General features: G+C 46.9%; 1 protein-coding gene and 2 pseudogenes across 3 annotated transcripts; 2 read left to right on the top strand and 1 right to left on the bottom strand.

Annotated features, from left to right (window-relative positions):
* Positions 1-3,782: 3,782 nt before the first annotated feature.
* On the bottom strand, positions 3,783-12,228 carry LOC149356139 (uncharacterized). Its single transcript, XM_089577744.1, has 6 exons — positions 12,168-12,228; positions 11,902-12,082; positions 10,325-10,373; positions 10,142-10,266; positions 8,650-8,808; positions 3,783-5,251 (listed from the first exon to the last, which is right to left on the bottom strand). Exons 2-6 carry the CDS (start codon positions 11,941-11,943, stop codon positions 5,183-5,185), a joined length of 444 nt encoding a protein of 147 aa, XP_089433870.1. The 5' UTR covers positions 11,944-12,082; positions 12,168-12,228; the 3' UTR covers positions 3,783-5,182.
* A 9,213-nt stretch (positions 12,229-21,441) lies between these two features.
* Positions 21,442-27,453, top strand: LOC149356138 (uncharacterized; annotated as a pseudogene). The gene is made up of 8 exons (XR_016289362.1): positions 21,442-21,496; positions 21,571-21,682; positions 21,768-21,867; positions 22,054-22,203; positions 26,598-26,696; positions 26,752-26,926; positions 27,024-27,169; positions 27,219-27,453. The product of XR_016289362.1 is annotated as an uncharacterized LOC149356138 (transcript).
* Positions 27,454-36,215: 8,762 nt separating this feature from the next.
* Positions 36,216-53,379, top strand: LOC149356137 (YY1-associated factor 2-like; annotated as a pseudogene). Its single transcript, XR_016289361.1, has 4 exons — positions 36,216-36,307; positions 48,341-48,461; positions 49,651-49,943; positions 52,767-53,379. The product of XR_016289361.1 is annotated as a YY1-associated factor 2-like (transcript).
* The last annotated feature ends 18,486 nt before the right edge of the window (positions 53,380-71,865 follow it).

The raw sequence follows: 71,865 nt of genomic DNA, 5'->3' as shown, positions 1-71,865 counted from the left end.
CTCTCGGCTCTGGCCCAAAAGACGCGGGTTCGATCCCGGCCGCGGCGGCCGAATTTCGATGGAGGTGAAATTCTAGAGGCCCGTGTACTGTGCGATGTCATCACCATCATCATCAGCGTGACTACGCCCACTGCAGGGCAAAGGCCTCTCCCATGTCTCTCCAATTAACCCTGTCCTGTGCCATCCGATGCGTGCACTGACATGGCCTGCGCCTGTGCGATGTCAGTGCACGTTAAAGAACCCCAGGTGGTCGAAATTTCCGGAGCCCTTCACTACGGCGTCCCTCATAGCCTGAGTCGCTTTGGGACGTAAAACCTTAATAAACCAAACCAAACTAGTGTAGATACCAACCGCAGAAAGATACTATAGATAAACTTTTACCCCCCAGATCCCTCTGACATGCGTGCGGAAAAAGCAGCTGAAATAGGTAGCGGTCGTGCTTACAATCCTGTGCATGAAATGTGTTTAATGAGAACAAGAGCAAGCTCAGCGCAAGGATGCCGAACACGTACTTGTGATCGAAAACGCGCGCTCCGTCGGGACAACCTTCAGTCTGCAGCTCGCCTATCCAGTTACTACTCCACTGAGTCAAATCAATAGATCTACATTCTCATGCATAAAATTATCATAGATGATATCGAACGTAAAAGGCGACAACAAACGACACGACAGCGCAGAAATTTGCTTAGAAGTGACGGTTTTCAGTCCGTACACTACCTGGTCGACTACCCTCGTAGGTCACGTTAACGAGTAACTGCGCACAAGATAACCGCAGTACTGTCTGGAAGAGGGAAAATGTGAGTAGTGACGCACAGCACACATCCTCATACGTTAGCTGATGGAGCACAACAGCGGCAGAAGCGAGCACGTAAACATGCGTTTAACGCGCGGCGCCGGCGCGACCCGCAGTCCCTCGGGCCGCGCGCGCCGACAGATGGCGACTGGTGTCGAGAGTAGGAGCGCGCCCGCAGCCTGCGTGCGAGGCGCGCTCCTACTCTCGACACCAGTCGCCATCTGTCGGCGCGCGCGGCCCGAGGGACTGCGGGTCGCGCCGGCGCCGCGCGTAGAACGCATGTTTACGTGTTCGCTTCTGCCGTTGTTGTGCTCCATCAGCTAAGTATGAGGGCGTGGGCTGTGCGTCACTACTCACATTTTCCTTCTTCAGACAGTACTGCGGTTATCTTGCGCGCAGTTACTCGTTAACCTGACATACGAGGGTGGTCGACCAGGTAGTGTACGGACTGGAAACCGGCATTTCTAAGCAGATTTCTGCGCTGTCGTGTCGTTTGTTGTCGCCGTTTGCGTGCGATATCATCTATGATAATTTTAGGCATCAGAATGTCGATCTATTGATTTGACTCAGTGGAGTAGTAACTGGATAAGCGAGCTGCAGGCTGAGGGTTGTCCCGCCGGAGCGCGTGTTTTCGATCACCAGTACGTGTTCGGCACCCTTGCGCTGAGCTTGCTCTTGTTCCCATTAAACAGATTTCATGCACAGGATTGTAATCACGGCCGCTACCGATTTCAGCTGCTTTTTCCGCACGTATGTCAGAGGTCTCTGGGGGGTAAAGGTTTATCTATAGTATCTTTCTGCTGTTGGTATCTACCTTAGTTTGGTTTGGTTTATTAAGGTTTTACGTCCCAAAGCGACTCAGGCTATGAAGGACGCCGTAGTGAAGGGCTCCGGAAATTTCGACCACCTGGGGTTTTTTAACGTGCACCGACATCGCACAGTACACGGTCCTCTAGAATTTCGCCTCCATCGAAATTCGGCCGCTGCGGCTGGGATCGAACCCGCGTCTTTTGGGCCAGAGCCGAGAGCCGTAACCACTGAGCCACCGCAGCGGTGCGGTATCTACCTTATTCATAGGAATATACGCGCAATTTCCTTACATTTTCCACACTTAGCCAAACGGCTACGCACACTCTCACACGCGGCGAGAGCTCCTGAATAAAATAACGCGACTTCGGACCTCAAAATTAGTGAAAGCTGGATTAGCTGCTCATATCTATTCAAGCTTTTGATAAATTAAGCGAAAGTACGTTTTTATGCACCAGGTTGCATAAACCATGACAAGATTTGTTTTCTGTTTGCGCTGCGACTCAGTTGAGCTCACAGCGGTAATTTGTTGATAAACTGGCGCGGCGACAAGAAAGCCCTGTTTGTGGAAGGGCGGTGCTTTATGGCCGGCCGGCAGGAAGGAATAAGAGTGCATGGGAATTGGAACTGCATGCTAGCCGCAAACCTAATGCTTGATATTGAATAGTTTCTTTGCGGTGGAGCACGAAGACGGAATTCGATACAAGCACGAGCGCGTTCTAAGCGCCGGCACTATTAGCCTGAATGTCAAACTAAATGTCATTAAAACGTGTCAATGTTATCACTCTGATAACGTAAATACTTCCTGCAAGACAACCACGCAGCGGAAGTATGCTCGACAATGTTTTTTTAGCGCCCGAAGCGCGGCTTTATGCAGGCGCGGCCGCGGAACTGCCGCAGCCCCGCAGTCCCCAAAGAAACGCCCGCACCGCGGCGCGACAGTCGGTGCAAAATGGCCGCGCCCGGGAGAAGCTCAAAATTCTGGTCTATAGGCGTTAAATCAGTTACTCAGACAAAAAGGTTGCCGACGATTACGTTACTTTCTAATGCGAAATTTGAGCGCAGCTCATCAGCTGTTTCAGCTTTACAATTGCAGACGTGTTATTTTGCTCACATATTCCTTCTTCAAGAAAGACTCCACTAACAGTTCTTGTTTTTCATGCAGGGAGCTTTGTGACCAGGGAAATAGGTGGATATATGCTCGAGTTGTTGCACCAATGCCTGTTTCTCAGAGACGAGGTCTATGCAAGTATTTCGCGAGGTTGTCACGAAGGACTTACATCGGTTGCCTCGCTCATGGCTCAGAAATAACTGGCAGAGAATAAACAAATTTGTATAAGCAGGCGGTTAGCAGTGGCGAATGGCGGCGGCTATGCGTTTCGGCTCGGGTGGTGCACATATCGAGATCCGCCGCCCCCGATCCGGCGCTCTGATTGCCGCCGCACTGGGGGACTGGACGAGTTGCAAAGAGAGCAATTAAGCTATCGGCAGATCGCCGGAGGCAGCGCGTGGGCGCATAGGAGCATTGCGGGGGCGAAGAGATAGTTGGGACTGGCTGATGCCACTGAGGCTGCTAGCGAGTCAAATGAACGTGGCTCCGCGTTTCGGCTCGGGATGCACGCACCGTGATCCGCTGATGCCGGGCCGGCGCTTCGGCTACCAGAGAACACAGCGCGCTATCGTGCGGTCTCCGCCACGGAAGAAGAGGGCGGGTCGGGGCGGGGGGGGGGGGGGGGGGGGGGGATGCACGCAGTGGCGAACGGCGGCGGCTATATGCGTTTCGGCTTGGGCGTGCTGGAGATGGCGCCATGAGCGCGCGCGGCTAGAGCAGCACGTTGTCCTGGAGCTGGTTACGAGGGACAACCGCGACGCCGCGAAATGCACGCCAAAGAGCTGCGCTCTGAAAAACAACTCAGAACATGCATGATTAGAACTCGGAACAAGGATGATGATGATTAAAACTTTATTTTCACCGATGTAGCTGGCCCCCTACGCCCCGCCCCCGGAACACAAGCCCAGGGGACGGAGGTCGGCACTTCCGCAACTAAAGACTGGCGAAAATACATTGGTTCTTCGCTGCTTCAGCCATCAGGTGTACAGCTCGTTACTGGTCGGCGGGGACCTTGCTCCGCAGCAGGGCCTCCCATGCTTCTTACAATATTTTCCCCAGGGTCCGGGGCATTCCAAAATTATATGATTGAGGCTGCTCGAGCTCGCTCCGGAGGTTATACATTTATCATGTTTCCTATCGTCTACCTGAGTATGAAACAACCAGAAGGAGTTTGCAACATTTTTGGCCTCTGTATTGTTTAAGCCTGAATTCAGTGGTGGCACGAGACGTCTTTCTAACCTATAGTTCTCGACCGCTTTCTGCTTATGTTTGCAAAAGTTTTCCTTCCTCCATGTGTTCGTCCATCTCCTGGTAGTCTGTTGGCCGGTTACCTGAAAGTAGAGATCTCGGGCTAATGCGTGGGCCGCCTCATTACCGGGGATGAATGTGTGTGCTTGGACCGAAATGATGAGGATCTTGCGATCAATTTTCGCTGCGGGCAGCATGCGAGCCACTTCCGATGAGACCCTGCCGTTTCGGACCTTCTAGGTTGCAGTTTGCTGCCACCAGGAATCAAACTAGCCTGTTCTTTTGCCCATTCTTTTGCCAGCTCTCTTGCTGTTGATTTGCTCTTCTTGAACACTGCTCATGTTCTTTTGATCGTTATTGAAAACTGCTGAGCAACCTTGCTGTGCTCTTTGCTCAGTCAATCTTAGTGATTTTTACTTTTGCTGAGAATATCTAGTCGTTCGTAGTCCTTATCAATTGTATAATCATTTCTTTTTGTTCTTCCTGTACTAATCTTCTTTCGGCCTCACCTCTTCTACCCTACAAGTGGAGAGGGGAATGTCTCCCTGAGCTTTCCACTGTGTGACAACCATGGCGGGTGGATAGTAGTGGCACGTGGCTCCACCTGACTTGCTCCACCAGTCAAGTGTACACAACAGTATCCTGCCGGACGACGACGGACATGTTTTTTCATGGTGGTGCTATGAATGCTAATGTATTCAAATGCATCAAGCACTAGAAATACCTGCAAGGAACTGAATGTAAGGTTCAGGGTGTCTAATTTCACATTGTACTGTTATGGACAAAAGTTCGGGGTATGTGGATTTTTGGGGAAAAAAAAGAATATTCTGTGCAGCCTCGCCAGTATATCAACTGGTATTATTCCAGTGGATGCAGCAGACATGTTGCCTCGTGATTCAGTGCTGTTAATTGGCGTGCTCTGGCTAACTGCGTAGAAATATTTTGCATTGAAACTGCATACTGCAAGCTTTTGGGCATGGCTAATTAATAATCACACGCACAACACAAATTTTTGGTCCGCAATATATGTTGCATTTTACAAACTATAAAAGAATACAAAATATACCACGACTTGTCAAAATACTATGCATGGCAAAAAAATACGCCATCGTGATCAATCGATTCCAGGCCGAAATGCGGTCACTCGGCTCCTAAGTCTCGGAAAACCGCAACGTGGTAGCCGAGTGCCTTCGGCCAGCAGCTGCGGTCTCAAACACTTCCACCTAAGGCGGCTCTCCCTTGGTCTCTGCAAGGCTGCCACGCCACAGCCATTGTCCAACGTGGTGAAGACCCTGCACGGCAAGGTTCCAACACATTGCAACCCAAACTCACAAACTAATGAGATTAATAAATAAAAAAATTTGTCATGCGGTCTCCACAGAACACTTGGTTTGGAACAAGTGTTAATGTGCGAAGCAACACTCATTTCCCTTCTGCACATTTACCAGCACGCAGCTCAAATCACCAGCAGAACATCTGGAATCTAACACAAGCATTCGATATGGGAATAGGCAGTGCAAGCTCTTACTCAGTAACATCGCTGGGTTCTGTGCACTACTGGAGATACTACAAGGGCATCACTGAGGCATGTGCTACAGATCCGGAATATCCCCAATCTGTAATCTTTCGTGATGTCTCTCCCACAGGAAACACACGATGATGAGCTCAGCTCTGCTAACTTCAGCTAAAGAATCCGTTGAATAGAAAGCCAGCCAGCAAGACTTTCATTCCTCTTACCTGAACTTGGGGGAGGGTGAGGCTGAGGGGGTGGGGTAGGATTGTGTCGTGGACCACGGTGTGAAATGCATATCAGTTGGGGTACAACCTTCCATTGCCCAACCTCCTGACACCCCAAGCCTCACAAGACCTCCCCACCTCCCGCTGACACTTGAATACAGACTATATGAGAACCGTAACTGAGGTTGAGGCTGAGGTAGTTGCTACAGAAATTGTCAAAAATATATAGACCACCTGGTGTGTTTCTAGCCGTGGCCTCAGGCTTGTTTTGCCTCTTGGGCGTTCTGAATCTTTCGAGGGGGGCTGCAGGACTTGGCCTAAGCAGTCCTGAGCATATATCTTCAAAAGGTTAACAAGAGCCACACTACATGGCTGGAAAGGAGACCATTTCAGCAGTCTGTTAAAGCGATAACGTTAAGGCTTCCATTCTGCAGAAAATCCGGCGATGGCGGCAGTGCAGTAAGTGAGAAATCCTCGGAGAATGAGCCTATATGAACTACCTAGCTCAAGTGACCTAGTGGCGTCACCACAACCTGCCCACCGGATTAAGAGCAAACTGACCACTGGGGCAGGTGGCAGATCAGTTAATAATTGGTTAGAAGAGATTGCTTGGGAAGAGCAACATGGGTTTCAAACCCCACTGATGGCAGCACCTCCCATCACCAGGCACAGGTGCACAGCTTAACTGCTGCACCACTTTGCTAGGGGTGGTATGAGGGCTCCCAGAGATCTATGAGCATGAAGTCGAAGATGACCAAATTCGACATATAAGGGCAATGACCAATTAAAGCTATCAGACTTTATACCTGTTAACGATACCGCACTTATCACAATGAATGCTAAAATAGAGCATAAGTGTCCCCGCCAGGTTTTTTTCGATAATGATTGTACATATCTATGAGTTCAGTGTAAATGCTGAGACTCGACACCAACTAAATGCGGACACAAGTGCAGTGGTGTCAGCGTCCAAGTTGTTTGTGCCCTGTCCTTACAGTCATGCTGCGTATACATACATATGCATACTGACTATTAGGAAACAGCATCGGAATAAACTTCGAAACAAATGCTAATATGTTTTTATGGTTTAATGCCCCAAAGCGACTCGTGCTATGAACGACGCCATAGAAAAACTAGAGCTACAGAAATTTTGACCACCTGGGATTCTTCAACTCTATGTGGTTATAATTTCTGGAGCTCCTCACTACAGCGTCCCTGATAGCCTGAGTCGCTTTGGGATGTTAAATCTTATAAACCGATTTCAATTTGTTGCCAAAGACCAAATGAGACATGCGTGATACAGCCGTTATAAGATTACATAATACAACAAACCGAATGCGCGCAGATGTTATGAACCTTGCTTCACCAGAAGCAGCTACTGTCCATCGGCAAAACTCTAATCTGGGTGGCAGAAGCGTTTGCGGAGACAACACCTCCCACCGGCCACCTTCCAGACCTCACTCCCCAAGCTAGGGAGCTCCCATCTACGCACCGCCACCCTCGGTCAACCCCCTCATCTGTGCCCACTGCCACCCACCAGAGGTGCCATTCACCACTGAATTCTACTTTCCAGATGCACCACGCACCACCAGCCCTGATACCGCTCCATCCACAAGGCCTCCATCTACTAGAAACCCCTGCAACAGCTGAACCAAAATGTCACTGTAAAATCGAAGTTAAGGAAGCAGCGAGTAAACCTGCTGCCCTCCAGAAGCACCAGGCTCCTCCCTGTATCTAGGGGACTGCCCCCCACCCACCGCCAACCTTCACCCCACCTGCACCTATTCCACAAATCCACCCACCACTACCCACTCATATCCGCCCCTATTCACCCTCCAGAGAACCTCTTATCACATGTATGAAGCCTCGGCATAGAGCAAAAGTGTTCATTAATGTGAAAACATGAAACTAATAACTAAGGATGAATCTAACTGCTCTCGCAGAATTGTCACATCATTTGTCTGATTGTCCCGTAATTTTTGTTTTTTTTTCCTTTTAAAACTGTGAGCCAACCGCACAGAACAGAAAACTTGTCACCAGACCCAACAAGAAGACTGCGCACCCAAAGTGCACCTAATAGAACAACAGGAGACCTCTTCCATTCAAAAAAGAGCAATTGGAATAGAAGGTCAGAAAAAACACAGAAAAACAAAAACACTTCTAAAAGTGGCACGAATATACCGCCACCAAGTGCTCCATTTTCGTTTGTTCACTTAGAATATTTTTAAACATTTTGGGACAGATTAAGAGAACTTCTTGCTGGGCTAGTTGGTAATTCACTGTAAAAGTAGAGGCGCCAAAAAACCACACACACACACAAGAGAAGAGAACGGGACAGAGCGCCACTCAACTAGTTTATTTTTCACACCACAGATACATATATACACAACGCCAGCGCCTGCGCAAAGAACAAAATTACGCATCAATGCGATAATGACTGTTCAAAAAACTGTTTTTTGTAAGTTTTTTGAAAGAAAGTTTTTTGAGCAGTCATTATTGCATTGATGCGTAATTTTGTTCTTTGCGCAGGCGCTGGCGTTGTGTATATATGTATCTGTGGTGTGAAAAATAAACTAGTTGCGATTGGCGCTCTGTCCCGTTCTCTGGTCTTGTGTGTGTGTGTGTGGTTTTTTGGCGCCTTTTCTTTTACAATTTTGGGACAGGTTCCTGTGTCACTGTTTTTTTTTTGTTTACTGAGTCAAGCTTAATGTATTTCCTGGGACATGCTAGGGGACATAAATTCATGCATTTTGTTTCAAGATTCCGAGCAATATTCCAGACCGTCTTGTTGTCGAGCTTTCTTAATGTGCCTAAAACGGATGCCTTCCTAGTTTTGAGCACGGCCATTTTGAATTTTTTCTCTAATGCCACTGCGATACTGTCATTGAGAATTAGTGTCCAAAAAGCACATTCTGTCTGGCGACCCAGAGGGAGCTGTCGATGACTTAGGCATTACCAGCTTCTTCTCGCAGCTAGCTGGGGGCAGTGAGAAGTCGCAGATCTTCTCCCACGGCCGGCACAACATCTGGAAGCGCTGCTCCAAAGCACTGTGGATGCGCGTTTTGAGTTCCAAGAGGGCGCCCACAGACAACGTTTGCAGGCCACTCTTTTCCTCCTGCGGGAAATTAAATTCACTTGCGTTAGACTGCATCTTGTGTTTCCTCATGACCTGCTATGAAACAAACCGAAAGTGAAACGAGAGCAAAAAAAACAGTGGGAGTATCAGAACAAAATTCACAATAACTATACACTACTCACATCTTTTTCTAATATAGTCTATACATAAGAAACATGAGGCTTAAGGAAATTTCAATAAAGCTCATTGCTCTGATTCTTTTTTTCCCTTCCACCTCTTGGTCACTTTCTGCATTGCTTACCATAACATGCTAGCTTTGCGTTGTTTTGCTTGTGAAAGTTCAAAAGCACACTGGAAAAAAAAAGGAAAAGAAAAAATTCAGAGCGGTGGTCTCCCTCTTCCAACATCAGAAAGCGTCTCCATTATCAGAAAGTGTCACTAATATGTTCTTCAAAAACCAAATGGTGAAACATGCCCGAAGGGCAAAGGATGCTGAAAGGGGAAAAAAGCATACTTATTAGCATGGTATGAACAGCACTTGCAGCATTCACGAACAAGACTACGACGACTTCTAATCCAAGGCCCCCCCCTCTTGGATTACAAGTCGTCGCAGTCTTTTGTTCGCGAAAACTGCAAGTGCTGTTCATACCATGCTAATAAGTATGCTTTTTTCCCCTTTCAGCAACCTTCGGGCATGTTTCGCCATTTGGTTTTTGAAGAACATATTAGTGACACTTTCTCATGATGAGAAATGCTGGCGGATGACGCTGAACATTAACATTTGTTTTTTACCATAAGATCATCTTTCGTATGCGAGCATTTATAATCTCTACTACTGAGCAGAACAGGGATGAGGAGAAATTAAAAAAATAATTGGAGGACTGCAGTCTGCTGTATTGCAGAAATAAGCATTTGAATGTCAGCAACTTATTTTCCAAGTCATTGTTGTCACCTTACTCTTATCACGTGACCCTTCGATGACTTTGTCAGCTTTTCAATGTGAGAGAGAAACTATGGATGTTCATATTAGTAAGCTAAAGAGTTTACTAAGCTTGCTCTAAAATATTTATTGAATTATTATTCTTTGTAATGTTGCTTTAGAACTGTGGAAAGAGTGCACTGTTGGAATAAGTGAATATTTGCGCACTCCAGGTATTGAATCAAATTACACCTTTGCATGTACGTTCAAGGCCTGGAACACTATTTGGCAACTGAATAGCTTTGGCATATTACTTCGAAATGGTGAAAAATGCTCCTTTGGCCACAGTAAAAGAAAAATAATAAAATAAATTGAAGATATGACTTTAAATTTATTGTACATATTTACTGCTCCCAAGTTTAATCCAACCAGCTCTCGTTTGTCGACAATCACCTGGAGTATCATTCGTGTTTGCCGTGAAGAAGCCGGATAGGTTGAGCCGGTACTTGGGCACCACGACCAGCATGTCCACTCGGCCCACCAGTGTGATGGCTTGCTGAAGCCACGGCTTCTTGCCGCTGAGGAAGAACAGGAGCGCCGGCGTCGAGGCTAAGCCAAGCTGCGGCATCAAGATACCTTCGTGTAGGCATCCATTATGCCGCTTCAAGGTAGCCATCTTGCAGAGCTGCATTCAGGCATACCATAGGAAAATGTTACATAGTGAATCAGGTTTCTAGAAGTAGGGGCCATGTGTTCTGCATCTATAGCGTCATGCATCACCCACTAGCAATTGTGTAGTAGCACGCAGTGCTGCTGTAAAAAAAAAATTACAGGATTGCACTTAAGTCTGCTTACAAGCGTAAACGGAAAGGCCTTCCCCTTTCCACTATTTCTCCCTCCCCTTTTCATTTTGTTTTCCGTTTATTCTTATTTTTGTTTTTCCTCATTTTAATTTCACTATATTTATTTTTGTCGACTCTTTTTTCATTGTTTATATTATTTTTCAACATCAACTCATTCCCCTTTTCACGTTTTGTTTTTCTATCTCAATCACCTTCATTGCTATCATCACAGACTATCACTAATGCTATCATCATCATTGCTATCACCAACTATCACTCTAGCTATCATTATCATGGATGTTGTCTTCACTATCTCTAGCACTATATCAATTGCTAAATAACTTTCACTACCATCACTATCTCTAGCACGAACTGTCACTAGGGCCATTATTTTTACCTACACTGGCTACACCGGTGTAGCAAGTGAATCATAAAATTCTAATGCACTGTCTACAGTAGTGTAGCTAGTGTAGATAAAAAAAATGGCCCTTCTATCAGTACCTACCATTGTCATTGTCACTATTTTTTATTATCTACTTACCATCCCTAAAATCATTACATGCTGCAGATCACATTTTGCATTTTATTTTAGTGATCATGGAAGTAATGATTGACAGTCTGTGTGGACACGTGCGGACAGCTTCCGTCCACGCCACTTATGAGGCAAGAAAGGTTCACGCCCTAAAAATGTTTCAATAACACCAGTTATGATGGGCACTTATGGTCCTCATGTGCCTTTAACATAAAGGCCTTCAACATAAAGCATTTCTACCTGTGGTCTTTACTAGGAAGGCATATGCCATGAAGGCCTTCACTACAAGGCCTTTCATAAAGTCCTTTACCCAGAAGGAATTTACCTCGGAGGTATTTATTCAGGTGAAGTTTGAGGCACTGTACAAGAAAGCTGTTAAGGTGTGCCACGGCGGCTAAGTGTCTACGGCATTTAGATACCGCGAGCGGAGTTGTAGGTTCAGTGTCTGACACGGCGGCAACATTTTGATCTAAAAGCAATGCAGAAACATTCCCTGTTAATGACCTCAATCGAAATCCTAGTCATTGTTGCGAAGCAGCCCCCCGATCACAGAATGCTCAATATGAGTGAATTACTGGCGCGCCGTAATTAAATACAATCACTACACACCAGGCACTACCGTTAGACGCTGTGTATCATATGACGCTCATTGGGTAGCTTCTGCGGGATGAGGCAAGATTAAGGAAGAAAGTTTTTTTTAGGATCAGAGCTACGCGGCTAAGCCTAGCCAATTACAGAAAGTACCGAAGTCTTCCAGGGCCGCCCGATGTGGTAGAGGCCACATATATTATGCTTTAGTTTTGACAGCAATTGCGATAAAATAGGCATGCATTGATCACCTCCAGTCTGTCCAGCGAGGTAGTTGAAAGGGGTTCCTCCATATGAGCTCAGAACACGAACGTCTGGTAGCCGTACGTGCCTCAGAACCCAACACGTGTGCCGTTCTGAGACCGCCGTCGCGAGTGCTGTCAAGCATAGAGGACGCAGTGGTCTAGCGCGCGTCTTCGTGTTTCTCTTCGCCTGTGTTGGGGAAAAAAAATTCAGAAACACCGCTGAAACACCAGAGAGTAGTAAAAAATGTAACGTAGTGAAAAAATTTCAGCACCTAAGATATTATGCCCCACTAAAGGACTCCTCTGAAAACTGCTGAAGTGGTGCACTGGAAGACAGCCGCGCCGCGGCGCTGCGGCGCAACGCCAGTGACTTTAACGCCACCTAACGCCTTGATTGATGTGCACGTAGCAGACGAACTCTTCCTGTGCAAGCATGTTTTTTGTCGCGTATCGCCTGCCGCTTCGGAAGCCGCTGGCGCGATAGCCGCACATGCCACTTTGGTGGGGCAACTGCGCTTACTAGCGTTGCTCGAGCCGGCTAAGAAAACAGGCGCAGCGACGAAAGTTGCTTGCGGGTTTGGTTCCCCTCGATTCTGGGATCGAAGCTCGGACAGTGGTCAATGACAGCAACGCTTCCGTGAAACCGAAGAGCCGCGTGTAGTTCAGGCACATCCGCCGGAAGATATCGGTTACCCGGCGCAACTCGCTAGCTGCGGCGCGTCTGATCTGCATGAGCACTTCGGGTAAATCTCCGACAAAGGCTCCGAATATGTCTTGTGTGGGAGTTCTCTGCACACGATGGCCGGACTTGGGAAGCCTTGTCGCCACTCTAGGGCAGTCGCTCTTTTGCTCAAAGGTGGTCGTAGATGGTCACAGCGGCCGCTCAAAACAATGGGCTAGGTTGGCTGGGTAGCTTTTCACCCTTGCAATGAGCGCGCCATGTCGAAAAAAGTCGACATGAGAGTACCTGCTAGCTGACACTTGTTAGCCTGCGCTTCGTCAGTGTCGTGTCTTTTCATGTCGGCATCTGACAACACAGTGCATGATGCAGAATTAGCGTCCTGTTTCGGCAGCGTCCGATGTTGCCGTGCCAGGTAGTACCACTGTGACGGAAGCACAGATTCCACATCGTCCACGATATAAAGACGCCGCTTTGTTTGCCACGACTGCACCGAAAAACGGAGTGCATGCTCCAAGAATTCATTTCAGGAACAATTAAAGAAAGCACGAGGTCAGATATGATTTCAGTCAACATCTAAGCAAACTTTGGTGGTTGTTCTGCGTTTCTTTTGTATGCACTTCGTCCAAAAATTTCCCAGGACAACGAAATCTGACGTCTTATTATATGAAGGTCAGATATGTTGCAGAGATCGGAAATTAACGGCTCCGCGCAGATACGCAGGCCACACCTATGCAAGGAGCACCTCAGACGTGCCGCAGCTATCGAGTGACGCCTGGTCACCGTTTTCATCCCCGCGAATGTGCTTGATCTACGTGCGGCTGTTTGGTTTCGCAGAAGCGCTGCTGTCATTGACCACTGTCCGAGCTTCCATTCCAGAATCTAGAGGAACGAAACCCGCGACCACTTTCGTCGACAGGATCAGGCAGCGATAACAAGCACTGCTGCTTAATTGAAGTGGAGTTCGTTTACGATGTTTACGTGCGGCTGTCGTGCTCAGCTGCTACCGGCCGAATCGCCGATGCACGCGAATTTCAAACGGTGTCTGAATGCGCCAACATGCTGGCGGGTTCCGAGGCCCTGATACGGAAGATGAAGACCGGTACGCCAAGTATGAGGGGCACGAGTGAACGTGAAACGTTCAGGCCTGTGGTGGTGCCATATCTGTATAAGGTGTCTCATCACCTCAAGAGAGTGGCTGTCAGGCATGGCGTCCCTCTGGCGTTTTCCGCGCTGAATAAACTGCAAAGCTGTGCTCCCGCACGTGCAGTAATAGGAGGAGTAGCTGCCTCATCAGGCACGGAACATCATACATCCCTCTCCACCTCTTTCATGTGGAAAGGTGTAAATCGGGCAGACAGGCCGGTGCATAAATGAGCGACTCAGGGAGCATGCGAATAAAGTTAACAACACAGAAAAAGGGGCACATCTTGTGTCCCTCCTTAATTCTTGTCGGAATTGTGCACCGCGATTTGACGAGATTCTTGGCAAAAGCATAAAATAACACGCTCGTCTAGCCTTGGAAGCCTACCGCTTAAAGGAAAAAGCAGTAGACGGTATTAGTGATACGTCCGTAGCGTTGTACGCAGCTGAAATCAATTTTTTTGCGCTCACATCTGCGTTAGCAGCCCTTGGCATGACTTGTGGTTCCAGATGGTGTTTGAGCATGCGTGGTCATATATGTGTAAGTATGCGTTCTTGAGAAGAATAAACCAGTTGTTAGCAGCGGTTGTGTCTCTTCGTTATGGATTGTCCCGTGTTTGCGCAACAATCACCTTAACAGTAACATGTACCAACTCGGCCCAACGTAAGTTTTATTGAATGCTGGCATTAGTTCAATTGTCTGCTACGTGCACCTCAATCATGGCGGTCGGCGTTGCCGCAACGCAGCGCCGTTGGTGCGCACATGTGTGTACCACCTACAGGCGTTAAATCAGTTACTCAGACAAAAAGGTTGCCGACGATTACGTTACTTCCTGATGCGAAATTTGAGCGCAGGTCATCAGCTTTTTCAGCTTTACAATTGCAGACGACGTGTTATTTTCCTCACATATTCCTCCTTCAAGAAACACTCCACTAACAGTTCTTGTTTTTCATGCAGGGAGCTTTGTGGCCGGGGAAATAATTCAGGGGGCACTTTGGCTCTCTAAAGTGCTGGAAGGCGAAAGCGTTTCCTGGCCACTGTTCGTTTTAAAGGGACCATGAAAAGAATTAAAAGACGCTTGTAAATGTTAGAAGTTATGCTCAGAAGCACTGACACCAAGTATGAGTCTTCGGAACTGAGCCGGCAATTTATTATGGCTTTTTAAAAATCGCGTTTTTTAAAATTCGCGGGCCGATTGGTGTCTTCATAGGGAGCGATTTTGAAACCAAAACCGGGAAAACAAACGTCACTAGTCCCATGACGTCGGTAGGCCACCACACGCTGTCATTCGCTCGAGCCGCGGCAGCTACGACGTCACGGGCACACTTCCGGTAGCGGTGAAAATCGTCTGCTCGAGGCGCCGCGCGACCCCCTCGGGCAAGCGCGGGCCAGGGCATTGCCTTCACGCATATGTTTCCAATTTACCTCTGCCGCCTCTTTCTGCCGGGAGTTCGGGAGCAAAGAAAGCGCCGAGACCTGAGAAACGCTGCCGACGCACGCTGCTCCTCGGGAGTGCGACAACCGGAAGCCGTAAACCGAACGTCAGCGAATGACGTATTCATGGTCGGAGCCCAGTCCCGGAGCTGTTTTCTTTATTTTTTCTTGGTGCTCCGCGCGTATGAGTTGAGGGGGGAGAGGAGGAGCGTGATTTTTAATCGTCTATAACTTCGTTGTTATTCATGCTAGCTCGAAAATTCTTTCGCTGGGGTGACGAGTGATGGATTGCCTATCTTTACGTAATCTCAATTAATTTGTTTCATAGTCCCTTTAATTACTTTCTTATTTTTCATGTTGTTTTGTATTTATTTTTTGCTCCTTTTCTTAACTTTATTGTTTTGACTTTTATTTTCACATCTTATTTTTATTTTTTTTTTATTTTTGTTTATTTTCTTATTTTTCTTTTTATTTCCCGGTTCTTGACTTTGCTCCTTTTATTTATGAAGCCCATGCATTCACTAGATGCCCCTTTATTCATGCTGGAACCTTGAGCCTTTTAAGCAGTGACGCCGAAAGGCGGACGAATCTGCCGACGCGCCTGTCGACACGGCTGCCGACGCGCCTGTCGACACGGCTGCCCACGCGTCTGCTAACGACAAAGGCTTTCGCCTTACTAGCTGGATATATGCTCGAGTTGATGGAGCAATGCCTGTTTCTCAGAGACGAGGTCTGTGTAAGTATTTCGCGAGCTTGTTACGAAGGACTTCCACCGGTTGCCTCGCTCATGGCTCAGAAATAACTGGCAGAGAATAAACTTTGTATAGGCTGGCGGTTCGCAGTGGCGAACGGCGGCGGCTATGCGTTTCGGCTCGGGTAATGCACATATCGAGATCCGCCGCCACCGATTCGGCGCTCTGATTGCCGCCGCACAGGGGGCATTGTAGAGGAGGAGCGAAGAGAGCAATTAAGCTATCGGCAGATCGCGCGAGGCAGCGCGTGGGCGCATAGGAGCATTGCGGGGTGAAGAGATAGTTGCGACTGACTGACGCCACTGAGGCTGCTAGCGAGTGGTGGTGGTGGTGAAAAACTTTAATCAAAGAGAGCTTGAGGGTTAAAAAAAAATAAATAACCCTGCTGCATGGTCGGTATCCTTAGTCCGGGACACCGCATGACGTTACTCCTCGTTTCGTCTCGGGATGCACGCACCGTGATCCGCTGCTGCCGAGCAGCTGGCACTTCGGCTACCAGAGAACACAGCGCGCTATCCCGCGGTCGCCGCCACGGAGGAAGAGGGCGGGGTTGGGGGGGAGGGGGGGGGGGGGGGGGGGGGGATCACGGAGTGGCGAACGGCGGCGTATATGCGTTTCGGCTTGGACGAGCTGGAGATGGCGCCATGAGCGCGCGCGGCTGGAGCAGCGCGTTGTCCTGGAGCTGGTTACGAGGGACAACCGCGACGCCGCGAAACGCACGCCAAAGAGCTGCGCTCTGAAAAACAACTCAGAACATGCATGATTAGAACTCGGAACAAGGATGATGATGATTAAAACTTTATTTTCACCGATGTAGCTGGCCCCCTATGCCCCGCCCCCGGAACACAAGCCTAGGGGACGGAGGTCGGGACTTCTGCAACTAAAGACTGGCGAAAATACATTGGTTCTTCGCTGCTTCAGCCATCAGGCGTACAGCATCCTTACTGGTCGGCGGAGACCTGGCTCCACAGCAGGGCCTCCCATGCTTCTTACAATATTTTCCCCAGGGTCCGGGGCATTCCAAAATTATATGATTGAGGCTGCTCGAGCTCGCTCTGGAGGTTTTACATTTATCATGTTTCCTATCGTCTACCTGAGTGTGAAACAACCAGAAGGAGTTTGCAACATTTTTGGCCTCTGTATTGTTTAAGCCTGAATTCAGTGATGGCACGAGACGTCTTCCTAACCTATAGTTCTCGACGCTTTCTGCTTATGTTTGCAAAAGTTTTCCTTCCTCCATGTGTTCGTCCATCTCCTGGTAGTCTGTTGGCCGGTTACCTGAAAGTAGAGATCTCGGGCTAATGCTTGGGCCGCCTCATTACCGGGGATGAATGTGTGTGCTTGGACCAAAATCGTGGTGATCTTGCGATCGATTTTGGCTGCGGGCAGCATGCGAGCCACTTCAGATGAGACCCTGCCCTTTCGGACCTTCTAGGTTGCAGTTTGCTGCCGCTAGGAATCAAACTAGCCTGTGCTTTTGCCCATTCTTTTGCCATCTCTTTTGCTGTTGATTTGCTCTTCTTGAACACTGCTCATGTTCTTTTGATCATTAATGAAAACTGTTGAGCAACTTTGCTGTGCTCTTTGCTCAGTCACTCTTAGTAATTTTTACTTTTGCTGAGATTATCTAGTCGTTCTTAGTCCTTATCAAATTTACAATCATTTCTTTTTGTTCTTCCTGTACTAATCACCTTTCAGCCTCACCTCTTCTACCCTACAAGTGGAGAAGGGAATGTCTCCCTGAGCTTTCCACCGTGTGACAACCATGGCGGGTGGATGGTAGTTACACGTGGCTCCACCTGACTTGCTCCACCAGTCAAGTGTACACAACAGTATGCCGCCGGACGACGACTGACACGTTTTTTCATGGTGGGGCATCGACTCCTAATGCATTCAAATGCATCAAGCGCTAGAAATACCTGCAAGGAACTGAATGTAAGGTTCTGGTTGTCTAATTTCACATTGTACTGTTATGGACAAAAGTTCGGGGTATGCGGATTTTAGGGAAAAAAAAAAAACAAAATATTCTGTGCAGCCTCACCAGTATATCAGCTGGTATTATTCCAGCGGATGCAGCAGACATGCTGCCTCGTGATTCAGTGCTGTTAATTGGCGTGCTCTGGCTAACTGCACAGAAATATTTTGCATCGAAACCACATACTGCAATGCTTTTGGGCATGGCTAAGTAATAATCACACGCAGAACAGAAATTTTTGGTACGCAATATATGTTGCGTTTTACAAACTATCAGAGAATATAAGAGAATGCAAAATATGCCACGACTTGCATAAATACTATGCATGGGAGCAAATTACATCATAGCTTTCGATCGATTCCAGGCCAAAACGCAGTCACTTGGCTCCTAAGTCTAGGAAAAACGCCACGTGGTTGCCGAGTGCCTGCGGCCAGCAACTGTGGTCTCAAGCGTTGCCACCTGTGGCGGCACTGCTCTGGTCTCTGCAAGGCTGCCGCACAACAGCCATTGTCCAACGTGGGAAAGGCCCTGCACAGCAAGGTTCCAACACATTGCAACCCAAACTCACAAACTAATGAGATTAATAAATGAAAAAATTTGTCATCTGGTCTCCACAGAACACTTGGTTTTGTCCAAGTGTTAATGTGCGAAGCAACACTCATTTCGCTTCCGCACGTTTACCAGCACACAGCTCAAATCACTAGCAGAACATCTGGGAATCTAACACAAGCATTCGATATGGGAACAGGCAGTGCAAGCTCTCACTCAGTAACATCGCTGGGTTCTGTGTGCTACTGGAGATACTACAAGGGCACGACTGAGGCATGTGCTACAGATCCAGAATATCCCCAATCTGTAATTTTTTGTGATGTCTCTCCCACAGGAAACACACGAGGATCAGCTCAGCTCTGCTGACTTCAGCTAAAGAATCCGCTGAATAGAAAGCCAGCCAGCAAGACTTTCATTTCTCTTACCTGAACATTGGGGGGTGATGCTGAGGGGGTGGGGTAGTGTTGTGTCGTGGACCACGGTGTGAAATGCATATCAGTTGGAGTACAACCTTCCATTGCCCAACCTCCTGATACCCCAAGCCTCACAAGACCTCCCCACCTCCCGCTGACACTTGAATACAGACTATATTAGAACCGTAACTAAGGTTAAGGCTGAGGCAGTTGCTACAGAAATTGTCAAAAATTTTCCATCTGGTGTGTTTCTAGCTGTAGCCTCAGGCTTGTTTTGCCTCTTGGGCATTCTGAATCTTTCGAGGGTGGCTGCAGGGCTTGGCCTAAGCAGTCCTGAGCATATATCTTCAAAAGGTTAACAAGAGCCGCACTACACGACTTGAAAGGTGACCATTTCTGCAGTCTGTTAAAGCGATAACATTAAGGCTTCCATTCTGCACAAAAATCCGGCGGTGGCGGCAGCGTAGTAAGTGCGAAATCCCTGGAGAAAGAGCCTAAACGAACCGCTTAGGTCAAGTGATCTAGTGGCGTCACCACAACCTGCCCACTGGATTGAGAGCAAACTGACTACTGTGGTTGGTGGCAGCTCAGTTATTAATTGGTTGCAAGAGGTGTCTCGGGAAGAGCAACCTGAGTCTCAAGCCCCACCAATGGCAGCACCTGCTACCACCAGGCAGTGGTGCACAGCTTAACTGCTGCATCACTCTGCCAGGGGTGGTATGAGGGCTTCCAGGGATCTATGAGCATGAAGTCGAGAATGACCAATTCCACATATAAGGGCAACTACCAATTAAGGATATCAGACTTATTACCTGTTAACGATAACGCACTTATCGCAATGAACGCTAAGGTGGCGCTTAAGTGTCCCTTCCAGGTTTTTTTGATAATGATTGTACAAATCTATAAGGAGTTCAGTGTAAATAATGAGACATGACGCCAACTAAATGCAGACACAAGCGCGGTGGTGTCAGCATCCTAGTAGTTTCTGTCCTGTCCTTACAATCATGCTGTGTATATATACATATGCATACTGCCCATTAGGAAACAGCACCAGAATAAACTTCGAAACAAATGCTAATAGGTTAATAGGGTTTAATGCTGCAAAGCGACTCTGGCTATAAACGAGGCCATAGTAGAGGGCTACAGGAACTTCGACCACCTGGGGTTCTCTAACTCTAGGTAGTTATAATTTTTAGAGCTTCACTACAGCGTCCCTGATATGAGTCGCTTTGGGATGCGAAATCCTATAAACCGATTCCAATTTGTTGCCAAAGACCAAATGAGACATGCGTGATAAAACCGTTATAAGATTACATAATACAACAAACCGAATGCGCGCAGATGTTATGAACCTTGCTTCACCAGAAGCAGCTACTGTCCATCGGCAAAACCCTTATCTGGTTGACAGAAGCGTTTGTGGAGACAACACCTCCCACCGGCCACCTTCCAGACCTCACTCCCCAAGCTAGGGAGCTCCCATCTACGCACCGCCACCCTCGGTCAACCTCCTCATCTGTGCCCGCTGCCACCCCCCAGATGTGCCATTCAGCACTGAATTCTACTTTCCAGATGCAGCACGCACCACCAGCCCTCCTACGTCTCCTTCTACAAGGCCTCCTTCCACTAGAAACCCCTGCAACAGCTGAACCAAAATGTGACGCTGAAGTCGAAGTTAAGGAAGCAGCGAGTATATCTGCTGCCCTCCAGATGCGCTATCCACCAGGCGGCTCCCCGTATTTAGGGGACTACCCCCCACCCACCATCAACCTTCACCCCACCTGCCCAACCCACCTGCACCTTCCACAAATCCACCCACAACTACCCACTCATATTCGCCCCTATTCACCCTTCAGAAACCCTCTTATCACATCTGTGAAGCCTCGGCTTAGAGCAAAACCATTCATTAATGTGAAAACATCAAACTAAAAACTAAGGCTAAATCTAAGTGCTTTAGCAGAATTGTCGCATCATTTGTCTGATTGCCCCGTAATTTTTTTTTTCCTTTTCAGGCTGTGAGCCAACAGCACAGTACAAGGAAATTATCACCAAATCCAACAAGAAAACTGTGCACCCAAAATGCACCCAATAGAACCACAGGAGAGCTCTAACATTCAAAAAAGAACAATTAGAATAGAAGGTCAGAAAAACAGAAAAACGAAAACACTTCTAAAAGTGGCACGAATATACCAGTGCCGGGTGCTTCATTTTCGTTTGTTCACTTAGATTATTTTTAAAGATTTTTGGGGCAATTTCCTGAGTCACTGTTTTTTTTTTGTTCACTGAGTCAAGCTTGATGTATTTCCTGGCGCATGCTAGGGGACATAAATTCGTGAATTATTTTCAAGATTCCGAGCAATATTCCACAACGTCGGTTCATAGGTGTGTTTCTTCACATGTTCGCAGTGGTTTTTTTGCAACAGGTTGTGTGGCAGGGTGCGACCTCGGCGTGTAAGCACAGGCTATAGCTACCACTGATCTCAAGCTGTGCTGTGCTGATAACAGGTTACCAAAGCTGCTGGTGAAGTGATGATATTACCTAATGTATGTGTTGAAGGAGTTCATCACTGCATATTTCAGGGGCACCTAACCAAACCTGTAGAAGCTGACCTTACTGATGTTTCTGCACCACAGATATCATCTATATCAAGCTTTAATGTGAGATTTTAAACTTTACGTGTGCAGTCTGGTATGAAAAAACAATGATGCTAAAAAAATTTGCTTTTACATAGATGCCTTCAGAACAGACTTCATTTTCCCTTGGAATTGGTGCTCATGTGTAAATTGGTGTTCCTTAACCAGTTCAATTTGGCTTCCCAGGCCCTATACTCTGAACACTGGAGAGTAAGTAGGTGAAAACACTTGCTGAGTGGCCAGGTTGTATGTTGATACATGAGTGTTTCATTTTCACCCAAACATTTCCTTACAGCTGTCAGCAAGTTGTCCAGGAATAGAAGACGACTACTGCGTGCTGGCCACTGCTTCCACACGGGGGCATGATACTGCTACGGATGAAGAGATGTCCATAGGTAACTTTTTAGTTTCAAGAATTGCTTCATCGCCACTTATAGGAGTTTAAATCTTGTTGAGAAGTCAGCTGTTTGGCAGTAGAGTGACGCAGTGCATGTGCATAGCTCATTTGGTCATTGTTTGTTTTGTCAGGACCTTGACAACTTGCATGGAGTGTTACTGCAAATGCCTCACTTTTCTGTCAGGTGTACAGGCCAGCTTCCTGATCAAAGCCACAAAAGATGAATGGACGCAGACAGAGTCTGTGTTGCTCCCTGAAGCAGGCACCACGAAATGCCAAGCAGATGGCACATCTGAGGATTTCTTGAACGCATCATTGGAGTTTGTTGCAGAAGGTTCCATTGTAAGGTGCTCAACACCAGTGAATCATGGAGATTCATTGTCACTCTCTGCAGTTGAGCCATCCCCAATGAAATTCCATGCTGATGACACCTATGAGCCGTCACGGGATGAGTCATTTTTGTGTGATTTCCTTCAGCCTTCAGTACAGAACATGTTGCATTAATGTAGCCTAATCAAATCAAACCAAATCAGAATTAATTTCACTTCATTTGGCAAACAAGTTTTTTTCCTGTTCTGGAAGCAATAGAGTGTGACAAGGGTCGAAAAATATGGAGTGCCAACAATGCATTCCATACTTCGACATGGTACCCCAGAGGTTGCATGTGAGGCATTTCTCTCTGCATTCCTTTCAAGCTTATGCTGCATAATTTCATTTGCCAGATGTGGAAAGCTGAACAGCACAATGTGTGGGAGGCGCTAGAAGGACCGCTTCTCTCGGCTTGTGATGAGCGATGTGACTCACCAGGTTTCTCGGCCAGATGCATGGCATACAGCTTCATGGACACAGCCTCCAGCCAAGCCATTCATTTCGTCCAAGTGCAGCTGGGAGAGGTGGGTGTCACCTTTCTGTCTGGCCTCTTTGAATGTGGCAGCCAACTGCCACTTTTGTACTGGTTGCATAGTTCTGCGATGCATCACATCACGTTTTCAGAGTAGGGAAGTATTAAAGGCCTACTTGACCGAAAGTTTACTTCGGCTAATTTTGCACTCGATATAGTGTGCATGTCATAAACAATTATTATATTTAATATTAGGGCTGTGAAGCATCTAGAATTTTAGTTAGAAGCGTTCAAAAACCTCTGTAGCAGATGACGCAGTCCCCTAGCGGTGTGCTGGACAACTAACAAACTTGACCGGAAATGACGCACAATTGAGACACCGGCATCGCCGGCTCGCCAGTTTCAGGCGTTCAGAAGTGAGTGCGCGCTCCTTGTAAGCTCTTCTTCTGATGGGTTTCTGGCTGTTTTCACCACGAAGCTTGATGGTCCCCGAGAAAAATAAACTGCTGGCATCATGTCGACGAAGTGGGTGGCCGCGGAAAGGAATACGAGGAATGCGGAAAGCACAATGTGTACCTCTCGGCCGCTGCCCTTCACCCCTGATCTCGAAAGGTGGTGTCAGCTGTCTGGAGCTCAGGTTTTAGCGTGAATTCCCCTCTCTTCTTCAAAAAAGATAATGGTGGATGACTGACACTTCTGCCTCGCGCTAACACCTTTTCTGAGTTGGGCTTTGTCAATAGACCTCTCCCTGTCTCCATCATGCACCAGAGCACGCAAGTGTTTCTGGCCAGATCGGCAAAGCATGCCACGAACCGAGAGGGTAATAATTCGGAGAAGGAAAGCTTCGAGGCGTGTCTAATCGGGAGAATAAAGAGGATGGGGAACCGCTTGTCACAAGCTAGCTTAGCCGGTTCAGAAGCTAAAGTGTACGGTTTTGCTCATTAAAGCGCCCTTCTGACGGCACGTTGTTTACACCAGGCAGAAGTCTAAGGGGAGGTCTGCTTCGTCTGAAAAGGAATCGACATATGCACGTGTTTAGTGCACGTACAGCTCTGCCCAATGCGCAATAATGCCATCGTGTGCCCAGTGTATCTGCTGCCTCGAAGATTCGCAGGCCGGGCTGAAAATCCTGGAAGGCCACATGAGCGTTATTGAAAATGGCGAATTTCTTACTGCCTCACGCCGTTCATACTTGAGGTCGATTACAGAAAGCTCCAGCGTTACCATTCGAGGCGCGTCTCCAAAACCTCAGAGAACTGAACGCATGTTATTTGAATGATAATATTTTCAAAGGAAGGCAACATGTAAATTTGATTATATGTTCTGCATTATTACTCAGTCGATACAGACACATTGCCTACGGTAATTTGCACGGTGGGCGTACATGGTCGACTGGGGTCCGGCAAACACGTCATTCTGCCCAGCTGTGGGGTTTGAAAAGATTAGAAAAACTTTTCCGTCCCTGCAGTACACGGGCTGTAAGTGATTCTAGGTAAATACAGTAATGAACGCAGTGCGTAAGTTTTTGTTCATTTTAATCGGCATATATTTCGCAGCGCGCAGTGGCTGGCCCGACCGAGGCGCGCAAGGATGAACCAGCCCACCATCGGCACCGCATTCATGCCACGGTCCTCGAAGAGAAAAATATATATTTATTTTGCAACACAAATTTTGTTTCTGGCAAATTCTTTCGCTTAATGCAGCACTTGATTCTCTTCAGCTCCCTTTTTAGACATCCAGGTGTTTTTATTGATTTACCCCGCGTTCACAGCACCTGTTCCAAATTTCTATGCACAGGCAGGAATACCTTTTGACAGGGGAGAAAAATGAGAAGGAAAAGGAGAAGGCAGGTCATTTTTTTGTATCGAGAAAACAACCATATTGCACGCACAGCAGAGCGCGCATGTGCTGTTGGCACACGCGTGCCCGCTCAAAAAAGCCGACTTGATAATACAAGCACTTCTACTTGGCCTCCATTTGAATATGCTTCCTTCCTCCGCTATGTCCGAACTTAGCACAAGCTGTAATCGAATACTGCCAAGCAAACAATGCTCACTAGCATTGTGCCGCGATCATCTTCGCTGAGGTTGAGCCAGGAGTTTTCTAGCCTACTACAGCAAATAAAACAAGTTTAAAACTTTTTATAGGGTCTTTCATCCGTTTTAAGATGCATGTTTTCACATATAACCAGTATTTATCGCACAAAGTGCTGCACGCGCTACCGGTACTAGCGCTTTGCTCCAGCCGTAACAAGCAGACGCTCCGAACCTGTAAGGCCTCCAGTCTCAAGCATGCATCACTTCCGGCGGGCGGCAATGGCGCCCGTTTTCCCAGTTTCGGTATTGAAAACTCCGATTTTTGCGTGCCTCTGGCACCGTAACTGCTTGAAACTACAGCGTAATGTTTTGTGGGTAGCATAATACAGGGGTGTACTATGAAAAAACAACCTTTTTATGGTTTGAAAAATTTCGGTCAAGTAGGCCTTTAACGAGTAATGCAATGGAGAAATACAGGCTTCTCAAAGGCGTGGAAGAGCTGAGGTCCCAGGGTGTGGCTGTTGCATCACTAGCAACTGACCGCCACCCAGGTGTCAAGAAGCACATGCAAGTGCATGAACCAAGTGTCGACCACAAGTTTGATACGTGGCATGATGCAAAGACTAAGTGGTCAGTGTAATGCATTGACTGCATTTTGCGCCAATGATAATTGCATTTTGAGAATGAGAATGAACCTTCCTGTGAAAAATCGTTAATATCTAAACGTGTAAAAGTGTACATACACATTTTTCTGGCAACATGAGCAGGAACCACAAGCATGCCAGCTGCCTCTCTGCTTACCTTGTATTGCATTTAGGCATGGCCACAATTTTACCTGTTACAGCAGCTAAAACCCCCGTCATGCAGGCACTTTTAAATGCTATTGAGTGGAGAACCTTCGAGATTCTCAATAGCTATTGAACCTGAACTAGTTGTGACGTTGCTACATGGCAAACTCAAAGTCTAGAGATTGCATCATCACACACCACCGTTTTGTGCCACCACCATTACTGCCAATTTTGCAGGCATGCTGGCAATCAACCAAGAAGTTTAACCTGAAAAGGTCAGAAACAAAGACTTTATTTGGTGCAGTTACATAATCAATCCCTAATAAACCAATTAACCAAAGCATACTTGTTTGAGAAAAAAATAATAAATTGCGCCCTAACCTCCATCTCAATTGCAGTGATAAAGAAAAGGCTGGTTGCGGCAAGCAAGAAGGCAGGCTGTGGTGACCTTCGTCACTGGGTCCAACCAACAGTCAACCACCTATATATTGGTGCGTTGCTGTCAGTGCAGGGGATGGAAAACTGCTGGTGGCCATATGGAAAAGTAAGCTTTCAAAATCATTCCTTTGCCATACGGCAATTTTAAGACCCTGCAAGTTTTCATTTGTGAACCACAGTCAGCGACATTTCTGCGCTTGTTAATTCAAGATTTTAGCAGTACGAAGCCTTGTGAAATTGTCAGAGGCATTCTTGTTTGCCATGCTAATTAGATGTAGAGAAAATGATTCTGAACTTGAAAAGGAAGTGTTCTGACAGACTCAGATTGTTTTCTCTGATTAAGTTTGACTTTTCTCCGAGCCTATATCTTATGTTTGCAATAACAAATTAGCACAACTGAGGTTTTTTGATATTAGGTAGCATGTATTCCAAGGGATGCCACCCTTCACACATATGTCACTCGTGACCTCCTTCCAAGGTGACTTGTTGTGAAAGCTAGCTGCCTACTTGAATATACTTTCGATGACAACTGCCACCTGACTTAGTGGGTTGGTCTCATTATGAGGTAAACATGTTGCAAGCACAGAATTCCATCACTGTTTGTTCATGAATGTGTTTTTTCTAGGCTTGCTGGACCATGTTGCCAAGGTACATTCTGGGCATGGTGACCCTTGCCCGAGGTGCCTACATGACAGCATACCGAACAGAAAATGGCTCTCACCAGGTACAGTCATGTTTTGTGCCTGTAGTTGCATCCACTCAAAACTGAAAGTTTTCAGGCACACCAACTTATGCTCGCCTGGCTGCCCTTACATGTGAAAGGGTTCTTCTCAGAGACATCGAGAAACTTTTGGCATCTGGACAGACATACAACCTTGAGTCTTTCCACAGCATGTTAAGTTTGCCCCGAAGTCTGTGGCATTTTTGACTGACATCATGCATGCAAGGTACATTGTTCACACATGGCTGCTTTGCTTACTTATATTGCAGAATAAGCGTAACTATGCTTTTGTACCTGTCCCCTACATATTTTGTTTCGATTAAGACTCAGCTAGCCATCCTTCATCACAATGAAAACACTGGCCGTGCTCAAGCAGTCTCTAAGGATGGGGAGCAAAGCTTGAAAAGGGAGCAACTGAGGGCCAGAAAAGGGGAAGAAGTTGTGTGCCCAGTCAAGACTGCAACAACTTATGATATGTACATCAAGTTTAGATGATCATTACATAACACTGTTTTCTTTTGCAAGATATGTTCCAGCACTGCTGGAAGAGGTTGTCGACCGTTGCATCTCCTGCCCTACTTTCAGACAGGCACGGAGTGAGAGCAGCAGCCACAACCTTCCAATGAGCGAACTTCGCATGCCACGGCGCACAAAGCAGGAGTTCATTGCCGCACACCGGTCACGGTTTGCAATCAGTGCCACAATTTCTGGACTGGATTCTGCTCTCTCAACTAGCAGGGCTTGCTCAAATAGCTTTTGAGAAGGAGCCTTTTTGTGTTGTGGCGCCACTGTGTCAATCTACACTCACAGCCTGGGCCTTCATAACCTTGGCACTGCTGCTGTTCCTGGGCAGTGCTGGCTGTCCCTCTGACCCAGATGGACGAAATTCACGTAAAAGGCTGGTATGCCTGCACCAAATTCTGCACTCGTCGCCTGCTGAGGAACTGCAACATTTCAGTGTGAAAGCACTCATAAGCTCACAAACACCGACTGAGAATCTTGTCAGATTTTGTTTGTGCTGATACCAGGGCTACGTCGTGTTGAGTTAAAAAAAGAAATATTGCTGCGACTGTAATTCGAACCTGCAGCAACGCGAAAAGATCAGCTTCACTCGCCACTGCACAAGGGCACTATGCTATCACTGCAGCCAATCACGCCGGGTGTTAAACTGCAACGCACTCTCTTGCTGTGCATTGCACATCATCGTCTTCATCAGCTCTGTCCGGCATTAGGTATGCAGGTGCTGGTGAGGGGATATTTCTCACTTTGGCTGCAGCTGAGTGACTTTCTGTTATCGTATGCCTCACTGTGTGGCTTGCTGTCGGTCCTCCTTTTCTATGGGATCAGCTGAACTGGCCAACTCGTATGGGTCATCTTCAGTTCTGTGAGGTTCACCAGGGTTATCTCCTTGAAAAATGGCGAGTTCCTTATGATTCTCCTGCCTTGTCTTTATGCCGCCATGGCAGACTCTTGCACACGTGTCACCACATAGGGGTCTGGGTCACACCATGGCTTATGTGTCATTGTGGCTTGACGGCTCATGAGAACGAAGTCTCCCTTTTGAAGAGAATGTGGGGTGGTGAGACACCTCTTATCTGCATATGTCTGCATGTTTTCTTTTGTGATCGTGTCTCTCCATCACAGGAGTTCGTCATTCTCTTCATGGGTAGCGTGAGGAAGTTTGGTTCTGATTTTTCATCCATATAAAAGCAGTGGTGGGGACAACTGAGTTATAGCCTGTAGTGTTGCTGCATAATTGCAAGTACTCCTGTACCTGTTTTCCATTCTCTCCCCTCTGCAATGGCTGTCCTTGCTACCTTCTTGATGTGTTTGGCGAATACCTCTATTTCTCCACTGGCTCGAGGCCATAGTGGAGTTACTCTGTGGTGCTTGATTCTGTTCGCTGTCATAAAGTTTGTGAACACTGAGGTGAAAAATGGTAGGGCATTGTCAGTATTGGTCTTCATTGGCACTCCATGAATGGCGAATACAGTGGAACCTCGATTATACGACGTTCAGGGGACCGCGCGAAACCGTCGTATAATCCGGGTGTCGTATAATCGAAAATCAAAGAATGCGGCCAGTGGCGCTTGGCCTTGCGCGGAAAACTGTTGACCGGCTTCAAGCCCGCGGCAAGTACGCCAATCAGATTAAAAAAGACAAAACCCAGCATTTGTTTGAAACAGATTTGCAAAAAAATCTTTATTACCGTTTAAAAAAAATCGGTAATTTTTTTTTTTTTTGCACCTTTGCCCAACCTCGGCGCATCAACTTTCTTTCAAGGGCTGCCACGTCGGGCAGTAGGTCGCCAACATCGTCGCGCGCGCAAGCAAAGCGCCGGATGTTGTCGACGCTCTGCAACACGTCCGCGTAACTAGGAATGGGAGCGCAAACCTCTGCATCGTTGTCCACTTCCTCTTCGTCGGAAGTTTTATCATGGGGCACAAGCATCCATTACTTCCATTACAAAAAGCGCCGTGGACGCCGCTGTCCTCGCTTGGGCGAGCCGCGAGCGCGGCCTCGCCCGCTTATCTGTTTTTTCATCAGCGTCGGCTCCTGCGGACGCATCTGTTGCTGCGACCACGTCTTATCTTTTCTCTTTATCTTTCCTCTGATCTTTTAACTCTCCTCGGCAGCGGTGGTGGCTTGGCTCACGCCAGTAGGCGGGCCCGTGCGCTTTCCTTTTCATCCTTCTCTCAGTCACAACAACAACACGCAGGCCGCGCCTCCTTGGGACTCCGACTGCACAGGCTCGACGAAAAAGAGAGCAAGTGCACTTGGCGGCCTCGGCAACGCTCTCTTCTGCGCAAAAACGGGGGTGCTTAGATTCACATGCAAAGTTTTTTTTTTTCAGAAATTTTTTGCCGAAAATAGGGGGGGGGGGGTGCTTAGAATCGCGAAAATACGGTACATCCCGGCCTGCGTTTGCTGACGACCTTTTTTGACGGACGGTACAAGCTAGCCGTCGTACGAATCGGGGTCCTTCTAAAATTTGCGTCGTATAACCAAGGTTTTTAATGCATTGTCTCTATGGGGGTTTTGCCGGGACCGCACAAATTCGTCGTAAAATGCGGGTCGTCGCATGACCGGGGGACGTATAATCGAGGTTCCACTGTATTTTCAGCATTTTGGATGTTACTTCTTGGATGTGCAACGATGGAATTGCAGCAACCATAGGAAATCTGGAATATTCGTGTACCATAACCAAGATGTACATGATAAGTACAAAGGACGAAACGCAGCCCTGACTTACAAGTGACTGGTTATTGGGATTGCCACTCATACAGGTACATGCCAGGATCAGCCAATGAATCTTTATCATTAGAGTAAGTTCCATCTAGAGAGAGACCTGCAGAGTCTGCTGCTAATGCCTGCGAGGGTACTGTTGGGAGGTCCGTCATGTTCAGCGGCGGTGGTCTCTCTGCTGAGTTAGTGCTCTGGCACGCAAAGGAGTTCTCTATGGCAGCTTCTACTTTCTTGTCCAGTCCAGGAAACCGATTCTTTTCTCCAATGAGCTGCTTTGTTTTTACAGTTCCCAAGTGCCCTCTGTGCACAATTTCTATTGCCCAGGCATGAAGTTTCATTACAGTGAAAGCTCGTTAATTCAAACCTCGATAATTCGAACTTCCGAATAATTCGAACTACACTACTTGGTCCCGCCAAGCTCCATAGAGATCTGTGTATAAAAAAGCCCGTTAATTCGAAAGCGAGTCGGTTGTGCTACGGATAATTCGAACTATGCGCCGCCGTGTCTGGGCCTGGGTGGCTTGGCACACAGCACGTGGCCAAAAAAAGAAAAAAAAAGCACCTCCGTATAGTTAGAGGCTGTGCACGTCCTAAACGAGGACAGAAGATGGAACCAGATAAAACCATGGAAGAGTGGGCAAAGCCTAAATGGCGCCATCACCGGTGCAGCGTGGCGGCCGGCTGCGCCGGAGGGTAGGGAGGGGTTGGTGGCCGCGGAGGCGGCTGCCTGTCCTCTTTTCCGCACAACCTCCGAAAACTAAATACTCATTAATTCGAGCCCTGTTAATTCGGAAATGCGCTAAAGTTCTGTCGGCATGGTCCCAGCCAACGCCCGTGAAAGGCTATGACTTCGGACGGGCGCTACCAATTACGTGCGAAAAACTTTTTTTTCTTTGCGAGTGTCCATCCTTCCCCCAATGGAAGGATGGGCCGCCAACGAAAGCACGCGGTCAGCCGTGACCGTGACGCCACCTTTTAGCATTGTTCGCTGCCAAAGCCGTTTGCTGCACGTTCCAATGATCGAGTGGCAGTAGACGCCCAATCGCCCATGGTACGATAAGGCGAACGTACTGAAAGCGAGGCTTGCACAACCGGACAAGCGTTGGCACTCTGCCAAGTTCGCTTCCCTCCTTGCTAGAGCTAACGTCAAAAGTACAAAAGTAGACACACCATGAGTTATCATCGCTGCGCAGCATCTTGGCGCGCGCCGCCAAGAAATGCGCTGTGGACAGTGACCGTGCGAAACGGAAAGAAGCGTTAACGACTGACGCTTTTTTTTTATTTCTTGGGGCGCAAAAATCGGAAGGGGGGAAAGGGGAGGGGAGTTCATTATGCGAGTGGTTTTGTTACGCGAGTAAATACGGTACATGTACCATAATGCAAATGGTTCTTGTCAGTTTTTCGAGGTGATTCGATAATTCGAACATCGGATAATTCGAACATTTTTCCCGGTCCCTTGAAGTTCGAATTAACGAGCTTTTACTGTATTGTCAGTGATGGTAAGTTCTTCACAAATCAGGACAAAGCTTCAAAGAAGTCTTTGCTACATTTTGTCCGATGTCTTCTTTTTTTCTTTCTGGATGGCCCTCTTTAGCTGCTGCATCAGTGAATAATCCTCGTAGGCATTGTCATGGTTTTGGGTACTGCTGACATATTGACTCATAGTGGATATTCTCAGTTGGCTTTACCTTCTATGGTTTCCGGGCTGGCATCTTTTGCATGTCTTGATAGATAGTCTGCTGGGCTCTCTTTTTCTGATATGTGTTTCACTTTGCAGTCATACTGTTGGAGCCTTAGGTTTAGACACTGTAATCTGGCCAACAGTTCTGCACTCAAGTTATGAAGGATGGAGACGAGCAGTTTGTAGTCAGTCCCAATTACAAAGCTTCCTCCAGCCTGGCACACTCTGAAATGTTTTGCTGCTTATACTATCGCCAGCACTTCCTTGTCTGTTTGGGGATAGTGCCTCTCTTTAGGAGTCAGTTCTCTACTATAGCATGCGGTGATGTATGGCTTTTCTCCATTCCTTTCTTGTGACAGCACTGCACCTATCGCTGCTGGTCCTGCATCTGTGATGAGGCAGGTTTCTTTACTGTCATCGTAGTAGTCGATCAAGTGGCGGGCAGCCAATTCTTTGTTAACATTATAGAAGTTGTCTTGTCTTGTCCATTTTAATGGGTTCTTTTCTCGAGTAAGTGCGTGAAGCGGTTTGACAGTCTGAGCCAAGTGTGAGGATGAATCGACTGCTGTAGTTAAATCATCCCCAACAAGCTTCAAACTTCTGAGGGAGTCTTTGGACGAGTCATGTGCTTGACTGCCTCCACATTGTCACAATTTGCTACGTCACCTAATTTGGGGAATACTTGTCTGAAGAACTTTACTCTTGTCCCAATCACGCACTTCTTAATGTTCAGGGTAAGTCTGGTCTCTTGCAGTGTTTGTAGCACAAGGCAAAGCTGGTGGTTGTGCTCTTCGAGAGGGCATCCAAACATTAAAACATCATTACTTACGTTGATTATCCCCTCTTCATTGGGAAGAAATTGTCAATTGTGTCTCAGAAAATTTCTGCTGCTGCATTTACTCCAAACTGATGTCTCTTGCATCTTCTGAATCTGCAGTGCATGGCAAATGTGGCTATCTATTGTAGTGTCTCGTCAAGCTCTAGCTGACGGTAACCCTCATTCAGGTCCAGCTTCGAGAAAAACTCTGCTCTTTTGAGGATACCGATGATGTCTTCCATCGTCTGCATGACTTGTCTTTCTCGTCTAATGGCAACATTTGCCTCCCACATATCCACGCACGTCTTAACTGCACTTGGATCACTTCATTTTGGGACAACCCCTATTGGAGAAACCCATGGTGTCGCTCCTGTTGCTACCTCAGTTATGTGGAGTTATATTCTTTAGAGCTTTTTCTCCACTTCCTTTCACAATTTGAATGGGATTCTTCTGTGTGGGCGAGGTAGTGGTCTGATGCCTTCCTTGATTTGAAGCTTTACTTGGAAATTTTCCCAATCCCTCAAAGAGGTTTGGAAATTCTTTTGCAGGGTTTACTTTGGTATTGCTCGTAACCTCATTTAGGATTTGTATGAGACCTAGGTCACTGACTACTTCAAAGCTGAGTAGTAATGCGTGTTCCCCTTTGATGCCATAGATGTTTGTCTCGACGCCCTTCTCTCGGGCTTTCATCTTAGCTGTGAATACTGCTAACACCTGAAGGGCTGCATTCTGTCCGTACGGCATGAGGCGTATGCTTGTTTCCTTCAGGGGTGTGCTCAGACGGTCCCTTCCATGCCTTTTCTCTGATCACATCGATTTCGTTTTCACGTCAAAGTCAAAATTCTGTTTTCACTTTGTTGATTTCTACTACTGTAGCGGTAATCTTGGACTTGCCGTTTATGCAGTATAGTTCTTCAGGAGGTCTTCACACTCGAGTTTCTATCCATGATCTCCACAGTCAAGCAAAATGATTTTTCTTGTTGCAGTTGTGGAAGGTGGATCCCCAAGTCAAACATTTCTTTTTGCCGCCTGCATGTGGCCACTGTCCTCCATAGCACGAGCACGTCTTGATTAGTGCGTTTTCTTTCTTTTTCTGCTGGTGATTGGGCTGCGTCTTCTTTGGGACTAACGTGATGACTGACACTGTCGCTATATTTTGTTTATATCGGCAGCTTGTCTTTCAGCATTCTCAAGGCTGCGTCCCTTGCTTAGTAAGCAGTCAAGCCTGATGTCTTGCTCTTGAAGTGAGATTCTACTTAATATCACTATGTGGTTCCTTCTATGGTTTGTCATGGGAATTCTTTGTACACGGTGCCGAATTCTTATATAGCAGCCAGGTCTCGTACAGGTACATGGAACCGATTGATGGTTTCAGTTTCTTCTCATTTCACTTGACGGAACATGTCACTGAAAGACCGTGTTCTTCAATTCAAAATGGTTCTCTAGTTTTTAAACCTCAGTATCATATGAAACCCCAGTGTCTGGGAGCGTTGGGAAGATGTAGGCAACTTCTCCTGCAAAATGCAATAACATCGCTTTCTTTATAGTGTCGTCAGTGATGTTGGCCACTGCCAGATAGTCTTCAAATCTGGCATGCCATTGCGTCCAATGCTGTGATACTAGCGTGGGGTCTGTTTGTGGGTCACAAGCAGCAATACGTGGAACATTCATTCTGGTCTGACATGAGGAGCAGCGACTCCTTTGTTCTCCCTTGGACGTTACCCAACACCCTGTCTGTTCTCTTTTTATATGCAGTGCCGGCACTCTGCTGCATCGTTGCGAGGTCACTTTCAGTATCCCATCCCCATCGCCAGTTTGTAGCGTCTTCGTGATCAGCCCAAAATAACAACACTGTGTTAGGTTCAGCTCGTTTATTTCATTGCACCCGCATTCATACAAACTTGATCGTGGTATATATCCGTCTCTCCCTGGCTGCTCCAGGTTTCCTAGTACCATGTCTTTGGGTTTTCAGTTGCGTGGCTGGCAAAGTCGCTCTCCACCTGGTTTATGGTACCCTCTCTAAATTGCGCGATACATTACAGTTCTGTGGGATTGCACTGCACAAAATGAGAAGCTGAAAAATTGGGGTGTGTCCGACTTTCTGCACGTTTTGTTTGAAGCCCTGCATTCATGTGTCCCAGCAATGTCACCCGACAACCTGGAGAATTTCCTACAGCTGCTGCTTTCCTTTTAGTCAGGGATTACTGCTTTCGCAGCAAACTTTCTTTTGGTCTTATATGGCTCGTATCGAATTTCATAGTACTCCAAGCCACCAAAAGTGTCATTTATAATGCAGTGGAACTGTGCCGAAACCCAAATACATACAGCCGCAAGCAGTGTGGGGCTAGGCACTGTTCTCGTTGAGAAGCAGCAAGGCTGCGAGAGAGTAATAGCTTACGTCAGCCGCTCTTTGTGAAAGGCAGAAACTAACTATTCTATGATTCAGAAGGAGTGCCTTGGGATAGTATGGGCCGTGTCGAAATTCTGCCCGTACTTGTATGGCAAGCTTTTCAAAGTTGTGGCTGATCATCACGTGGTGTGCTGGCTCGCCAACTAGAAGCACCCGTCTTGCCACCTCACTCAATGGAGCTTACGACTCCAAGAGTTTGACGTCGCCGTTGTTTACATGTCCGGATGCGAGCACTGTGATGCCGATTGCCCATAGATGCACCACAAAAAGAAGACATCGATGCGTTCCTAAGACCTATAAGCTCTAGCTCTTTTGCAGAGCAGCAGCGTGCGAACCCTGATCTCCAACGCCTCATAGAGCACTTGGAAGGCAAGGTTTCTTCACCCCCAACCTCATTCAAGCAAGGACTGTCGTTGTTTTATGTACAGAATGCTGTCCTTGTGAGGAATTGTGCACTGAACAAAGCAGCTTACCCCTTTGTTGTACCTGGAAAACTTCGCGAAGAAATTCTACCCACTTTACACGACGAGCCAACAGCTGGACATCTTGGGTTTTCTCACACCATCCACAGCATTCAACACAAGTATTACTGGCTCCAACTATCTGGCGTTGTTGCACGTTATGTGGAAACCTGCCGAGATTGTCAGCGATGCAGGCTCCTCCCTCCTGACCAGCAGGATTCCTGAACCTTACTGAACCTCCGTCAAGACCTTTCCAACAGATCGGCATGGACCTACTTGGCCTTTTCTCGAAGTCAACAAAGTGGAGCATTGTAGCAACAGACTAGCTGAACCGCTACTCCGAGTCAAAAGCACTGCTGAAGGGAACAGCGCCAGAGGTCGCCAATTTTGCGTGGAATGCATCTTTCTCTGACACAGCACCCTCAAAGTGCTCATTACGGACAGAGGAACAGCATTCATGGCGCAGCTGACGCAAGCCATCCTGCACTACTATCAAACAAGCCACCGGAGGACACCTGCATACCGTCTGCAGACCAACGGACATACGGAACGTCGGAACAAAACCATTACTGACATGCTCGCCATGTATGTCAGTGCTGAACACAAGACTTGGCATATCATCCTGCCTTACATCCTCTTCGTTTACGACACTGCAGTGCGAGAGACCACCCAGATGACGCCTTTTAGGCTCGTCCATGGCAGGGAGGCCACGACCACGCTAGACGCCATGCTGCCACATGTTGTCAAAGAAGACAAGGTCGGCATTGCCACCTGCCTACAACACGCAGAAGAGGCACGACGACTGGCCAGCTTGCACATTAAAGATAAACAGCGCACCAACGCCCAACACTACCATCTACGCCAATGCCATGCTGAATATAAGCCGGGTGACCGTGCATGGGTAGAGATGCCCATTCGCCGCCACAGGCTGAGTTCAAAGCTTTTGTGCCCCTACTTCAGCTCGCACAAGGTCATTGACTTGGAGAGCTTGACTGTGAAGTAGCCCCCTACAGGACAACAGCAACTCAGTGGTGCCATGCACACCCAGAAATTGTACATGTTGTGTGCATAATGCCCTATTATGCATGCTAAAAATCAGGGGGGCACTTTGTTGACTTAAAGTGGGGTGAGGCGAAAGCCTTAAGCGCGGTGTTGCTGCTTGTGTCACTGATGTGTGGTTAAGGTGTTAAGCTTCGCCTCTAAAAGTGGAACGCAACAGTGTCTTGCAACGCTGCCAGGGAGTCCACAGAGCCCCATTGCCCGTTTGGCTCTACGCCTTTCTCGTCGGTAAATTGGTTTTTGAGGAAAGGAAATGTATCTGTCTTGCATATCTCGGTGGACACGTGAACTTCGCCGTAAGGGAAGGAAGGAAGATGGGCATGAACGCAGATGCCGTATTCCCCAGAGATGCCTTTGTTCATTCCAAACCATCGAGCTGGCATGGCCGAGTGGTTGTTAGTGTGCTCGTCTCGCACTCCGGAGACCCTGGTTCGATTCCCCAACTGACCCAATTTCCTACTCGGTTTTATTTAATCATCTGGTCTGACTAGAAAGGTTAATTCAGCTAATTAGTTAAGTGATTAATTAACTAAATTCAATCCCACTTACTTGGAGCATCACTTTACCTGTACCATCCCTAATTAATTAACTAAATTCAATCTCACTTACTTGGAGCATCACTGTACCATCCCTTTAATTGGTTACATGGTTACTAGCCAAAGTACAGTACAATTGGCCCCGTTTTAAATTTGTGCACTGTGACGTCACGACCAATTTAACCAATTGAAAAGCGTGACATTTCTGTCGACAACTCCTGCTTACAACGATGAGGCATTAAAGACACTTTAATGCATTAAAAGACACTTTAATGCATTAAAGGCAATAAAGACGCCTTAATAGACACTGTGCTTGCATTTTCAGTGATTGTTTTTTGCACTCTCAGTGTTTATTTTTGCCCATATTTATTTTCGTTGTAAAGCACCAGGTCGATGCTTCTTTACGAAGGAGTCGAAAGTTCGCTGCCAGCTTTGAATTGAGCATAGCCGAGAGCGGCGGGCATTCTGTTTGACAGCCGAACATGCTTGTTGGTATGCCGCCGCCAAGTCATTCAGTTCTTTGTGGGCGCAGGTGTTCCCAATAACCAGCTTCTTTTTTGAAGCCCTTTCCGCTGTTTTTCTGACTGCCGTCACCATTACGTGACACTATTCATAACACTGTTTATGGGTTGCTTTGTGTGTTTTTGCTTTTTCTGCTTTCTTGCAATGTTGTTCATCTCTGTCAGTGGCCTTGGTTCAGTGATATACCCCTACCAGATGCCTAATCTTGCAGCATGTGTTGCACTGGGATTTGGCATGCTGGCAGGCCTTCATGTAGTGGCTTCACACCAACAACTTATAGACCTTATGCGAAATGCACTGCCATCTAGTGGTCGCCGCACATGATCCGCCATGTTGGAGGATAGCCGCCGGATTCACAGCACGTACCGGTACACGCGCGTCGCGCGCGCTCGAGTTTCACAGTCCTCAAGGTGCCCACGTATTGCTCAGTGCCTTGCTGTACGGGTCACAAAGACGCCCAGAGAAAAAAGCGCTTGATTTGAGTGCATTTCTATTTTTGGACTGCGATCCCCGACATCCACGGCACCAATGTTGCAGAACCGTCGCTACATGTCGAGGCATCGCGCAACGCATTTCGTTATCTCCATGCAGCCAATGAAATTAGAATTAAGCTTTGTAGACACGAAGAAAATATCACACAAAAGCTGTCTTTCTCCTGCGATTGCCCGTGAAGTGCAGCGATTATCGGCTTTGCAAGAGAGTAATCGTGATCAGCTGTTCAGTGGTACGGGTCGCGCTTTGTGTGAACCGTCGCTCCTAGCGTTATCCGCCGCAGCGATTGCACACGTTAGTTTTAGTGCGAATATTTGTTTCGACGGAAACACTAGCAAGGATTCACTTCATTTATCATGCAGCACACCACTCCGAGGCTCTTCGCAAGGCTGCTCACCACTAGGAACTGGCCGCTCGCCGCACGAAGCAACTTTAAGCACTAGGGCAAACAAACAAATGCTGCATGAACTTTTCTAGGCTACCAACATGAGCATGAGGTTTACTGTCGTTTGCTTTCAGCGCTGACGCAACACACAGAGAACACTACCACAACAACAGCCATTCAAGCGGCACGCCCGTTCGCAAAAAGTATCGAACCGAATAAAACTGACTCATATTAGACCGAAATGCGCACATTTTAGCCGCAAACGAAAATTCTATTTGGCTCGTACATTTCTTGGTCTTTGGCGTCGGCAGACTGACGTAGGACTCCGTAAAAAACTTGTAGCTCCATATCCGATGGCGTTCGGAAAGTTTTTTGACCGCGTATTAAGTGTCTGCGAAGTCACTTGTAAACTTGTGCAGCAGAGACAGGTCGACTGACCATTCAGTCATGTCTACAGGCTCAAGTGAGAGAAAATAAGACTTTCGAGCCAGCACAGCCGTAAGGAAGCTATTGCAAGTCGTGCCTAAATCCAGAGCAGAGGCGAAACGAGCTTCACTCATCCTCCAACATGGCCGCTTTCCCCTGGTTCTTCTTTTCTCCGATAGATGGCAGCAATTTTGCATAAGGTCTATTGTCTGCTTTACCTGTGCTCCCTTAGCAGTAGGAACAAGCTGCACTTCAGCCATGTGCTGTGCTAGCTTTAACATGCTGGAGTCATTCTTAGCCGTTGCCATTGCAACTAAGAGTTTGACTGCTGCCTTGAATCATGTGTTTTTAGCTTCAGTAGGCTCTGCATCAAGAAGTAGGTGTTGTACCTGGAGCACGTCAAGAAGGCAAACCTTTCTTTTCCTCTGGTGCGCTGTTGACATTAAACAGGTGGACATGATAAAAAAGAAAGTAATGCTATGCAAGAAGAACTTTCACCTTCCTGTCAGAATTTTATTTTTATGGCCAGGCATTGAAACACAGAAACTGTTTCCCAAAGTGCCATGGGCACAAGAAGAGGCTTCCCAAAATGGACACTGAGACTGGCTTCTAACACCGCTAAAAAGCAGGGAACTCTTAATTGGTCTCATTAATCTGAAAAGCGTAAACACTTAGTAACTAAGTAACTTCAGTGTAATCTATTAGTATCTTCTGGAATAAAAAGAGAAAAGACGTGTCATATTGTGATCTCTGCATTTATTGAGATCTTGTGCATAGTGGTATGACTAAAATGTCTAGCATCGAGTCTATTGACAAAAGTGTGCCACCATGAATTATCTCCATAGCTGTTGAAGAATACTCTTAAAATATGTTGGAATTTCGTTCTAGACGTTTCAGTTACAGCATGCACAAATGTGTACGCCTGTTTCGCATTGGCTTTAGTCACTGCTGCGACACAATGTGCCACAAATGGCTGGAGGTTATATTTTAAACCTGTTGCGATAAGGCACGCACAACCACTTGAAGCCAGGCATGCAATATGAATGTGCAGAAGGCTGTTTTCAAGATGGTCAGCTTTACATTTCCCATAAATGCTGGTGTGGCTCTGGAATGTGCGTGTATCTATTCACTTATTTTGCATCGATGAGCATTTTCAAGAGCCCTAAAATGGCTGAATTTTTCACATAATGATTTTTAGACAATTGAGTCAAAAGAAGTACAACTGACATTCTGGAAACACTTTACAGTGATGACATAGAAATTTAACAGTGGACAAAAATCATGCAATTAATCATCTGGGAGGGTTTAATTCTCTTCAGTGCTCTCAGGGATGTTCCCTACAAAAATATGAAATCTTGAAAGTTTTATTCCAACAAGAATGCAATTCGTTACTGAAGTGGCTACAATAGAACATTCGTTGTACAGTAATGGTGGTGTTTTGTACATGTACGCACGCAATGATTATAAATGAATAAACTCCATCAGTGAAACCCATGAAACACTGTCTGCTTTGGCATGCACAAATAGCAGGCCTATAAAGTTGCAGAAGCTGCCAACTTTTGCATGTTTACTGTCCAGCTTGCGGCTCGCCCTGACCAGCCAGCGACGGGTAACTGACATTGTATGTCGAAGCAACAGCTAGGCGTTAAAAAGGTAAGGCGAATGTCCGGCCTGTGATCAAGCCCCATCAAATGTGGTGAAAACCTGTTCAGTCTGCTTCTGGTGCACAGCGCTCGCTTTTCAAGCAAATGTGGTACCGCCATACTTTCTCTGTTACGAGGCCTCATTACAAAAGAAAATGTGTAATACGCTGGCATGGGAAATACCTACTTGTGGATATCCATGTCTGGCTCCTGGCCCCTCTCAATAAGGTCACCATATGCGACTCTCAGTGCCTCTGTGTCCAAACAGGGAGTGATGAAGTACTCATCCTCGCAGATGCAGCCGTCCAACAGGGCTACACACTGCGCGATGTCTCGGCAGCACAGCGGTTCTGCTGCCATTTGCAGTGGCCGTATGTACACCTGGATGCAGTAGCATTTTCTTGATGTTCACAGTGTAGTGTTTTCCTCCAAACGTGTTCACTTTCTGGATTAAAAATGAACGTATGTTATCACAGTGGCTCTATCGGAACATTTCAGAGTATGAGGGTGGCCACAGCACATCAATTTTCCAAGCGCTACCTCCGTCCATCCTCGTACAAGTTCGCGGGGCATGCATACCTATTGAGAACAGCTTAGCAGAATCGATCTGATTGAGCCACTGCATTCCACAAGCATTCGTTTCGATCCCAAGGAAGGACTCAAAGAAAAAAGCCATTCGTTTCACATTTACCAGCACTCATCGTCAGCTTGTAGAAGACCACCAGGCGGCGGTGGCGTGGTTGGACAATCGGTGCCGTTGACGTCGCATGGAGGGCTCAATGTCTGGCTAGCGCGGGTCTCATCGTTGTCTCTCGGCATATCCCTATAGGGAATGACGCACAGATTGTCACTGCGTCGCATTATCTCGCGCTCGGATAAATTTGGAAAGGCCATTGTTCAGTAGTCCCTTCTGCACTGGTGATGTGACGATGAAGCATGGCTGTGCCAGCTGGGCATCCACGTGATTGTTGTAAACAAGGGAATGACTCTGTAACCATGGAAACAACGCTGCCAGTCTTATAGCAAGAACATGTTACAGGGAGCAGGCAACCATTGAGTGAAAACTTCCGCGACGTGCTCTGGCAGGCTGTTTTGATTGGTTGCGCCAGCCATCCTTGGGAGAGCGAAATAGGAGTGGGAAGCTGCGCCAAAATCGAGTTGAGGGCAGCGTTTTGTTTGTTCGTATTTTGAAATTTCTTCATTGAATAACTCCCGTTCCTGTGCATCGATTCCTATAATTCTTTTTTGAGTCTGCATCTGTGCGACATAAAGAATCCACCTGAAGTATAGCCGGTATCCCCCCAAGCAGTGCTTTGCAGCCCCTTTAAAAGTTTCTTTAGAGTCACTCTTATCCATATACCATGGCTCCAGTTTTGATCATTGCATCACCTTTAATACCAAAATTCCGTACTGCCCCTTGCACGGTGAATAGTAGGTGGTGCTTGTGTGTGCACAGTTACTAGTGTTTAGTCGTTGCAGGACCCCTTACTCTAGGGTTAACAGGTGCCCGTGAATGAGCTTCACTTATGGATGCATGTGAATGATTGTGTTGAACAGCTCGCAATAACCTGCGTCACTTTCCTTGTGGCAAACAATCCAGCTCTTCTTCATGCACTCAGTTTCACGCAAAAACTTTTATTTATTTATTTATTTATTTATTTACAGGTACCTTACAGGCCTCCAGGGAGGCATTGAGTAAGGGGGGAGCAATATATATGTGCAACAGTAGCTAGAAGAAACCAAAAATGCGTAGAAACAAACACTGTTACATTCTAAAAGCTGATTACAAATTATCACGACAGTACAAAATACATGCAGAAAAACATTAAATAAAAAATAGAATATAAATACGACATAATAGTAACGGGAAAAAAAGAACATGAGCAAATACACAGGAAGGCGAATGGGCTGATAAACAGGGTGTGACAAAAAAAAACAAAAAAAAAAAACAAAAAAACAGGCATGACTCGGGCAAAGAAAACGTGCTAGGTGTTATCTATATAATGTTTGACCAGATGATTATGAAACGTGCCGTGGTTGTGCTGCGATGCAATGCAGTTTGGAAGATCGTTCCATAGACATATAGCACGTGGGAGCGGAGAAAAGTTAAAGGCGTGAGTACTGCCATAAATGCGCATGTAGTTGAGGTTATTGTGCGATCTGGTTGATGAATAAGAGGGTCGTTGCAGGTGCGATAAAGGTGACTGAGTGGCATGGATTAATTTGTGAAACAGAGATAAAAGGGCTATGTCTCGACGAGTTCTTAATGGAAGGAGAGAAAGTTCCAGCTTCATTTGGGTAACGCTTGATTGAAAACTATAATTTCGTGAAATAAATCGACTAGCCCTATTTTGGATTGCTTCTAGCATGTCAATTAAGTACTTTTGGTGAGGAGACCAGATGGAAGACGCATACTCGAGCTGAGATCTAACAAAAGTTATATAGGCTTGTTTACGCACATTAGCAGTAGTGTTTTGTAAGTTGCGGCGCAGGAAACCTAATGATCGTGAAGCATTGGCAGCAATGGTGGTTATGTGAGCAGTCCAAGAAAGGTTCGGTGAGAAGTGAACGCCTAAGTATTTGTATTGAGTAGCCCGACCTAATATGTTGTTATTAATGTGGTAAGGGAAGTAAGAGTTTGCCGATTTTCGAGAAAAAGAGATTATTTTACACTTGGAAACATTTAGGGTCATTAGCCATGTTCTACACCAATCATGAATTAAATCCAGGTCACTTTGAAGTGAAATGTGGTCGTCAGTACTCTTTATGGATCGGTATACAATACAATCGTCAGCAAATATTCGTATGCGGGATGAAATGTTGCACGGCAGGTCATTTATGTAAATTAAGAAAAGTAAGGGACCAAGGACGCTCCCTTGTGGCACACCTGACGTAACATCAGAAAGAGGAGATAAGTGATTATTAATGACTGTGAACTGTTGCCGATTCGAAAGAAAATTACGGAGCCATGACAAAGTTAGGGCATCTAGTTTGAGCGCCGAAAGCTTAGATATTAAGCGACAGTGAGCGACACGATCAAATGCTTTTGCGAAATCGAGGAATGCACAATCAGATTGTAAGTTGTTGTTCATGTTCGAATGAAGGTCAGTAGTGAATTCGAATAACTGTGATTCACATGAAAAGCCTTTCCTAAAGCCATGCTGATTGGGGAAAAAGAAATGAACAGATTCCAAGTGACCGTAAATATGAGACGCAATAATGTGCTCGAGCATCTTGCAGCAGATACATGTTAGAGAAATTGGGCGATAGTTTTCACGCGCATGTTTATTGCCACTTTTGTAAACTGGTACCACTTTTGCTATTTTCCAGTCATTCGGAAGCATGCCTGTTAATAATGACTGGCGAAAGATATGAAGTAAGATGTTACTAGACGCGGATAGGGTGTTCTTTAATATTTTGGAATTAATTTCATCGACGCCACATGAAGAAGACACTTTCAGGTTAGTGATCAATCGGGTTATGCCTTCGAGAGTAATATCAATCGGAGCCATGTATGGGTAGTCAAAATCGGGCACGCAAGGAATGTAGGAACTATCTTCTCTAGTGAATACAGATGTGAAAAATGAGTTAAATGCAGTTGCGCTGTCAGCATCAGAGTAGGGAATGTTGTTGTTGTCATGTATTGAAATATCGTTACTAATGTTACGCCGACCTATTACCTTCCAGAACTTGCTGGGATTGTTCTTGAGCAGTGCTGGAAGGTCTTGTGAATAATATTTATCTTTAGCATCGCAAATAGCAGAGCAGTAAGTGTTTAGATAGTTTTTGTATTTATTCCAAGCACTTGGAGAACTCACGCCCTTTGCATTTTTGTACAGCCGTTTTTTCTTATTTCTCATTCTGTGATGGAGTTTCGTGAACCAAGGGTTGGATTTATCATTAGTTATAGTGATGAGCGGGACGTATTTGGCTACTAATTCTGACAGCTTTTCTCGGAAGAGAATCCAATTATCATTGATTGACCTATCTTGAAAGAAAGGCAGTAGTGTTTTGTCGGCAAACTCTTCGAGTTCGGTGTTAATAAGGGCATAATCAGCTCTGTTGTAATCGCGAATTTGCTTTCTTGTGACTCCAGTGAAGGGAAGCGGAATGTTAATAGTCACTTGAAGCAAATCATGGTCACTAAATCCGTCTAAGTATGAAATGTTACCGACTGTTTCAGGGGCTGTTGTAAAGATGAGATCGAGTATATTGGAGCCACGGGTGGGCTTGGTAACTACTTGAAATAGGTTAAAATCTAAAGTCATGTTTATGAACCTTAATGAGGCATTACAAGGGGATGAGAGCTCTGTCCAGTCAATCTGCGGAAAGTTAAAATCCCCAAATAGATAAGTGATATCGGCTGGAAAGAGCTGAAACGCCTTAGCCATGCTGTCATGAAGTTTATTTAAAAAAGAATTGTCAGAATCTGGGGCTCGGTAGCAGTTACCTATTAGAAGTTTTCTAGAAGAAATCATGCTTGCTGCCCAGATTATTTCGAGATCCGAATCGGTATCAATAACAAAGGAAGCAACTGATTTCCTTATACCTAATAGAACTCCGCCCCCTCGCCTATGCGGGCGATCACGCCTGTATATGTTGAATGGACTGGAGGCTGAAATAACTTCATGATCACCGATATCGGGGTGCAGCCACGTTTCAGTGAATACGATAACGTCAGGATCACTGTCCTCCAGAAAAGATGTGACAAGAGCGCGCTTTGATAGGATACTTCTGATGTTAGCAAATGAAATTGATAAAGGTGAAGAGACGACGGCTGGTTTAGGTTTTTGATAGCTGCGAGCACAAGAGATGGGTAGTGGCTACCGATCAGACAGGATGACTGAGTCAGTAGCGACGTCGTAAACATATGTTTGTGAATCCATACGTAGCTTGTCAACCGATAGCTTGAATTTCATTTTGTGCGTTTTTGCGAACTGAATCAGCTTTGCCCTGGCTTTTCGTGTTGTAAGTGAAAAATCTTCACGAATGGCAAAATTTGTTCCTTTCAGTTTATACTCAAAAGATAGGATGCGTTCCTTGTCCTTAAAATACGTGAGCTTAGCTATAATAGGCCGCTGCTTTTCAGAATCATATTTGCCCAGTCTGTGAACTCGTTCAAATTGTTGGCCAGTTGTAGCGATACCCAGTTTACCCCAGCAGAGATTAATTACTTTATTTTCAGACATTGCCCAGTCTTCCTGTTCGTCATCATCTACCCCAAAGAAGAGTAGATTGGAGCCCCGCATCCTATTTTCAGTGTCGTCACATCTTGACGTAATGGCTGTCAAACGTTTCGAGACACCAAGCACAGCTTCAGCATCAGCATTTGCCCTGTCTTCTGCTGCGCCACTCGAGGATATGGATGCTTCCAATGCCGCCACTTTAGCAGTCAGCAGTCGAACTTCATTTTCAGTTGCTACCTGCTTTTCCTTTGCGTTTTTAATTTCCTCCAGTAATGAAGCATGTTCTTCTTCTAGCTTACGGATAGCATCCAGAGCCTCGACAAATGCTTCAGCCTCAGCTTTTGACATTGGGCCAGGGTTTGACTCTACATCACCCGAGAGCATGAGCAAAATGTCAGACAGTGTGAAACAAATACCCGACAAAGATGCTAACACTCGCTTAAAGAAATCATTCAACGCTGGGGGGCACGACACCGCAAAAAGAGAGTAATTGCTACTTTTAACGCAAGTCGCATTGTTCAGGTAACTAACCTGTAACATTAACCATCGTGAGTGCGTCATCCTTGGTGCGCTGTCGTGCCCGAAGTGGACGCTTGCTGGGTGGCTTTTATGCTGTGGCCCGGCCGCGTCGAGCTCTGATGTAGTAGTGCCGGGTTGTCTGACGAAGAAGCAGGCTTCATCCAAAGTTGGCGTCCGTCGCATCGTAGCAGGTGAGGTGGGCGGTAGGTAGGTAGGCAGGTATTGGTCCATTCCAAGCGGCCCAGAACACACCGCCCAGGTGAGAGTTGCCTGTAACATTAACCATCGTGAGTGCGTCATCCTTGGTGCGCTGTCGTGCCCGAAGTGGACGCTTGCTGGGTGGCTTTTATGCTGTGGCCCGGCCGCGTCGAGCTCTGATGTAGTAGTGCCGGGTTGTCTGACGAAGAAGCAGGCTTCATCCAAAGTTGGCGTCCGTCGCATCGTAGCAGGTGAGGTGGGCGGTAGGTAGGTAGGCAGGTATTGGTCCGTTCCAAGCGGCCCAGAACACACCGCCCAGGTGAGAGTTGCCTGTAACATTAACCATCGTGAGTGCGTCATCCTTGGTGCGCTGTCGTGTCGTGAATAAAGTTGCAATTGATGTTGTCAGGCCTCTTGAGTAAACTGTAGTTGACTGTTGGATTAACTATTGCAGCTAGTGTAGTAGAAAGAGATGCTATTGGGAGCCTTTCTTGATAATAACAGCCAAAAAAGTTTTTTGCTTTACATATTTTTATAAGAATATTACGCAAACCATGGAGTGGCAGAGCACAGCCACAGCTCACTTTGGTAGGATTGGAAGAGTTTCGTCAAGCGTGCGGAATATGGAGTTGGTCCGCCTCTGTTTGCTAACCTTCGGGGAAGGATTTTCAGTGTACTTCAACCATGTCCTCGAGTGGTGTGCTTTGGTGGTGTTTCTGGAACATGGCCTCCACACAGCCACTGTAGACTACATGAGTATTTACCAGTCCATTCGTCACAGCGTCACAAAGTTGGACATGACAGCATTCATACTAGGTGTAGCCAAATGAACCTTTAACACCCAGTGTTGCGAATTCATGACACACCACTTGCACGCCATACACTCATTACTACATGGAGCTTGCATATAAAGTTTGATGACAGCATGGTCTCAGTAGCCAGCGCTTTTTGTTCAGAATGTTGGACGTCACTTTAAGGAAACTGCGTGAAGAGAAGGGAAGTGTGAATGAGAGATTTCCAGGCATGTTTAAGAATTCCATGTCTCATTTTCTGACATCTGTCGCTGGAAGAATAAGTGGACATTGTTGGATGAAAAGTCGTCAACTGTCACAGGGCCTTTAAGTAGGTTTCAAGGCTTCAATTTGGTCTGCGACACAACTCGGACTAGGCGCACAAAATGGCTCAAATGCAAATAATTCCTAATTGGCAACATACCGATTTCTCAAATTTTAGTGGCAATAACAAAAATTTTGATGTCTGCTTTTGAATGTGAGTCTCTTAGCTAGCATAACCCAGTCATTTAATTCTTCTGCATTACCTAGAGCAATTAAGCTGTGGAATGATCTTCCTAGCAGTATAATCACTTTCACTGATCCTGGAGAGTTTAAAAAACATTATGTATACATTTATTGCCCTAGTATTGTTCGAAATGTACCACTGTTTCATTGGCTCTGAACGTTGTTTTCTGGTTTACCACTGTGTCTGTTGCCCCTGGTTACCTTTCTTTCACATGTTTGTGTTTCGCTCTTTTTTCTTTCTATTTTCGTGTTTGATGTTATTTTAACTCCTTTTTGTATCAACTTCGTGTTCCTTTCGTGTATTTGCCTTGTGCCACATCTGTTGTACCATTATTATGGTTCATTATTTCCAGATATTCCCTTTTCGATATGCCCCCTCACCCAATGCTCTTTGGGGCCTGTGAGGTAGAAATAAATAGATAAATAAATAATGCAGAGGTGGCGATTTTTTTCCCTTGATTCCATCTTAATTCAGGCGTTAAATGGTTGTTATATTTTGTTACGTATACAGCATTTGTAGCTTTTTCAGGGCCAAGGACTTGGGAAAATACTGCTAAATCAGATTCTTCAGCATTAATTGTGTTGCGCAAGTGGCGCTATATATTGCAATGTTTTGCTTTTAGTTTACTCTGTAGGGTATTCCTCATTATATTTGTCAATGCCCATTGATAGATGAGTGGTATGTATTGACGGGGCAAACTACTGAGGTGGCTTTTCATGATGAGTGCTGTTTGCAAGATGCCAGACTCTTACCGTGCCGCATTTCAGTTTGGTGCAGGCGCCACCGTCCAAGGAGGACCAGGTGTGGGTCTGCAGCGTCTGCATGTACCGGAACACCGTGGAAGCTTTCAAGTGTTTGGTGTGACGTTCGAAGCAAGACATCCACCAAGTGGGTAAATCTTACGCCGTTTCTCGTCCATCTCTCTTCATTGGTTTGCTTGTTTCAGTCGTTCTCATGCTCCTGAGGGGGTTGCGGAGATAAAACAATGCACTCATACGAGAAAGGGTGAGAGAAAAATTGGCTAATTATGGCAGCATGACAAAGTGGTGGAGTAAGTGTTTAAGAAACAGAGCGGAATCGGTAAAGTCGCATTAAAAGGGCATTGAGGGCAACTCCAAACAGTTATTGTTGTTAGTAAAAATTGATTCTTTGGGTCTTTCTGGCTGTGTTGCCGTTTGTGTGGCAACAGAAGACGCACTTATCGGCGAGATGATTGGATTTTAAATCTTCCCACTAGTCGATTACTCTTGACGCCCCTACCAAAAAGAATGGGTTGCCACCATTTTGGACTGAATGGTGTTGTGGCATAGCCTTTGGGATCAGTGCCCAGAAATCAGTGTTGATGCATGCAATTTACTTGCGAAATCAGCTGGTAGTGGCGGAACCTGTATTTCATTTTTGAACTATTCCAGCCAATTAGAGCTCTGTTAGTGAGAGTGATCTCTCTGTGATTAAAACACGGTACCCCATCGCTACTTCTAGCTGCCACGGTGGCTCAGTGGTTATGGCACTTGGCTACAGACCCAAAAGTCGTGTTTGATCCCGGTCGCGACGGTCTTTCGATAGAGGTGTATTTCTAAATGCCCGTGTACTGTGCAATGTCAGTGCACGTTAAAGAACCCCAGGTGTTCGAAATTTCCGCAGACCTTCACTACGGCGTACCTCATAGCCTGAGTCGCTTTGGGACGTTTCAGGGTCTAAACACTGAAAGCAGTATGACGGATCTAAAAATTACTCTGGAAAAGAACTTAACTTACTTATGTTTAACAGTCTGGGAAGAAAACAGCAGTTTACTGTGATGTCCCAGCTGCCGTAGAGAAGAAATGGGCTTAAGCGGGGCCTGCGATGTAGAGCGAAGATGGCCCCTTAGGGTAGCGGAGTGGATTCTACGAAAAGGCAGGCATAACAGGGGTGGCAGAGAACGCGAGGGGGGGAAATAGGTTAAGCAAGTTTTCGGGGATGAGGCGGTTGCAGCTTGCACAAGACTAGGTTTGTTGGTGGGATATGGGAGGGGCCTTCGTCCTGCAGTGGACATAGTTAGGCTGCTGACGATGATGATGATGTTGATGCTATGCAGGAAGCCGCGCCTGAATGCGCAGCTGGTGGCGCAGCAACTGGGTCCCAGCAGTGGCCACCGGGGCTCAAGCAGCCGCCGGGGCTCTAGCGGTCCAGGGGTGGCTCCAGCGGCTGCTCCCACGGCACAGCCCAGCCCGACCGCTCCTCGGGCCAGCAGCGGGTGGTGACTGTCAATAACGTCACAGTCATCATCACCGAATTCCAGCCAAAGCGGTTCTCGGACGCCTCCTCTTCCGCTGATGGGGCTCACTCGGATGGGCATATCGAGGGACGCTACTAGGGACCTCCCATCAGGTCAGGAAAACTTCTTTTCAAAATTCTTGGACTTTTGACCGTGCAGTTCCATTTATGTTGCTGTGTTGCAGAGTACAGAATGTGCAGGAAAAGAAACTTGTTCCTCGAAACTGCCAGCAAAATTTGGTGCTGAGTTAGTTGGTTGAACACACTTTTCAAATAAAGTAGCACAGACAGACGACTAAAAAAAACAAACAAAAAAAATGACGCAGCATAGAACAATGCTTGAAACACAGCATCGAAACAGGTGGTCGTGACGCTTCTTTTTTCGTTATCCTGTGGCTCTCTGTGTTTGCGCTACTAAGTCGAAATTCTGAAGAGCCAAATGGGGCACGCTCAACCACGTACCGTTGTCAATATCTACAGCTTGCCATGTATGGAAAGTGCAGTAGCTGTCGTGGACATGAAAACTGTGTACAAAAACTGCAAACGTGTTGCAGGCGGCTTACTTCTCACTGGAGGCCACTTCTCCTGATTTTATGGTGCGAGACAGGAAAGCATGCTTACAGAGGTGGTAATGTTGAAGTGGCATAGATAATGCCCACCAGCCTCATGTGCGTGGGGCCCATGGTTTGATCCTGGTGCTGCTGCAGTTCTCCATCAGCAAAACAAAAAGAAAACAATGTGAATTTTGAGGAAGTTGAACAACCAGGCTTGGGGGTTTTACTTGTTCCTGGCGAACAGAGCCGAGAGCCAGTGATGTTATGCTATTAAATGTTCAACCACACTAGAAAGGCTCACTGAGGGAACAAGAAAATGTGTCCTCATACAAGAACAGGAATTAACTACTCTGGTGTAGTACATGGCCACCACCTCCTACCGAAATGCACTAATTAACCCCTGGCGTTCAGAATCTCTGGATCTGTGCAGGCTGCCTTTGGAAACCAAGCCTGGCAACGTTTGACACTAAAATGTTACTGAATGAGGCGATCTTAGCAGAGCAGTTGAAGGAGCTGGCGGGCATTAATGGAGGTATCATCAAATTTAGTAAGATTAGGGATATAGATGATCGAGACATATGCAGCGTTAGTACACACGCATTCTGCTATCACAGTTTACCAGATGGGCAAGAACTAGGTGTGGGATTCAGAGTCAAGGGTATAGCTAGCAACATCTAAGAATTCTTGAGCAATAATGAGGTGATGGCAGTTATAATTACCTGATTTACTCGCGTAATTTGTGCACTCCCAACTTTTTACCCTGATTTTTGCAAAAAAAAAATCTTTTACACGCAGTTAGCGAGATAGCAGACCTCTTTTAATCTCCACACTGTCTGTCAAGCTGAAATCTGAAACTACAGAAACGTTGGCAGTTCGGATTGCCACTTATTGGGCTAGTCAGTCAGGGCGTATGTGAGTGTGGAATGCAGGGAAGTGGGCCATTTTGTCAGTTTTGATCTCCATTCACCTCTCATTGATTACCTCGTGACTGCATTGTTATGCATCTGTTGCTTTGAGCTGCACCATCCTATAGGAAAGACTGTAAATGTCCATTTTCTTGCCCTCTTTGGCTGCCCAGGCAAGGCAGAGTCAGCCTACACGTGGAAATATACGGTAATAGTAGCTGCCAAAAACTAAGTACGGCGTCAGGTGCTGCTGCATGTACAAAATGAGGTAGTGAGAACCTGCAGTTACTGCAACTAGACGACTGCACAGCTCTGAAGTTGGATCGCGCACACTTGCACCAGCAATCCCGAGGAGCTCATTGGTCACGCTTTCAAGAAACGTGGGATATCAGATGCGCTCGATGATACTGAAGAGTAATCGTCATGATCACTGAAGTGCGAAATGCAGTGTAAAAAAAGGATTTCAGTGAGCCTTCCTCACTTGCATTATACGTGGATGAAAATGAACTACCTCTCTACCACAGTTCCCATGCCTTTGACAGCCACAAAAAGCTGAAGCTGGTGATGCTGGGATAGCGGGAGCTCATGGCAGAGAAAAAAGTCGACGATGATGCAAATGATGCACGGTCTTGGGCGCCATCCGTGGGTGGCACCTGGAAGCTCCTGGGCGCATGCATTTCGGAAGCTATTTCCGTATGGGTCGGGGAAGTTTGGGTGCGCGTGCAACCCTTACATGGGTTTTTTTTTTTTAATATTTCCTTCGGGAAAACAGGGTGCATTTTTTGCCGCCGCGGTGGCTAAGTAGTTATGGCACTCAGCTGCTGACCTGAAAGATGCAAATTCAATCCCGGCCACGGTGGTCAAATTTTGATGGAGGTGAAATTCTAGAGGCCCGTGTACTGTGTGATGTCAGTGCACGTTAAAGATCCCCAGGTGGTCTAAATTTCCGGAACCCTTCACTATGGCATTCCTCATAGCCTGAGTCGCTTTGGAACATTAAATCCCCATAAACCATAAACCTTAGATGCGTTTATATGGTATAAATGGGTTTTGACGATAATTTACAGATTACGAATACCTTCCGCAAACAGGAGAACTGGAAGTGGACATGGAAGAGCCCAGGTTGGGAAATGAAATAAAAATGAAATTAACATAATCTTTACCTATGCTGACATCGTGTGGAATGTGGAGGTGCTTGACAATGTGAGGTACAGCAGCTATAGGGTGGTTAATGTTAGAGTTAGGTTAGGGTTAGAGTTAATGTAGACTTGAATAAGGAACGGAGAGATGTGGCCAGGAAGAAGCACGTCGACAAGTAAGAGGCAAGAGGGATTCTTTTATTGTCTGGTCTTCCTGTTGCCATCCAAGCTGCAGCTGGTTTTTCACCATTGAGTAAGACTGTTGTTGAATGGTGGACGCAGCAGTGCAGAGACGGTTGCTTTTAATGCATTGTAACTGTGTTTCAACTATGCACACAGGTGCTGCCAAACAACGTTGCCGGCCGCTCGTGTGTTCTTCAGCTACTCTCCACCATGTCAAGCCCCCCCCACCACACAAAGCCAACCAGCTTTGGTGGTGCTTCACGTATAAAACTTGCTCCAGTGACTTAGTGCGAGTGACTTTTGGAGTGGCTGTGACCTTTTTTGTGTCGTGAAAACTCCTTGGTCATCACCTCAACAAATGGAACAAACAGCATGTTGGAGTAGTGTTCGAGTTAATGACACACACTGCCGTGCACGTGTCATGCTTCAAGTGACCCGCAGTCCGCAAGTGCTAGAAGGGGGATGCTTGCAGGGACTTGCTGATTGGTATTATGTGCTATTGTTATCTGAAAAGAGGAGGCTGGCATCATTGTGCCCACATTGACCGACTGCCGTTACATTTCTGCTTAGACTGGTTTGATGGAGGGCGTGGGGGTCATCGTAGGGCATCAACACATCCTGTCACTGTGAAGCACAGCACTGGTCAACACGAAGGTGCATCCTGAGAGCACGTGCAGTGCTGAAGGTTATGGATCATGCCAAATGGCAATAGTGCACTCTGTAATTATATTCAGATAAGAGTGGTTTCCCAGTGTTTCCCATCTCCGCAGTGTGTGCACGCTTGACCAGCACTAGCTGAGAGGGATTGCCATGACTCCCAACTGGAAAAATGAGTTCTGTGGTGATCAAGGTGACTGTGTGTGCTGACAGTGCATGACCGTCACTGCATCGCAAGTGTTGAAGCAGTTTTTTCGTACATGGCATCGCCATGCTGTTGCTACCCCAATATGAAAGGCTAGAAAAATGCAGGTATTCGATCCCTCATTATCTACGAGGACTGGCAAGGTCTTATCGATGCCTTTGAACTGGTTTTAAAACTTCTGTTTAACGCTATGTGGAATCTTAGAGTAACTCTGCCACATTGACTGAAATCCGCACTTTTCTATTTGAATGGAGTTTACCTCAGTGACCACTGAGTTTTGTCATCCAGTGAGTGCAACACGGGCAAATGCTGTACAAAAGGATGGAGCATTAGTCTAAATTAGTGTCTTTCTTGTGCAGAAAAGAAACTGTTCTCAACTGCGTAAATGTGTTCCCCTGTTAGCTTGGCTGTGTTGCATAGCTATCTCTCTATGCAAAGGTTTAACCATGGGGTCAGCTGGCTGGGCATCTCCTTGCTCTCCACTAATCAGTGCTTGCACCTCTAATCATGGCGAAATCTTTTCCTACATGGAAATTTGGCAGAAGTTTTATGACCAGTAAAAACAGCTGCCGAAAGACCGTGGCATTTGCTCTTGGCATGTATGCAATCATTTGGCCTCTCTTAAATTTAGTAGGCTGGCTAGCACTACCGGAAGGTTGGCAGTCACAAAATGCTTGCACTACGTTCGGCCTTTCGCCGGCACCACTTTTGGCAGCTCCAGCTACTTTCCTTACGCTGCCCAAGTACTCCTCTCTCATACTTCTCATCCTTTCCCTATGCTTTTTCTGTACCGTTTCATTCCATTTTTCTTTCTTTTTGACAACAGAATGTTAACGCTATCCTTGTTCATCTGCATATTACTTCGTCATCCTACCGCTGTTGCGTTTCTTTGAGGCGTGGGTGGTTAGTGCCACTTATGACCCCTTCTATCGGCTCACTCTTGTATATTGACATTTAATTCTGACTGTGTAGCTACGCAGCCACTGCTGCGACCACTTCTCGGCTTGGCTTGCTTGATGACAATGCGTGTGTTGGGCATGAAATGGCAGCAACTCAGTGGGTTCAAGTAGCTGATAAAGGTGCAATTGACCAGGCAAAATTAGGCATGTCAATGGACCTTGTGCAAACAGAGGTGCTACAGAGATCTCTTTATGTGCCCTGTGTCGGCTGTGTGCGCTGCATAGCTTGCCACTCTCTCGCATCGCAGCATATGTGGCCCGCTCAAGATGGTGCACTGCGAGAAATAACAGGCTATTTGCCTCACAGTGCCCTTTTCTGGTCATAGGGGAGAAAAAAAAGATGTCATCGAGGTATTGTGTCGAGAGCCCTGCTGCGGTGCAGGAAGTTATTTATTGCCTCGCTTCAGGGCCTCTCTAGCTGTACATAGTGCGCCAGGGCCCGTATTCTGCACCGCTCTCAATATCGCTCTCAAGTTTGAGAGTGTGACATCAAAATGACGACACCGCGAGATGCGAACCGCGGAATCAACCAATCAGTAGTGGCCAGTGAAGTGCCTAGGTCAGATTATCTAGGGGCTTTAGCGGCTAGTAGCAGAGATCCGCCCCGGAAGTATTTATTTCCATGGCAAGGGACTGTAGGCTAACGTCATGCGGTAAAAACGCAGTGAATAAAATGAACAATGTTTTATTTTGCTAACAAGCTGTGTTTCTAACTCAACAACACCAAGCAAAACAAGGATCGTTCTTAGATTTGCAATTAAGTTTGCTCTTTAGTCAATTTTGCTGCCGCAAGGATGCGCTAATGACGGAAAAACATCGGCTAGGTGGCGCAAACTCCCGCCCGATTCAAAGCATTCAGCCTTATTCATCTACCCATCCTTCATGCATCCACCCACATATGCATCCATCGGGAACATGGCAGCCAGAAAGAAAAACAGCTGATTCCATGGCTCTGCAGCTTTTTTTACACGTCTACAGTCAAGGTACTGACCGGATGTCTTAAGTGCGCGGAAAAATCAGTTTGAAGGTGGTAATTACCGCGAGTCTGCCAAGATCGACTTGCAAGGAGCGCTCGTCTGGAAAATTGACGAAAACAACTTTAGCCCCTGTTGTCAGTCGGCACCTACTATCGATGACAAATGTGCTCTAAGGGTGACGTGTGGTTCTGTTTATTTTTGTTTAGAAAATACCGGACGACCATGAATCATCACACTGCAGCAACTGCCGATAGACGGGAGGAGGCAGGTGCAGCTGCTGGGAGCGTGCAGTCTCAGTGCGGGAATTGAGAGCCGTCAAGCCCGGTTACTGTGGCAACAATCACTCATCTGCCTCGTAACCAAGTGATGCTGCTCACATCGGGCTAAGCCCTTGATGTTCCGTTAGGTTGATGTTCAGTTGCTGCGGTATTTTTTTTTTTGTGCCTGTGCAAGATGCAGAAATTGTGATGTTTATGCTCTATTTAATTTGTTTAGAGAGATAGGCAGCCTTGATTTGGCAAATTTGTTATTGTCACCGAGGGTGAAACGAGCTTGTTCCACCAAGGTCATTTGCTGATCTTCTAACTGGTCAGGGGTCAACCAGGGAATAAGTAAGGTGGTTGTATGGCTTGTGTAAAGGCTAATTGCAACAGGGCGGAAAGTTGAGTCAATTGAGCATTTGCTGGTAAACGGCAACCTGAATTTTCCACAATGACTGTGTAGAGGCAGCGTTCAAGTTCGCATATGATCCAGGGCAGTGATGTAGTGCGGAGGTGATACAGGTAGGACAGTGCAGTAGTGTGCAATATGTCATTGCATTTTGCAGAGCAGGTGGAGTGATCATGTTGGCATCGCTGGGTTTGGTGAGGGCAGTGTCTGAAGGGCTTTACATACTTCTCATAGCTTCTAACATGCTTCTTTCAGCTCAGAAGAACACTTTGGTTTTTTTAAACCTTGGTCCCTCGTAGCTGAGGCACGTTGTATATAGGCCCCTCCAATAGAGAAAAGAACAACCAGTTTGTACAAAAGATGAAGCATTAAAGTTGAAAAAGGATATTATAAATACCAAGAGGAAAAGTAGCCTGAAAGCAGTTCAAGGTGTACTTGTTGGACACATCCGACAGCATAAGGAGCTTGTCGGGCCATTTAGCAGTGTCGCAGTCATCAAGAGCAAGGCTTTCTAGCATTGTCCTATCGCAAACCAAGCTAGGTGTCAGTTATGGGGGGAATCATCGAGTGCTGAAACTTTCCTGTAATGGAGCTGCCTGTATATTCTTCGAGGTGTAGAACATTGCATTCCCAGTATTGGTATTGCATGTTTTGTTATTGTAAAACAACCTCTACTCACACACCATCTACTGAGTGATGTACCTGTGGTGTTGACACACCTTTGTCTATCAGTGAGGATTTTCTAGTCATTCAGCATTCACTGTGGCCACTGAACCTTATGAATTTTTTTTTATACAGCATTCTCCTTGCTGTAGTTGGCTTTTGCCAAAGAGCAAAACCACCAGTCACCTACTCTTTGGTACGCATTTTATACATGCCAAAATGTTTTCAAGTCCTGAAAATGCATTATGTACAGGGTGGTCCAAAATATGTGCGAACTCAGCTCAGCGTGGCCGCGCTTCGCGGCGCGCATCGAAGCTACATGGCGCAGGCGCACATGGGGCCCGGAGGCGGTGCTTCGTATTGTCTTCTGCTACACGTCATCATCTGCGGCCACACCGGATGCTCTGACGCGCCGCAGAGCGCGGCCACGCTGAGCCGTGTTCGCACATATTTTGGACCACCCTGTACACTGTACCATGCTGTACTTATTGAACAGGCAGCCTCTGTACGAATGAAAACAGGCACTTTGAACTCAAAATTTTTTTCTTAATTACATTTGCAAATTCCATATGATCATTGTACATCAAGATAAAGCATGCTTGTATATACACTGCTTCTTCTGCAATAAGAACTGTCATATGAAATGCTGTGGCTAGAACAATAAACGCACTTACTGAATGTATGTTGCACTAAAAAAAAGCATTGGTGGTGCTTTCTGATTCCAACAACCATCACAAACATTTAGTGCCTTAACTCAGCACTGCACTCTTGGTTTTATGCAGGTCTGTTGCCCGGGTAACGACCACAGGCACTGTACCAAGGCGGAAAGCGATAGCAGGGAAGGGGGAGGTGGGTCAACACAAGCATTGGCAAAAGAGAGTGCACACTGATGCGTTTAGCATACAGGGCGAGCTGTTTCAACGCCTATTCCGCTTTCAGAGAGAGACTGCAACACACTGCTGAGGGACTGGGAAGTATACTGGCACACACTGTCAATAAAGTGGCAGCTGGTGGGGCACGTGTTTAAACACGGTTATAAAGGCTTGTATTTGGCAATCCATTCAGACCACGAGGCTGGCTGTGGGCAAGGGCACAACCACGTCAAACAGTTGTTCACACACTTGCAGATGTGTGTTGTGCATCGACACGAGGCAATGACAGTGGCAATAGAAAGAGTGGCTGTGATGTGACTCCATGCCAGCGTGGTGAGTCATTGCCTGACGCTAGAGTTACCACCGCAACTGTCCTTGCACCATCTCAAGGTACGCCTGCCTCTGGAGATGGGTCGTCCTAAAAGGCTGAAAATACAGTAGTGCATTGATCTCCCCTGGAGGTAGGCGAGGAGGGATCCTGTCTCTACTAGGTAGCCAGCATATAGAGGTAGCCCGTTGTTTCTAAGTCAGTGGCAGTGTCGCCTGTACCCTCTGCTGACATGGATGCATCCAAAGAGAGGTTGTGAAGTGCGGCACGCGCAGTTATGATGCACACTGTCCACTCCCGCTGGCGGTGGTGCGTCCAGTGCCTTTGAAAGCACTGAGAGTAGCTATTCGGCCCATCGTGCGGTGCTCAACCACAAATAGCACGAAAGAATGTGGCATGTTGTACAGGTCTTCAGCTGGGTCGGGTCTGTGATGCCATGCCACTGGTGCAAGCAGCCATGGCTAGCTCCAATGAGTAGACACTGTCTCCTGCATAACAAAAAATTATGCAGTTAAGCATGTCCTTTCTCGGTGATCTCAACAGCCTTACAGGACGCTCTACTATACAATGGAAGACCCATGCCAAGTAGCCCACAGCCAGGCTCTGCAGAACATGATATTCATGAGCATACAGACAACACACGATGGCGATATATGACTGAGCACTGCTATAAGGTCAGTATTCTACCATCCTACTCATATAAATGATGCATTATGACTGCCTACACAGCACAAACACTGTCAGGTGCATTTTGCCTTGGTTTCTTACGCAGAAAATATCATGTATTTCAACAACGTTATGTGAGTGCTGTGTTTCTGCTACAATTGGGTGAAAATACACTGTACCATACTGTAAAGTGTCTGCATTGGTGTAACTAGCCAGGCTCATTCTTGTAGCTCTAGCAGATCAGGGCAAATGCAGTGTGCTGGAGCTCAGTATATGTGAGTGAGGTCGCCCGACAGTCGACAGGGCTTTTTTACTGCTTACCCAGAAAAAACTTCATCGTCCAGCAGGCCTTCCTCTGCCTCGAAGTGGCACCAGACGACCGCGTCGTGGAAGGATCCGGGTCAGCGCGTGTCCATGGCCAGAATACGCATGTTCGCACCACAGATCTGAGAAAAAACACGCACAGCACGAAATTACTCTCGTTGCCAAGGCCCGCACTTGTAGCCGAACTCATGCTGACGAAAACAGAGGCCAAGGTCTACTCACTCATATTCACAGTGTAGAACCCCTTGAGACTTGCTCGCAGCGCTGGCCCATGGCTTCTTGGTGGCGATGAGTGTGTCATCGACACACCCGACGAAGCCTGGAATAGTGCTGTGACAAAATTTTAAGCGAAGGAAGCCCTCCTTCGCTGCCACCTCCTCTTCAGGTCTCGCCGGAAAGCGAACACACCCCCTCCTGTGACCCAACGTTGACAATGGTCTCCGCCACCCACCGCAAACACCTGCTTGCAGTCGGCTGAGCTACGGCAATGTTTGCTTCACTTCCTACAGTGTGCCACCATGGTGGCTCAGTGGTTATGGTGCTCGGCTACTGATTCAAAAGACGCGGGTTCGATCCCGGCTGTAGCAGTTGAATTTCGATGAAGGCGAAATTTAGTGGCCCGTGTACTGTGTGATGTCAGTGCACGTTAAAGAACCCCAGGTAGTTGAAATTTCCGGAGCCCTTCACTACAGCGTCTCTCATAGCCCGAGTCACTTTGGGACGTTAAACCCCACAAACCAAACCAACCAAACCACTTCCTATGGTGCCTTGACACCCACCAGTGGCGAAGAAGCGCAGCGCACACAGTACTACCTGCCGATCCACTGACAGCCCGCTCACCCGCACACACCCAGTTCAACGGCGAGGTCGTCGCACAGCCATTGTGCACATTGTGCAGTCTCCCTGAAGCGTTGAAACAACTCGTCTCACACGTCAAAACCGTGTTCATGCACCCTCCTACACCGTTGCTCGCGCGGAACAGCCGCCATTTTCGATCACAAAGATTGAGAGTGGTTTATGAGCTGCCTTTTTCGCTCTCAAGTTTCAGCCCGCATAATTAGGTGTGCAACGTCACCACTTCAGCCGTGTTCACTAGGTCACCGTTGACGCAAAAACCGCTGGCCAAGGCCGACCAATGGGAGCGTTGCATATGGCGGCATTCTAACCGTTTTAGTAACTTTTTAGTATTGAGAGCGGTGCAGAATATGGCCCCAGGCCTGTGCTGAGCACTAGCAGTGTGCCATTGAAGCGACATCTGCCACTGAAGCTATTGCAGTTGCTGGATATGAAGTACAATGCCCGTGTTTGTACAACATCTTGCGACTGTATGGTTGTGTTTTCTCACAAGTGCTACCCTTGAGTTCAGAATCTACCGCCGGCTGTAGTTTGCTTTGTACTGCAGAGTGCTTTTGACAAGTCTGGTGCACTCCGTATGGCTTGTGAGCTTGTTTCATTGTGGACCTCGGGGCTCCATCACAGATTGTACAGGGAGAGAGTTTTTAGAAGCAGATAATAAAGAATTTTTTACACTGCCCGCCCTGCTGGCTTGTATTCACACTTTGTATGCTATTTGGCTGCTCTGAGCATATTCCGTTCAGCCAATGTACACTACTTAACGCAGGCCTTGAATTGTTGCTAGGCTTGTCAAATAGAAGATCTGCTCTGTACCATTTCTACTGAAGGGATTCTTTAATCTAAGCAGTCCAAGTGAATTTGGAATGCTGTAAACAGAACGGAGACTAGGGGTGACTTTGCAAAAGCCTTTTGGCGGGAGCTGTGACCGAAAACCTTCTCAAGTGGGGAGGGAGGAATTTTTCTCTCCACTTTTCTAGCTGGTGCCTCCTACCCTTGTCTGACGGTAGATTTCGAACCAACCACCTCCCGCAGCCAAGACGGATGGCCAAGCCCCTAAGCCTCCCGTTGCCTCCCACACCCGCCCCTAAAAGTGGAAAGGGGGATTCCACTTTCACACCTGCCAACCGAGGCAGGTGGCGCTACCTGCATCTAATAAGATCTAACACTTGTAGGAAGGGTCACTGTGAAGACCGGTCCTTGTTGGTGGGGTCCTCGGTTTGGGACTCTGATAACTTCTGCGGGCCTGCGCGTCTGGCTCTTTTCAGTTTTTCGCATGAAAGTGGCTCCACTTTCAAGAGCTTAGCCTTTTTTTACAGGGGCTACAATGCGTGTAGTGAGTGTTGGTGCTAAGAAAAGGTTTGGTAGTGCGGCGCGGGGATTAAACGTACAGTGTTGTGCACACGGTGTAAGATTGTAAGAGATATATGAAAGAGAGCTGCGCAGGCAGCACAGAGCCCCTCGCGGTTCCTTGAAACGTCCACTCTAACACTATCTTGTTAAAACATTATTGCGCACAGAGCTCCAGAGTAACAAAGCGATTTCCAAAAGCAAGTCATTGATGCGTAAACGACTCAGGAATTATGTTATGAAGTTACATAGCACAAAATACAGTGTACGAATAAATTAACACAAGGGCAGTGCTGGTGTAATGGCTGAAAAAAGATTCTTAAACGTTACGCGATTGAACGAAGCAATAGAAAAGTGAAAGGCGAGACAGTGATTGAGCCGCGCGGACAAAGTTCGAGAGAGCGGGGGAAGCGATGACTCAGCATGAGATGTTTGCCGAAGCGTATTTCTCCACAAACTGCTCTAGATATGTAAAAAATGTTTGAGACGGCAAGAATGGTCGGTTGTGACTTCCTGGGTGGGTTTTACGTCGACAAATATTTGAGGCATCTCCTTGGGCTATGGACGGCGTTGTTGGAGGCTCCAGATTTTTTTAGACCACTTGGGGTTCTTTAACGTCTGCTGACATTGCATAGCCCACGGACAAGGCTGTCGCTTTTGTGGTGTGCACTACGTCGCAACCTGGGCGAAAGTGTAATAGGAAAACCAATATTAGGAATAGTGTATCTGTCTGGATATGTCCATGGCTTCCAGTTCTCATTGGCCTCCTGCATTTAATGCTGCAAACCAATTAATTCCATTCAGTCGACCTTACCCGAACTTTCAGTCGCACTTCCTGGGTCGATCATCCGATACTTTTAAACTACAATTTTTGCTGAAAAGCCAAAATCCCACTCACCATCCACCTCCCACATTGGCAATATCATACATGAACGAAAATATGCATCCGCTTAAGCTTACAACATTTGCTGTACGCGAACAAAAATATGCATCTGATTAGACTTATAGCATTTGTTTCACTGAGCGATGAAGTGCTGCAGAAGTGTCGCAGAAGGCCTGATGCGCCCATTCTATGCAAGCGAACATACCTAGTTACGAAGAAACCGTGAGGAATGTCTGCCTATTGCACTGTGGAGCGTAAGATGAGTACAGAAACTACGGTTAGGATCACAGCTAGGTTGTTTGGAGCCACTCATGAGCGTTCCAGACCAGGAGTGGCATGTACAGCCATGCGGGTTCGCAGAGGTCAATGAAAAGCAAGCATGCTTATAGGGGTATGCGTGCTCCATCTGCTGGAACAAAAAAGTGGTAGCTAGGGGACGTAGTTAAACCACGTACACATGCGAAAGGAGCACACTCTTAAAGGGGCTCTGAAAGGGGCTCTAATAAAGTTCCGGTATGCCTGGGATTTTAAACCATGCCGCTTCACGAATATTGTCCAACAAGAATTTTTTTAATACGCTTTGTAGAAGCTGAGTTATCTGTAGTCAAAATTTGAATTTCAGTGTCTTCGCGCCTTTCGTTCTCGTCACATTTTGCACGCTGGAAGGTCGGCGCTCCTCCGCGACCCCCCCCCCCCCCCCCCCAACCTGGGAGCTCGGCTTCCTGACACGCCGGAGCTACGCGGCTTGCTGGCCGCGGCCATGATAGCCGCCTAACATCAGAAAGATTTGAACCAATAGCTACCTCTTAACTTGTATACGCAGGTGCAAGCGACAGAGGAGGGTGCGAGCACGAAAAAGTCGCTGGGAAGGGCTCGCCAATTTAGCGCGTGATTGTGGGTCTATGCTGCGTGTAGAAATGTATTATCTGGCTCAGGTTTTTATGACAACACATTGCAGTGATTGAACGAGTTGATGTGCTCTCCTCGGAAGGCGTTTCAGAGCCCCTTCAAGCCGCGCCCTAAGGGCTGGTCATCGCGGCGAGTCCTCGTACCGCTACCAGCGCAGTGGCGCAGCGGTAGGGTGCCTCGATGGCCAGTGCCGCGAGCGGACATCGAGGCACCCTACGCAGCGGTTAAGCGATGCACCACTCCACTGGCAGGTGGCTGTTTCCATCAAAGGCACCGGTAGGGATTGTACGGCCTATTCTGTAGCGTGAGCTACACTGGCCGAGGTTGAGCAGTTTCGCGTGGCTCCTGGAGAGCCGTGCTGCACATGCGCGAGGAGCAAGTGACGTCACTACGCACAGCTGGCGTGCCTCGCCGCGCGCGCTCGCCTTCCTTTCTTTAAAATTATCAGTGTAAAACATTGACAACGCCAATGCCAATGGACGCCGACTGCCTATGGCTTCAGCGCCGCGTTTCTGGCACAACGTCGTCAATGCCAACGCATGCAGCGCACACCTGTCACTGCTGCCACTTAGCTTAAAGCACGGTTGAGGTGCCCACTGTTCCAGGAGGGCAGTTATGCACCTTCCCTCTGGTTCAGGTGTACACCGAGATGTGGACACCTCGCCCTCACCTTACGATATATATATCCTGTCATATAGCAGAGCTAAGTCACTGCCAATTTTTGTTACGAAATCAGCACTACGCTAGTCGCCGAGCCATTTCGCGGAGCTCTGGAAAGGCCAAGCTGCGTAAGCGCGAGGAGCGGGTGACGTCACACGGCGCACAGCTGGCGCGCCGGGGCCGCCACCGTAGCCGCCGCCGCGCGCTCTCCATCGCCCCGCCGACAGTCTCCCTATCTCTCTCCCTCTTTTATGCGCAGCAGCGATTGCGCATCGCCATCTGCGTGGTTTGTGGTGTATATAAAATTGGCAGTGGCTAAGCTCTACTATTCCAGGCCTCGCTTTGCGTAAGTGGCCGTGGCCCATCTTTCTCTGCAGTGGCTGTCATTAAAGACTCCTTTTATTTGTGCTCGTCCCTTGCTTCAGCTATGGATTCTCCAATCCTAAACACCTTCCTTCCATTACTCCCTCCACATTTGAGCCTTTTACGTATGATATGGGTTCAGATCATAGCAGTGTGACAGTCAATGAAGTGGCTGATAGCCTGGCAAAGGCGTCCCTCAAAGCCCTCTGTAACCTATCCTCCCGGCTATAGCGTTCATCACAGCAGCGAGGTTTCGGAGAAGTATTTTGTTAAGCATGACATACGGATCAATTTTAAGATCTAATGATTTCCTGCATCTTAAGTATTCGTGGAGCAGGAAATCATGAAATTCACTAAAGCGTGAGGTCTCTAACCAGGCTGCGCTGCCGGAGTCCACCCTTAAAATTTTATTTGCACAGGTCTGGTTTGGCGCTTTCTCCTGTATGCGCATTCTGTGGTGAACAAGAATCAATAGACCATTTCTTGTTGTTTTGTCGACGCTTCTCCATGATGAGACGACGGTTTTTAGAGCAACCACTGCAACAGCTTGGCCTTAGTTTGAGCAGCCCGATCATATTGCCGTTTGGCGCCACCATTCTAGGATACAGCCACAGGTCTGTTTACCGCCATTCAAATTTTTTTACTTGAATCTAATCGGTTACCTGGGAAACATTTTTTTACTTATCATTATCATTTTTTTCCCTATTACAATTATTACTTTTTTAAAATCCCTCAGCTACATTTCTCACGGAGTCCATCTCCTGTGTGCGTTTCTTTTTGGCCTTTTTGCTTTCTTTCGAGTTTTGTCTTACTCAGCATTCTTTTATTTATTTATTGATTTATTTTCCCAAGTAAAAAATCATCACAAAAACTCTATGCACCCCTCTTCTTGGCCGATCCCCTATCTTGGGTATGTGCCATTCTACGGGGTGAACAACAGCAGCAACAACGACGAAGGAAAGCGACGCCATACTGTCTTCGCTTGGCGGGGTAGCGGCTAAGTGCCTGGCGGTGTTGTGCTAGCTTGCCCAATTTCCCCTTGTTTTCTGTGCCTGCTCCTGTTAAAGGGTGATTGGGCACGGGATGAAGGCTTGATGTCTGCCTCTTCTCCCGGCCAGGGGTTTTCCGCTTGGTCGGTCTCTCTTCCTCAGGACCAGCTCCCCATTGATGTCTTTTTTCACAGTGGAGTAACCAGAATTCCTGTGGCTTTAGTTCCTTCGATGGAGGAGCGATCCGTTTGAACAACCCGGAGGCAGTACAGGCGGCCCTTCAGACTACTTTGCCTCACTACATGCGGATCACAGATGTGCGGCAGTTCGGCAGGGGTGGGATATTGTGCAGGTCCCCGAACAAGGATTGTGTCGCCGACCTCTTGATGTGTACCTCCTTCGCCTACCACCCGGTGAGCGCATACATACCGCCTCATCTAGCACGTTCCAAGAGCTCAGTCCGAGGTGTCGACTCTCGAATGAGCCCTTTGGAGACGCTTGAGAGCCGCTCCTCTGCAGGCGTCATTGCTGTCCATCGTTGCAGCGGAATGGTAGAGGGTGCCAAAATTCCTACAGAGTCCGTCATAGTCACATTTGCAGGAATAGTATGCCCTTCGGAGATCAAAATGTGGCCACTGGTCTTTCGAGTGGATGCGTTTAACTCTAGACCCCTTCAATGTCAGAACTGTTGGAGATTTGGCCACAGCGGCAAAGCCTGCAAATTGGGCTTACGTTGCTGTGCATGCGGCGAAAGTCATGCTAGAGAAGACTGTCCCGGACAGCAAGAAAAATGTCTGTGTGGTGGTGCCCACTCCGCCAGCTCGCCAGACTGTCCTGCACGAGCTCAAGAAGTTCAGGTTCTAGAGCTAATAAATAGACGCCGATGCACGCGACGAGAAGCCTTTGCCGCAGTCAAAGAGAGAGCCTCTGGATATTCTAGTGCGGCTGCCAAATTTCCACCCATAATGAATGCCTCTTGGTCACAGGCAATCACAGCGGCAGTTGAAAAAACAATGGCAAATGCAGTGGAATGCATTATGGAAACCGTATCCACGTGCGTATCCCAGGTCATAGCTACCCAGATGACCAATCTGCTGCAGCTACCCACCGCTCCGCTCTTGTCCTCTGTGGTTTCGGAAGCTCCTCCACCATCTGTGGTCATCAATAGCGCTCCACAGGGCCAAAGTCAATCTGAGCAACAAACGACTGCTGAAGTATCTCTCCCTGACAGCGTTATAGACGCGCCCTTTGTTGAATGTGTTGACATGGAACTTGATGTCCGCGCCCAGAAACGATATGGGTCTCCTTTGAGTATTGCAGGTCCATCTCGTCCCCAGTCCAAGTCAAAGAAAAATCACGCTAGTCAAAATCCCAAGACCAGGATTCTAGCACTCCCGCCAAGATAGAATCATTAAGTGTACTCCCGTGGAATTGCCAATCTATATTCTCAGCTTCAACAGATTTAATATGTATATGCAATAAACTTCTACTGGATTTAATTTCGTTATAGGAAACATGGCTTACTACAGATTTTAATTATCATCCCAAACATTACCGTTCGTTCGGGCTTGACCGGTCTTCACGAGGGAGAGGGTTGTTAGTGCTAATTTCTTCAATGTTTTGTTACAGGGCATCCATATCTTTTAAGTATGCGGACGATCAATGTGAAATCCTTGCGGTTGATCTCAAAATTCCAGGTCAACAGCCCTTTACTGTAGCTAATGCATATTTCCCTTCAGGTGTGCATGACACTCGACCCCTTGACTCACTCATGTCTAGTAGGCGATCTCAGGTTTAATTAGTTGGGGATTTCAATTCGCACCACGTGACGTGGGGATTTGAAACAGATTGCTTCGGCTCTCTAGACTTGATTGGGTTTGCGACAACAACATTGTCCGCAGCAATTCAGGAATCCCTACATTTGTACGTTGTCAATGTCGCTCTGCCTTAGACTTAACTTTTTCCTCCCCACCAGTCTCTGTTACGTCTTGGGCGCCTGTTGACTGCGCAACAAACCGTGATCATCTACCGATTAGTTTCAGGCCTGCGTGTAAATTAACTCTTTCCGAACGACAACAGCGCTCCTTCATAAACTACAGTCGCTATAAAGACACCCTCAAATCAGCTCTCACAATTAATTAAGTCCGAAGCACCGAGACAAGTTCCGAACGCAAAGCTATACATCTATGCTCCGTGTTGGAACGTGCAAGGCAAAAGTCTGAATTCATTTTCACTGGAACCAAGGGTGCCATCGCCAATAATTGGTGGAATGCTGAGTGCACGCGTGCTTACAGACGACAGAAAGTAGCCTGGAAGAGACTTCTCATAAATCAATACCCAAAAAATTGGTTGGATTATAAGTATGTCGCAGCAACATTTAAGTGCACTTTCTCCCGTGCGAAGGAGGAGTATATCACAAGTCATTATGATTTTCTTTCTCAAGCAGGAAATAAACGGGCTTTGTTTAATTTCATGAGGAGCAGGAAAGTGATTCTTCCGGCTGTCAACATTGAATCCCCCGTTCAGACCACGGCTGACATCGCCAAGGCCTTAGAGGAAATTGCGTGTGGCCTAGAACGTCGATTTACATATGTACTTCGTTCTCCAGCTACATTCACATGCATCTCAAGTGGTTTCATTGAGGTCACTATGCCTGAGCTTTCGCAAATTGTTCTGCACCTATCCCCAGCGGCTCCTGGCCCCGATAAGATCACTACATCTATGATTAAATTTTTGTTTAGCCGCCGCGGTGGCTCAGTGGTTATGGTGCTCGGCTGCTGACCCAAAAGACGCGGGTTCGATCCCGGCCGCGGCGGCTAGAATTTCTTTGGAGGAGAAATTCTAGAGGCCCGTGTACTGTGCGATGTCAGTGCACGTTAAAGAACCCCAGGTGGTCGAAATTTCCGGAGCCCTTCACTACGGCGTCTCTCATAGCCTGAGTCGCTTTGGGACGTTAAATCCCGATAAACCAAACCAAACCAAAATTTTGTTTAACGAATCTCCTGAAGACCTATTGACTCTAGTTAACCACTCCCTTAAAGGTCCTTGGATACCCCATGAGTGGAGTCTTGCGGAAATAGTTCCACTACTTAAAAAACAAGGGGAGGGTTTCACTTCAGACAACATACGCCCGATTTCATTAGCATCGAATTCAGTGAAATTGGTGGAACGGGTCCTGCTTCGTCGTATCATGTATTTCATTTCGGCAAATGTTCTCTTCAATCCTTGTCAAATTGGTTTCAGGCCGGGCTGTTCGATTTCGTGTGCTCATACTGACCTTGAGAGCCATATTAAATTAGCTCGCAGCACTAAACAGTTTGCCGCGCTTGTCACTCTGGATATCAGTAAAGCCTACTACAGCGTCGAGCACTCGGCGCTGTTACACAGATTAGAGGAGCTCAATTTCTCAAACTATTTCGTAGCCTGGACCTCTGCTTTCTTGAAAAACAGAATTTTATTGCTGCCGAAATGATATTTCTTCTAGGAAATTTGGACAGACAAGAGGAGTACCGCAAGGGTCAGTTCTTTCCCCTGTTCTTTTTAACATCTTTCTAAGCTCAATTCCATGCATCCATAATGTGATAAGTTACGCGTACGCGGGTGACATCGCATTTTTTGCTTCTGCAGGTGATATTCACTCTCTTTATCAAACGTTGCAGGATTACCTCAATATTCTTGACAACTGGTTAGGAAGTATTCATCTGTTCCTCAATGTGAAGAAATGCGCCTTGTTGGTCTTCCCGGTTACTCATCCTGTAAACATCTGCGTTGCTTATAGAAATCACATAATTCCTCAAGTCCAAACAGTGAAGTATCTTGGAGTAATATACGACTCTACTCTTTCCTGGCGGGCACATATTGAACAAGTTTCTGCAAAAGGGGTTTGGGCCATTGGCATCCTGCGTAGGCTTTGCAGTGCTAGGTCAGGCATGAGAAGGTACACACTCCTGCTGATATATAAAATATATGTATGCCCAATTTTGGAGTTAGGCTGTATTTTATTCACAGGAGCTCCTGCCTACAAACTTCGCCCTCTTGTGCTCTTGGAGCGTGAGGCGTTGCGCCCCTGTTTGGGACTTCCAAAATATGTAGCCAATTCTGTCCTGCACCTTGAGGCGCGAATTCCATCTTTATTAGCTAGATTTCGCCTTTTAACAGTCCAAACCTTTTTAAACTTGTGCGACTCACCTTTTCACATCTCCAGTGTAATACTTCTTAGTCAACCCGCAGTATTTTCTACTAGAAACGCAGCGACTCCCGTGCTAATTTTGTTTATTTATTTTTTAATTTTTTTTTCTATTTATATTTATTTTTCTAATTTTCAAAAATTATTCCATTATTTTCATCTCTTTCAGTCAGTGCGAAATTAAACCATTACATTCATTGCATTCGAATTTGCACAAAAAACCATCATCCCGTCATCGATCTCCCAGCTAACAGGCGCCTGTCGTTGCGTCGTCCAATCTGTCAGCCTATACCCTATTACTACTCCTTTTCCTCCTCTATAAACGCTCCTCTTTCCAGCAGTTCACCGTCTGTGTCTTGGACACTCCCGAGTAGTGGGTATGTGCCATTTTATTTGAGGCCAGCCAACCAACTTGAGGGGCTTCTTGGCTCCACAAGGACTGCCACGACTTGGGTCCTTGGCGGCAGACTGGAGAAATGGACAAGAAGCAAGGTAAGCAAAAAGCTGTCGGCCGAATGAAAACAAGAGCAGGCCCAGCGGGCAGACTTCGCGCACTTGCGCGGGAGATCGCTTTTGCCGCGTGCAATTCCGGCCAATCTTCGAACGCACATTTAAAATCTCTGAGCCGTGACCTGAAGCTCGGGCCTCCACCTAGCCTACCACGACGTGAAGAAACATTACTGTGTCGCCTGTGGCTTGGTGTAGCTTTCACCAACCAATACTTCTTTGTGATCGGTATGATCGGTATGGCGGCGACTGTCGGCGGTGAAGGCATCCCAGGCAGTGCTCCTCTTCTTGAGAACTTCACGCTTGCTCGATAGGCCATGTTTTTACCGCACGCTTGCTGACTTTGCATGCTGACTTCACTTTCCTGCTACTCTCTTTTTTCCTTGACCTTTATATCTCCTCATCCTTTCCCCCCAGTGCAGGGTAGCAAACCGGTTTCTTCCGGTTAACTCCCTGCCTTTCCTTCTCCTCCTTGCCACAGTCCATGATTGCGAATAAAATCCCGGCCACCTGGGTTCGAATCCGACCGCGGCGGCAGCGTTTGAATGGAGGCGAAAAGCAAAAGGCGCGTGCGATGTCAGAGCACGCTAAAGGTCCCCAGATGGTCGTAAAAATTGCGGAGCCCTGCACTACGGCAGCCCTTTCTCTCTTCCTTCTTTCAGTCCCACCTTCCTCCGTTACCTTACGGCGCAGATCAGGTGTCCACCGAGATATGTGAGACAGATACGGCGCCATTTACTTTGCTCTAAAACCAACCAACCAAGCGCAGCTTCCTTTCGGTGAATGTTGATACAAACACGCCCATGCATTCCTACGTGGTAAATATTTATCCGCACCTCTCCGCTGCAGCGTCCCTCATCAGTGCTGCTTAGGGAACTTAAGTCCAAGATGCCAACCCACCATTCCTAACACTTATGCCACAGTTCACCTGGGATATAACACTAGTTTCCAAGCTTGACCGAAGAAACACGCTCAATTTTCAACGGTTTTCTGCTGACTCGAAAATCCTCAGTTCATTCTTCGGCAAAGTGTGCAACGTCCCTAATGTATTTTCTTCGTACACAATTAGAGCTTGGGAGAGGAACTAATAGAAAAGTAAGGGCACTGTGGATGCAACTAAATTGCCGGTGATAGAAGTGGCGGCCGGCAACTCCTCCTTAATCATATTTCGGGTCCTTCATCTGAGTGTCTTAAAGGAGTATTAACACCTAACTTTTGGGTGCGCATTTTTTTCTTTGTAATGAGGCGTAAGACATATTATACACATATTATAAGCGAATAATTTATAATTGAATTTCTTTCTCGTGCTGTTTCGGTTTAAAGAGCCTAACGATGGCTGTGATGTCAAAGAGAAATTTCAGGTCACGTGCGGCATGAAAAACTGCAATACAATCGGTGCTTCTACATACGCTGTCATTCCGGCTCTTGAGGAAGGCTGGCTTCAGTGTGAAGCAGCGATTACGCAGTTTTTTCACACCTCACGTGAGCTGTAACCTTTCTTTGACGTCACAGCCATCGTTCGGCTGTTGAAATTGAAACAGCATGAGAGAAAAATTCGATTATAAATTATTTAGTGGACGTAGGTGAATACCACATGGCGATTCATGCGTACTATGGTGTCTTCCGCATCATTATTGAGAAGAAAACATGCCATCAAACTTAGATGTCTATACTTCTTCAAGTGGAGGAAGAGTGACCGAACCTCGGAATTTTTTTTTAGCAGAAAGAGAGCACAGCTTTCACATAAGAGCATAATAGATAGTTTTCCACATGGTATTATCGAAGTCCTCTGACCTCTTCGGAGTTCAATAATATTTGAGCACTTAGTTCATTCGCAGAGGATGAAGATAAAAGCAGCGATGAAGCCAAGAAAGATGGGGAGCCCAAGGAAGTCCCACTAACTCGCGGTACTCCGCTAACCAAGAAGAGGGTCAAGGGCCTGCTCGCCATCGAATTTTTCAGGGTCATTTGGCAAGCACATTCATGCATTTTGACCAGCGGTGTATGAGGCACAAGGACTGTGAATACCACGTGAAACTACACCTTCCTTCCAAGGAAAAACGGGGGGTTATCGCGTTCGCCTGCAGCAAAATATTTGATATCAAGTAAACCTATAAATGGCCCACGGGTACCGATCTGCTTACCAAATCACGCGTTTTGACTCACAGAAAGCTGAGAAATTTCTTTTTTTAATAGTTTCACAAACACAGGGATACCGAGGAGCTGAACTCCATTG

The sequence above is a fragment of the Amblyomma mixtum genome, chromosome 3 (assembly GCF_055824585.1).
Source record: "Amblyomma mixtum isolate Tamu chromosome 3, ASM5582458v1, whole genome shotgun sequence".
NCBI lineage: Eukaryota > Metazoa > Arthropoda > Arachnida > Ixodida > Ixodidae > Amblyomma > Amblyomma mixtum.
This window is presented reverse-complemented; position numbering and strand designations above follow the sequence as displayed.

What these genes read in the sequence shown, in the direction of transcription:
- LOC149356139 (XM_089577744.1), bottom strand. Translation starts at nt 11,943, where the DNA reads ATGGAGGAACCCCTTTCAACTACCTCGCTGGACAGACTGGAG. An exon ending in CCTCGCTGGACAGACTGGAG is followed by an intron (nt 10,374 to 11,901) that starts GTGATCAATGCA and finishes GCCTGAATGCAG; the next exon opens with CTCTGCAAGATGGCTACCTT. An exon ending in TAATGGATGCCTACACGAAG is followed by an intron (nt 10,267 to 10,324) that starts GTATCTTGATGC and finishes GTTCTTCCTCAG; the next exon opens with CGGCAAGAAGCCGTGGCTTC.